The sequence below is a fragment of the Tachypleus tridentatus genome, chromosome 5 (genome assembly GCF_004210375.1).
Source record: "Tachypleus tridentatus isolate NWPU-2018 chromosome 5, ASM421037v1, whole genome shotgun sequence".
In the NCBI taxonomy this organism is placed as follows: Eukaryota; Metazoa; Arthropoda; class Merostomata; order Xiphosura; family Limulidae; genus Tachypleus; species Tachypleus tridentatus.
The window spans coordinates 54,407,105-54,468,383 of NC_134829.1; the positions used below are offsets into that span (position 1 = coordinate 54,407,105).

At 35.2% G+C, this 61,279-nt stretch overlaps 2 protein-coding genes across 2 annotated transcripts; both read left to right on the forward strand.

The window, feature by feature from the left end:
• Positions 1–1,414: 1,414 nt before the first annotated feature.
• On the forward strand, positions 1,415–3,480 carry LOC143250368 (uncharacterized). Its single transcript, XM_076500813.1, has 2 exons — positions 1,415–1,568; positions 3,076–3,480. Exons 1-2 carry the CDS (start codon positions 1,473–1,475, stop codon positions 3,478–3,480), a joined length of 501 nt encoding a protein of 166 aa, XP_076356928.1. The 5' UTR covers positions 1,415–1,472.
• Positions 3,481–6,195: 2,715 nt separating this feature from the next.
• Positions 6,196–53,125, forward strand: LOC143251193 (uncharacterized). The gene is made up of 5 exons (XM_076502613.1): positions 6,196–7,050; positions 21,598–21,765; positions 47,259–47,444; positions 48,778–48,858; positions 50,887–53,125. Exons 1-5 carry the CDS (start codon positions 6,916–6,918, stop codon positions 51,064–51,066), a joined length of 750 nt encoding a protein of 249 aa, XP_076358728.1. The 5' UTR covers positions 6,196–6,915; the 3' UTR covers positions 51,067–53,125.
• The last annotated feature ends 8,154 nt before the right edge of the window (positions 53,126–61,279 follow it).

Genomic DNA, 61,279 nt, shown 5'->3' on the forward strand with positions numbered 1-61,279 from the left:
AATTTATTCTGGTAGTACATGGAGCTGCTGTACAAGGAACCAGAAGTCCAGTTGTGTTTTGAATTGAGTGAACCACCACACAGGAATTTCCCTTCTTACTGTTCAGATGCTGGGTTCCAGAGTTGTTGGTTGTGGATTTGCATATGTGTGCCCTGTCCTGTCAGACACATATGTTTCCATCTTACAAGCTTAAGGTGAAAATGAGAGACCTATCATATCACAAAATAAATGATAAATACCCAAGGCTGTCTGATTTTGGACTAGATTCCCCAAATATGGTCTAGTGTGCCATAACCATTCTACACTGCTGGACACATCCATTCCATTTGTCACACTATTACTGTTTGGTTAGGAACCCTCCATCCTATCATCTCCTGGGTGTAGAGTCCCCAGTATTTGTTTGTTTTTTAACTGAATTGACCAACATGTGTAAAATTAATTTTTACACATTTATGCAACACTACCTCATTGGGTGCAAGATGTACTTGTTCCAGATGTGGTGACGTCTCTCATGGGAGTGCTATTACTTAATAAGAGGCCACACTTCACGAACATTCTTAGGAAGCCTTCTAAAGAATGCTCTTTTTGATGATCTTGGCACTGTTTCTCCACATCTTAAATATGGAATTCTAGCTGTTGTATGAGAGGAAGTGCCTACTTCCTTTCCACTTCTAGTTCTTCTTTTGTGCCACCTTCTTCTGTTTAAATTTGTTTGTATTTTAGTAAAGGTTTTAAATGTGCACTATTAAGGTCCACTTAACAGTTCTCTAATGTGGATGGTAATATTCACTGGCTCAAACCCTGTTATGTTTCAATTTTCAGTTCTAAAACAATTATAACTTCTTATTATGAAATGTTAACCATGAAATTTCTATAAGTTTTTACCTCTGCAAGTTTTTCCACTTTAACATGTACTGAAGAATTGCCATGATTTTTGTCTTTTAAATACCTATCATTCAAGTTAATATACATTTTTTTGGAAGTTCCATGAACAAAGAAGATATCCTTTCCACATAACTAGTCTACATGGATCATGTAATTATTGCACATTTTCTAATGAATTCGTAATACTTTGTTCTGCAGGTCAACACATGAAGTTTGTATTCCTATTTTGTAGTATAATGAGTGGTTACAAGCTATGAGGATAAACGTTTATTTGTAATAATACGATTAAATCAGGTTTCAGACCTGTAGCCAATGGTTATTTTTATTAATAAATATTTAAGTAATAGTACAAGAGATGGTATTTTTAGGCTAGGCAAAGTAAATTGGGTCAAAATTTCAAAATTAAATGAACTTTAAAAATAAATTTGTCTCATCTCTTTCTTTATATGCTTGCAGAATTTCCAAATTATGGAGGATAATTGGTTGAGTGAGCTATATCTCACAGGATTTTACAAGCATTGTTGTCTGAAGTTTATTACATGTTTTTCTAGGTATTTCATGTGATGGAAAATTTGTAATGAGTAAAAATGCCACGTGGTCGAGGAAAGAAATCCCAGAGTCCCAAAGTCAAGGTAGAAAAAAGTTCTTCACAGATCCCTGAAGTTGCTATTGAAATACAACCGGTAAGGAAAAGATGTATGATTTTCTGAAACTTCCAAGATAATGTGTTAACTATATAATATTAAGTACAGTAGGTGAAATGATAGTTGTTACCATATTTTACAGCTTTTAAGACACACCCATATTTTGGCAAATAATATTTCGGGGAAAAAAAACATTTGTATGTATCAAAACACTGAATTTTTACTCCATACATAAAACCTGAAATCTACATACTAAGAAAAACTTGTGTAGATGAAAGTAGCCTACATGTTACATATTAAATGAGATTTGCAAAACAAAAAAAAACTGGTAAAACAGCAAGGGATTCTTATCTCTGATAGAAGAATCAGAGTTCATCAATAGTCTATAGGGTAAGGAGATGTAATAGATTGTTTTTCAAATAACAAGTATATTTCTATTGGTGTTTGTTGTCAATATCAGTGTACCCAAAGACCAAGTTGTGCTTGCTGGTTATAAGAAAGCAGTGTAAAAATTGTTGCATGTTACAACTAGGAACTTTGCTAGACAGTAGTATTCATCAGAATTCGTAAACACTAAGTGTTTAGCACTGAAAAATCAGGTGAAGTGCTCTAGAATGATTTATTATGAAGTCACTCACGTTTAGATAATTTTTACATATGACATACATTTTGTATTGATTACTATTCTCTTACAAATAATAGTTTGGTCCTGAATTATAGTAGAGGGTGGAAAATGGAGGATTTTTTTTCCCCTTCTTTACTTCACATGCATTAGTTTTGTGTTCTCCTGCTAGTGGTAATGGTGGTGGTAGTATCAATACTACCATATTTATTTGTATGAAGTACAAAGGGAAATGGAAGTGACACTTGTCTTAAAACAAGTTTATTTGGAGAATTTTTGGCTAAAATTGAATCTTCACTGATAATAAATGTACTGTAATGTTAATTTTATAGACCATCTAAGCAGACTGGCTGGTTATGAACTGGTAACATGCCAAATTTCCTTACACTCAATGGAAAAATTTATACTTTGAGATATAGTTTGTCAATAACATCATATTAGATCTTAGTTTGGTGTAGGTTTAGGTAATGAAGACCTTCAGAAAATCATCAAAATAATAATTAGGTAGATTGTGTCTGTGGAGGATTCTTAAGACAACATATATTTTTGTGCTCTTTCTGATTGGAATCAGTGTTTTATTCTTAGAGCTCTCTCATTACTTGTTTAGTTGCTTTATTTTTGGAGTTATAGGGACTCCAAAATCTTGAGTTCAGAGTACTAGCAAGTCCTAGTACAAAAGGCAGGAACAGATACTTTAGCAAAACATCAAAAGATCCGTAAAAGAGAATTTAAAAATATCATGGTAATAACCAAAAATAGAGGGACTAAAATATTCTCAGTTAATTTTATGTTACCTATTAATATTTTATTTCAGCTATCCTAACATCTATTTTGTTTGGTGTTTTATAAAAGAAAATCAAGCAACATTTTTACAAAAATCAATGTGTTGAATTTAGATATCATGTTGTGTTTTTCCTTGTACAGGAAAAATCTCCAAGAAGATCTTCAAGATGTTCAACTCGTTCTCAAGTATCTCCTGGTTCTGAACCCATTAGTGAAGGTAGAAGGTCACGACGTAGCTCTACAGCTGCACAGACGGCTGCTTCTGAGGCACATGCACGTGTTACACGTAGTCGAAGTCATAAAGAAAGTCCTACATCAACACCTAAGTCTGAAGCAGAGTCTCCTGCCACTAGAGTAAGGTCAGGATGCCGAAATAAAAGCCGAGTTAACTACCAAGAAGAAAGTGAAGGTGAAGAAGATACCACAACAGTGAAAAAGGAAATAATGATAAAGATTACAATGAATCTAACACAGAAGAAAAAATTAGCAAGATCTGGTAATAAACGAGCTACTTCTAGATCTCAAAAAAACACAAAAAAGAAATAGTGGGGATAATCAAAGTGTACAACATTCCAAAAAAAGAGCTCACAAAACCATGAAGAACCAGAAAATGATTCAGTTTTGAAGATAACTCAGTCTCACAAAGTGACGAAGAAATGGAAAAGGATAAAAACACAAGTAAAGAGTGTAAACCAGATTCTGAAATGGATGATGGTGAAAAGCCAAGTAAAGAGTGTAAACCAGATTCTGAAATAGATGATAGTGAAAAGCCAAGTAAAGAGTGTAAACCAGATTCTGAAATGGATGATGGTGAAAAGCCAAGTAAAGAGGGTAAACCAGATTCTGAAATGGATGGTGGTGAAAAGCCAAGTAAAGAGTGTAAACCAGATTCTGAAATGGATGGTGGTGAAAAGCCAAGTAAAGAGTGTAAACCAGATTCTGAAATAGATGATGGTGAAAAGCCAAGTAAAGAATGTAAACCAGATTCTGAAATGGATGATGGTGAAAAGCCATGTAAAGAGTGTAAACCAGATTCTGAAATAGATGATGGTGAAAAGCCAAGTAAAGAATGTAAACCAGATTCTGAAATGGATGATGGTGAAAAGCCAAGTAAAGTGTGTAAACCAGATTCTGAAATGGATGGTGGTGAAAAGCCAAGTGAAGAATGTAAACCAGATTCTGAAATGGATGGTGGTGAAAAGCCAAGTAAAGAATGTAAACCATATTCTGAAATGGATGATGGTGAAAAGCCAAGTAAAGAGTGTAAACCAGATTCTGAAATGGATGGTGGTGAAAAGCCAAGTAAAGAGTGTAAACCAGATAGTAAAATGGATGGTGGGGAAAAGCCAAGTAAAGAGAGTAAACCAGATTTTGAAATGGATGGTGGGGAAAAGCCAAGTAAAGAGTGTAAACCAGATTTTGAAATGGACGGTGGTGAAAAGGCAAGTAAAGAAAGTAAACCAGATTCTGAAATGGATGAAGATGAAATGGGAATGGAAGAGAAAACAACTGAAGAGAGTAAACCAGAAGATAAAATGGATCATAATGAAGTAATAGAGAAAAAAGGGGAACCAAGTAAAGATTTTATACCAGATAGTAAAATGGATGATGAATACAAATCTATAGTAAAAGATAATACAACATCTTCTATGCAAGGACTTTTTTCATTCACAAAATCAACTGCAGAGACTGAGAGTGAAAGCACAGACACTTCATGTGAACCAACTACAAAGAAGAATGAAGGAAAAGTTTTTGAATCAAATAAAGAAGGGTCTTCAGATTTAAAACGCAAGCATGAAGTTCAGAATTTTGAAAATGGATTCACTGAACATCCAGAGAAAAGAAGCAGGAAGACTGATGAGGCAGGAGATGAATCTGCAATTGAAAGGAACATCATTACAAAAGAAGTTTCTGTTGGTGAAATGTCATGGAAATCTAAAGAAAAGCTAGAATTCATGGAAAACAATGAAAGAGACAAGACAGCTTCTTCAGAAGTAGAAATTAATATTAGTTTGATGGATAACTTGTCCGTTGGTGAAACTTCAGAAAATTCAAGAACCTTCATTACTCCTGAGACTATTTTAAAAGAAGAACCTATGGAAGTTGATGAAGAAAACGGAGATATGGTCAGTGAAATACCTGTTGAAAAGAGTGTTGTGACTAAAAAGTCTTCACATGTTGAAAGCATTGAGGGTAGTAAGGAGAACAGAACAGAGAAACTTTCTGTTGGGGACCAGTCTTTGGTTGAAAAGGGTGAGACAGTTACAGAACACACTAGTGTGTCAGAGACAAAGAATATTTCTGAAGCTGAAAAACACCATTTAGAAAAACCACTTTTAAGCAGTTTTGATGTGAACAATTTAGATACAGGTTGGAATACCAAAGAAGTTCAGCAGAGTGATAATGTATTGGAAGAGAATGAATCTTCAGTTGGGCTTTCAGAAAAACAAGAGTCTTTAAGTAAGATTCCTACACCACCTCCAGAAGATATCTCAGAAATTTCTTTACAAACAGAGAGAAGTGACAGTAGAGTGTCAGTCATTCAACAAAGCTGCGAACAGTTAAGTAAGAACATAAATACTTCTGGTGTTAATGAGTCCATGAATGTTCACAAAGAGAAAGGTAAGGATATTTATTTACCTGTAGATGTTAATGTGAGCAGTATTTGTGCTGAACAAGGGATTGTGTTGTTCAAAAGAAGTTTCTTCTGTTTCTTCTGGAAGAGAAATATAAATTTCAGCATCCAAACACAGCATTTCAGAGTGAATGTGAAAGTTCCAAGGACATGAACTTATCAAAGGTACCATTAGCTGATACTGAAACTGCATCTCAGTTTGAGAAGGATAAAAATCCTCCATGTGTGGTGATTAGTAATGAGTCAGATCTGACAGAAAACATAGCCGTCCCTAAATCACCTCATCGTGAAGTTGAACATAAGCTAACACCAACTTCTGATCTTTTATCTTGTAAATCTACTCAATCAGGTAAAGGTGTTAAAAGTTTGGAAGTTCCTGACCAGGTTAAATTTCCCACAGGTGAGAATACTGAACCAGTTGATAATGCCCAATCAGTTCAGCCATCATCATCATTAACCACTGTCAGTTACATGAATTCATCAGTTATCGAAGATGCAAAAGTTATTACTGCCTGCACCATTACAGAACCTTCAAAAGTATATACCGTTTCAGTCGCCTCTACTGATCATTCTGAAGAGGATTTTACGGAAAGACAGTAAGACAGAATCTTCAGAGAAAGATACATTGTCAACTGTTTCTGCAGAATATTCAACTGTAAATAGTGATTCAAACATACCCAGAGAACATTCAAAAGTACATACTGTTTTGGAAACTTTTGCTAATCATTCAAAAATAGATATTTTAAACTCTCTTGAACAAGTACCATGTATAGATACTATTGATGGCCATTCAAAAGTAGGTCTTGTTTCAGAAACACTGACAGATCATTCAAAAATAGAAAATGTTTCAGACCCATTAGCTGATCATTCAAAAGTAGATAATGTTTCAGACCCATTAGCTGATCGTTCAAAAGTAGATAATGCTTTAAACACTCCTAGCGATGTTTCAAACTTTCATACTGATGAGTCTGAAGTGGGAGTTATTTCCAGTACTCCTTCAGAGCAGACAAAAATGGATGTTATTTCAAACACACAAACCGAACATTCAAAAGTAGATATTGTTACAAACAATGCTACAAATGGAGTTCACAGTGCTGGTTTAATTGAGACGGGGGAATCAAAATGCCTTGAGATTTCGTGGTCGACAGTATCTGTTCAATTCTGCATTAACTTCTGAACATAGAACTGCTCTTAGTAATAGAACATTCAGTGTAGTATCTTGTAGTTTGAAAACTGATGAACCTCGCTATGACCAACTGTTTACAGAATTAGAAATAATTAACCCTGATCTTGTCTGCTTTCAGCATGTCAGTCTTCCTTACTTCACAGATATTTTGCAGCCTAAAATGAATGATTCAGGATATATTGGTGTTACAAATTCACCAAAGAATGATTTAATTGGATTAGCAACCTTTAGCAAAAGTGCTGCATTCCATATTGATGAACATTCTGCTATGTCCTTAAAAGAAATTGTTGAAAAGGTGAGTCGTGAGTTGATTGTCTTAAAACTAATGCTAGTAATTTATAGAACTAGTTTAAACCATTTTTTGAAATATAAAGACAGGTGTAAAAATTGAAAATTATAAACCCTCTAATGCAATATCTTCCAATAAGTTATCTTACTTCCAACTGCAAAAGAAGCTCTCTTGACTTGTACTGTTCTCTGTTGGTGCAAATTTTCACTCACCATATTCTTGATACTCTCACATATTTCTGCACGCTAAGAAGCAAATGGTTGTGCAAGAACCCTTCATCAGTAGGAGTGCAATGCTACCCCTGTGATGACTAGCATTTTTTTTTAATCTTGCAACTGTTAACCATTTCTTAGTTGGTAGTTCTGTTGAATAGAATTGTCTTTGCGTGGGTTTGATTCACATATCCACAAGTGTTTATTTTTCTAATTTGTTTACTCGAATTACCTTGTTCTTTACCATTTTTGTTCCCTTTTTTTGAATTATTTTGTGTATATTCTCTCTCTCAATTTTGTGAGTTATGCACTCAGGTGATTACTGTTACAACTGTGTCCAGTGGACTAGAACCACAATTCTTGACCCAGGAATTGGTCCATTTCATGCACAAACTGGTGATTATTGTATAGTGGTTTTCTGTGTTTGCAAAGGTTTGGATTTGGACAGTCATTTTTTCACTTCCTGAATATGCCTCATTCACCTGTCTTTTTGAGGGAATTGCCCAAACCTTTTTCCTCTAAGGTGGATTTGATTATTCATATAGGTTATGTTCTGTCATTTTATCTTGTTTTATATGTTCCATCTCTAATCTTCTTGGGTACTAGCCTTTGGTTCATTATTTTGTTTCCTCCTTCCCTGGATATTTGGTTTCATGTATGTCATTTTATGGATGATCATTCTTTTGATTATAATAGTCCCATCTTATTTAAACTTGGACTACTGTTACTTCTTCCTTAGTGGGAATTAGACCCCAATAATTTGATTACCTTCTCCTGTATTTTTTCTTACCCTGACCACCCTTCTTGATTTAGAGCTGGTGCCTGCTAGACTGCTTCAAGTTGTCCACATTTGTAAGTCCTTAGCAGTTAATCCATGGGTTCTGAAAGTCATTTAGTATATCTGATCCTCTACTTCCATTCCTTTCCCTTGTTGTCTCACATTGTTTTCTTCACTACCCCTCAGGATCCTGTGTTTTGTTCGTCTGATTCATTCCAGTGGCCTTCATTTTCACTGTTCTTTGGATGTATGGCTGCCTCTTGCCTCCTTACAAGTTGACTCAGTCAGGCCCTACCAGCTCCACTTCAGTTGCAAGCTATTGAATGTCTTGTATACAACACTCATTCTTCTTTGTTGCATCTTCATGCATCATTGTCACAGTTTTCATTGATCCCTCATTTGATCCCTTAGATGTCCCTCTTACCATTTTCCCTCCCTTACAGACCAATTTCTACTGGTGTTTTGGATCAGAACAGTACAGCCTTGATTTTTAGATGGAAGGTTAGATAACAGCTTCTTTTAGCAACTGTTCATTGTTTCATTAAAAGCATATAAACATGTTTTAATTTAAAGACAAGGAACCCACTTTTTAGAAAATAAGTTTGAAGATATTTCACTTGGTAATGAAGAAAACGTTGTTATAAATGTACAATGTTTTAATAAGATGTCACCCTCAGATACAAGTAGTTTACAGACACATGAATATACATATATACAGTAAGGAACAGAGGTCACATGATCAGATATTTCTTCACAGCTTAGTATTACATATCTAGTTACTGGGTTGTTTATTAGTTTAAGATGGGATTGTTTTGTTCAATTAAAATAACTTCCTTTATTCTGCATTTATTAGTATTTTGTTCTTCATTTAAAATACAGTTTTTGTATAGATATAGTGAAATGTTTCCTGTTGCAATGGTGGTAAACGTGATAAACCTTTTTAGAATATTTTTTGCATCACCCATCTACCCTGCACTCTTTCTTCATTCCTCACCTGAAGAGCTGGGTTTTGCATATTATTATTATTATTTTTCATCTTGTTCTTTCATGGCAGTTTATATAGTTTCCAAGTGCAACCTGGAACCACACTGTATTAACTGTAGTGGCCCACACCCCTCTTACTCTATTTCTTGCCCTAAATGTGTAGAAAAGAAAGAGATGCAATGCTTAAAGACTGTTAATAATATCACTTGCTCAGAGGCTTGGAAGGTATTGTCCCCAACTCTATCTCAGACATATGCTGCTGCACTCTATTCCACTACCACAGTGGGAGTGCAGACATATCTTTCCGTGCCTTCAACAGAGTTGTTTGCAAAACATCTTAAGAATCTTGTGCCCTCCATAGTTAAAAAAGTTGATGCATCTATGTCTACTTCCATCTCTGTCCCTACCACTGCTTCTAGTGACTGCCCAATTTCACTTCCTTCAAGTTCAAATGTTTCCTTGGGCCCATCCTCTTCTGCAGCCCCAAAAGTAAATGGACCATTTGTTCACACCCTCAGTCATTGGAATCTTTGTCCACAGACAGAGACCTGTTTACCTGACCCAGGGCAGGATCCATCAAGGTTGATAGATCTTTGCCCAATAAAGAAGGGAATGGTCACTCTGATCCAGTGAAACTGTCAAGGTTTTCCATCAAATTTAGATGACATTAAGGATTTTATTGATCTTTACCATCCTGTGCATTTCTCATAGGAAACGTTTCTAAAACCTGCTGATACAGTCACCCTTTGGTAGTTTTTTTTTGTTTAGAAACAATGGGTCTGATGATAGACGAGTGTATGGTGAGGTGGCATTGCTGGTTGATCAGCGTGTGCCCACCACATACTTGTGAATTGCAGAGATGCCAACCATTACAATTTGAGCGTAATCATTACGATTTTGGTGTATACATTACGACTATATGCTCATACAGACAAATATTATGACTTGTTGCAACTCCCAAATTATTATATATTATATAGGTCTATACAATAAGGTGATAAATTGTTCCCCCATGGCTTGAAAGGGGTGAAAAGAAAACTTCTAATGAGATACAAATAAATTTTATAATAAGCAAAAGACATAGTCCAAATGGCTACTTGCAATAATCATATTTGTGCTTCAAATAATAAAAAATATTTGCATCTCTGACGTCTACCAATAGTTTGAGTGCGGTGCTTCTCCATACTGGGTACGTGGGGGAATTCATAGTTACATCAATGCTTATCAGCCAATCAGCACTCGCATAGATGAGTATTTTTCGTTTTCTAAGCGGCATAGAAACACCAATGCGATTGTTCACAAGATGGAAAAAAGAGGCCTTGTTCACCAGATTGTCTTGTTTCTGGCAAATCTAAAAGGACTAAAACTGTGAATCAAAAATTTAGAAAAGAGTATAGTGCAAAATATCCGGTCATTGCATCAAAAGTCAGTGACAACCATGCGTTTTGTACAGTTTGTCGCATCAGTTTTTCTGTGGCGCATGGCAGGATAAACGATTGTTTCAGACATACAAAATCGGCATCTCACCAACAAAAGGCTGAGGCAAAGACAAAAGCAATCAGCTAATGACATGTATGAGTAAGAATTCAGAGTATGAAAAAGAATTTCAAAAGAATGTTCTTAAATTTATTTATTAAATACACAAAACACAGTCATAAATGAGCAATCTATAGCAGTAATAAATAATAATTATAATAATAAACAACTTGGAGACATTGGTCAGGCCTAGTAGCTGCAAATGTTAAAGGGCTCTGTCTACAATCATTATGCTCAGTCATTTGAAATAGTTAGCATCTCTGCAATTGATACACCCTTGGAGGCTGAAGACATCTGTATTTCCTTAGGTCGTACTATCATTATTTGTTCTCTGCCTGCTTCCTCTATAATCAGTCAGACCTTTATGCCTTCATTGAGCAGTTACCATTGGGTCATTCCATGTCAAATCATCCAGATTTTGGAAAATTTTCCAGGTGACCCCCTCAGAATGTCTTGAAAAAATTCATGTGCTCATCTACCCATATAATGAAAAATTGCCAAAGATTAGATCAATATCTCTAATAGTTTCTGATTTACAGCCCTGTAAAATTTAGTTAATTATTTTTTATTTGTGGCAAATTCATTTTTGAGCAACTTTGGCTGCTTAAAGCTGCAAGAGTAATGGTGGTAGAAGGGTGAAATTTGCTACACTGACTGAATTAATCTCACAGAATTCAAAAATGATCTCAAACCAAGTTTATGTTTCTTAGGATTTTCATAGTGAGGCTGTAAAATCACCTGAAAACTCAAAATTGTAAAAAAACATTGGTTTATTTAATAAGCCATAGCTTGAAGACTTGATATGATACAAAGCTGAATTTTGTTTTCAAATTTCCTATAAGATAAATCAGCAATTGTTGTAATTAAAAGTCTATTAGATCTCCTGTAAAAAATGTAGTTGCATGCAACATTTTATGATTTAGCTAAAAATAGCCCTACTTCAGGCTACAGTTTGACTATTCAACGATTTCAGATTTTTACCATATATTCTTACATCTCTGAATATTATCTACAAAAACATCAGGATGGTGTTCAACCTACTTTTTGAGTTATAATTTTTTAAAGCAGTGGTGTACAAACATTTTGAGTCAGGGGCCACAAAAAGGTGAAGATTAAAATCGTCCCACAGTTGTTTCACACAAGATGGGCATCACATTTACGAACACACAAATAATGATTACATCAAAGAGTTTGCACATTATTCTTAAGAAATGTTATGATACGTCTACTGTCACAAAGTCGGTGCAATGGATGGTGTTGCATGTCATCTACGAGCTTAGAAATGTCTGGCTTCATGTTTGACATTGAAAGACGTAAGACTGCTTCCAGATGGTCATCAGTCAGCTGATTGCGAGTGTTGTTTTTGTTCAGTTTCATTTGCGAGAAAGCCTGTTTGCAGCAGTACATGCTATCAAACATGCTGGTGCGGACAAGTGCTTCTCTTTCAGATTAGCAAATGTATCAGGCAACGCTTTGTAGAAGTCAAGCAAACTGTTTTCTCGGTAAATAGCACGCAGTTCATCAAAAGCCTGGAGATCAGTAAGTTTGAGCTAATATTCTGCTGATAAGTCATCCACTGACACACTGAACAGATCAGCAAAAAGTTTCATCAACAATCTGCATTGGTCAAAGTAATGAAACCGTGAGTTGATGGATTGAATCAAGGTATCTAGCTTCCCAACATATACTTGTGTGTCAATGTTCTGATTCTTCTGTAGCTGTGACTGAAAAGTGGAAAGTGCATGAAGTTGCCTGATGCTGCTTGCTGCCAGAACAACTGAAACTTGAAAGCAGTCCTGAAAGCTGAGACATGATTTGAAGCTGACAGACAAGCTGATTTTTGCCTTGCAACTTCAAATTCAGATCATTCAAGTATTGTGTCATGTCAACCAGAAAGGTCAAATCAGCTTGCTATGCTGGATCAGTCATGGAAATCACTTCTGTCTCTTTGTTCTTGCTTCTGAGGAATTCTATCACCTCATCAATCAACTTCCAGAATCTTCTGAGCAACTTCCCTCTACTCAGCCAGCATACTTCACAGTGATACACAAGGTCACCATAGTCTGAATCAATTTCTTCAAGAAGACTTCGGAAAGTGACGGTGATTGAGCCCTCGTGATTGGATGAAATTAATGGTTTTTGTCACTAATGCCATCAGTGTCTGAAAACCAAGTTCTTTACTGCACAGGTTCTGTTGGTGAATAATACAGTGCAACTTCAATTGTCTGTTCTGCTTTCCTCGATGCTTCATCAACAGTTCAACCAGCCTCTTACTTTCTCCAGTCATGGCTGGTGCTCCATCAGTTGTCACACTTACCAGTTTCATGAAATCCAATGAAACACTACTACACAGTCATACTGTCTCCTCGAATAGAGCAGACCCAGTTGTCTGACCCTTCATGGAATTCATGCCAATTAGTTCCTCTGTGATATCAAATGATGACAACACACCACGAACAAAAACTAGTAGCTGTGCTGTTGAACTGACGTCAGTGAACTCGTCTGCTGCCAGAGAGAAGTAGACAAAGTTGGCTGCTTTATTTGTAAGCTGTCTTGTCACGTCTGCTGAGAGGTGTGAAATTCTTCGTTGAACTGTCATACGATTCTAAGCCACCATTTGTAGCTTGCGAACTGCTTCTGGACACAACTTTTCCAATGCAGTAATCATACATTGCTTGACAAAATCACCATCAGTGAACGGTCGGCCAAATTTCGCTATCATCAACGAAATATCGTAACTGACCTCACATGCTGTACCAAAATCTGCTGACTGCTTTGAGGAAACGTTCTGCTTGTGATTCAGCAACTGCAACAGAGATTCAATTTGAGCTGTTCATTCAACATTGACAACATTGTGGAAATCTTTATGCTTCAACTCATAATGACACTCTATATTGGATATCTTTGCCCCTGCTACTGTTGAATGACACAGCAGACAAATCACGTTCTTCTGTTGTTGAACAAAACAGTTTTGCGCAGTCCAATCATCATGAAACTGCTGGTTTTCGTCGTCAACTTTTCTTTTACAATTAGCTGCCATTTTTGTTACGAAATAATATCAAAATAGGGCTCGTAAGTAAATCTCGAAGAACAATTGGAATGTGTGAGATTTTGTAATTATGGACATATTACGTCATTGTGCCAATGATTAAATGCCTATGCATTAACAAGATTTGGTTATTAAATTTTCTTTGTTGCTCAACACAAATATGGAACCATCCAGTATCTAATCTAATGCATATTCTTCTATAGCGCTTAATCTTTGCACAGGTGCAAACTCTAAGGGTGTGAACTCTATGTTTGACTTTCCTGTTGGACATCGCAGACTAATTTGCGACTCATTGCAGACCGGACTTTGTGTACTTCTGTTTTAAAGTATCCTTTGACCATACGTTGTTTACTTGAAAAAAAAAAACACTTCAATTGAGGTGTGTTACTGTATGCAAAGATATCCATACAATTTTGAAATAATTTATGAATCCCATTGAAATATTCTAATCAGCCTTTACCATATATTCTTACATCTCTGAACATGATCTTCAAAAAATTCAAGGTTGTGTAAAATAATAAATTCTCAAATTTTAAGTGTCTCTGATATGTACCATTGGGCAAAGGACCACATTCAGGGCATTCAGTTCTTTCTTGTCCATCAGGAATCAGTCCTGCAGAATTGTGTAAAGTTTGATCAACTTGAGTGCTATGAAAAATGCAAAACTATGGCAGGTATTAGGTCACATCATAGCTTTATTCTCCACTATCAGATGATGATGTGTGTACAGTTGTAACTGTTGGTAGTAGCAGTGAAAGTGATGCTACAGCAGCTCAAATAGGGTCTAATGATAGCAATGACAATTATCAGCCAGGGAAATATGTGGCATGCATATACGATCATGAATGGTATGTGGGAAACATAAAAGATAGATCAGATGAACATTCTGATGTGTTGGTGTCATTTATGAAGAAATCAAGAAACAAACTGTTCTTATGGCCTGCAAGGTCATGTAAAGATGAAACTGGATTCCTTTCATACATATTCTTTGTTAGGTAAGTGTACCTACCATGCAAGGCAGTAGTGCTCGCCACTATGTTCTAAGTCAAAGTGATCTCAACATAATCAAACTCGAATTTCAGAAATTTAATCAAGCTGTTTGAACAAAGCAATGTTTATTTAATGCTGTTAAGCATGCAGCTACATTTTTTTACAAGAGATCTAATAGACTTTTAATTACAACAATTGCTGATTTATCAACTGACATGTTATAAGAAATTAGAAAACGAAATACAGCTTTGTATCATATTAAGTCTCAGAGCTATGGCTAATTACATTAACCAATGCTTTTTTACCATTCTGGGTTTTCAGGTGATTTTACAGCCTCACTATGCAAATCGTAAGAGAGATAAACTTGGTTTGAGACAATTTTTGAATTCTGTGAGATTAATTCAGTCAGTGTAGCCAATTTCAGCTTTCTACCAACTTTACTGTTGCAGCTTTAAGCAGCCAAAGTTGCTCAAAAATACAAAAAATTAATTACATTTTACAGGGCTGTAAGTTAGAAACTATTAGAGATACTGATCTAATCTTTTACAATTTTTCATTACATGGGTAGATGAGCGTGAATTTTACAAGGCATTCTGTGGGTGTCACCTGCAGCCCCCTGGATGATTTGACATGGAATGACCACATCTCCCTTTTGGTGTGATACTAGTATTGATGGGGAGGGGTTGTGCTATAGAGCATATGCTTTGGACCACAATTTGCCTATCTTCAATACTGTTCTTATACTTATTTTCATGCACCTCGTTAGTCTTTTACTGGTATTCATCTTTCTATCTACTCCTTCACTTTTCATTTACTTTTCTTGGAGAGTCGACAGTAATCCATGTGGTAGTGATTATTTTCCTATCATTTTGAGAGAGACTGGTTATGGTAAATGACCCGCGTGCCTTGATGGAAGTTGGAACAGGTTAACTGACCTTCTTTCAACACTCTCAGAACTTGATCCTGCCATCATGTATAAACCATCGATAGATGACTGTGTGGCAGCAGCAACTGACTGACTGGTCAAGCAGCTACTCAGTGTATTCCTAAAACTTTGACATGTTTTCTACAGTATCCTTATCTTTGGTGGAATCCTGTCTGCCACATGACAAGAAAAGTTCAAAAATAGGCTTGAAATACCTTTCATAGATATCCCACACTTTTAAACTGCATCGCATTTTAGCAGGGTCAGATGTCAAGGCCAGAAGGCATCTTGGATTAAATACACCTCTAGCATTTCTTCTACCACCAGTTTCAAAGTTATATGGGACAAAATTTGAAAGGTTAGTGGCCAATATCCTTCTTCTCTCCTTTCAGTCTTGTTCTCTGATGACCAGGGCATTATCAATACTCTCGTCGGGGAAAGCTCTTCTCAAGCATCTAGCACTTCTACTTCATCCCCCATTTTCATAGCCATTAAAACACAGGCAGAATGATTATCTCTTTGACAATAATCACCCCTTTACACTGGTGGAACTTAATCTTGCTCTTTATCAGTCTAAGAGAATGTTTTTTTCCAATGCTTTGCACCATGCTATTGTATTCCCTTTTCCTAAACCTGGGAAGGATCCCAAGATTCTTCTGAACTACAGTCCAGTTGCTTTGATGAGCTGTCTCTGTAAGATTTATAGAGGATGATTAATGCTCATCTTGTTTGGTTCATTGAATCAAACAACCTCCTCTCACCCACTCAGGTTCCAAAGACAGCACTCCACCATGGAGAATGTTTATGATACAGCATGGAGGTATGGCATTTTGCGAGACCTCCATATATATGGGTTACGTGGCAATTTGCTCATTTTTATTGAACATTTTTTAATGAATCAGCGATTCCGAGTTCCATGTGGGTTTGACACTTTCTCATTCTTTCCCACAGGAACTTGGAGTCACTCAGGGTTGTGTCTGGAGCGTTACGCTTTTCATGATGAAGATTAATGGAATCAATGGACAACTACTTCCTATAGGTGCAAACGGTCTCTTTGTTGGCAACTTCCACATCTCGTGTCAGTCATTAAATATGAGGTATGAGCGGCAGCTACAGACTTCCTTTAAATCATTTACTGACGTGGACCACAGAAATTGGTTTCAACCTTTCTCCTAAACTGTTTGTATTCACTTTTGCTGTCAACTGGGTATTCACCCTGATCCTGAACTCCGTATTGATGAAGTTATGCTTTCCTTGGTCCCTGAACAATGTTCTTGGGGCTTACATTTGACTGTAAGCTGACCTTCATTCCACACTTCAAGCAGCTACGCGCGCCAAGTGTACAAGGACAGTGAACATCTTCTGTGTTCTCTCTTCCACCTCTTTGGGGCAGATCAGTGTTCCATGCTAAAAAATCTATTGTGCCCTTTTTCGATCAACTATGGATATCTGGTTTGTGACTGTGTCAGGATAGGACTTCAGCCTTGTAAATGTTGAACCCTGTTCACCATCAGGGGCTGCAGCTCTGTACAGGAGCCTTCCACACTTCTCCAGCCCAGAATTTGTACACGGAGTCCCATGAACCCCCTCTGCTCCTTCGTTGTTTGCAACTGTCTTTAATGTATGCTTCAAAACTTCATTCTTTACCATAGTATCTGACATGGGGTTGTGTTTTCCTTCCTCAATGCCACACTTTTGTAATAGATGGTCTGCCACTGTTTCATTTAGTTTTTATCTCCAGGTGCAGTTAGGCGAGATGAACTGGGTCTATCTATGGATGACATCGTGGTATTCACAGATCAGCTCATCACACCATGGCTAATTCCTGTCCTCAAATGTGACTTTTGAGTTATCTGAAGAAGACAGATACACCTAACTGGAAGTATCACCTTCTATTTGCTGAACAGTTTGCCCCTCTAGTTGAGGAACCATCCTTCCTCCCATCTGCTGGATGTCAGTTCTCAGGGATTGGGTGTTGGTTAGAGATGAACCAGCCACATAAGTTTTTCCAAATATTTGGATGATGCCCTCCTCCATGTGCATATTGGACAAAAATTCTCAATCCCCCAGGTTTTGGACTGAAAAGGAATACCACCTGGCTCTCAACCTTTCTTATATCTGCCAGATGTCAATTCCTGGTGGATCCTGTGTTGGTTATGCATACAGAGGTGAGTTATTGGTGTTGAAGCTTCTACTCCTTACCAGTACATGTGTTTTGGGATGAAAAGTAGAGGGCACTTCCTACCACAGACCTGATGTACAATTCCAGGTGTTTACTAAGTTCAAATTCCCATGTTACGGTGTGTTGAACCCTAGTCTGTCTACACTGACGGATCATGTTATTTGTCTAATGTTTTTCTTTAGGTTCTCCATGTTTCTTCCCATGTTGGTGACACTAAAGGGAAGTTAATACACTTAGCTCACAAGTGGTGTAATCTCTCAGGGATGTGTTGTTTTTATTTCTTCTCACATTCCATTGTTTCCCTTTTTTTACACATTTCTCTTCTAGTTAGTGCATAAGATTGTACAAAGACAAAGACAGAACTGTCTCAGCACCACTTTCCAACAGTTTGTAACAGTATGCTAAAATGTCAAATACACTGCTATGGACTAATATCAGAATGCATGAAGCCATTGGTTCTTTGTTTATGTTAGAGATAATGTTTAAATGATGCATTAAAATAGCATGTTTTCAAAAATCTTTTACACTGGTGGATGTTTTTTTACATCTGAATTATTTTCTTGTTGAATCATAAATGTAGAGTTTTGGTGATTGTCCTTGCTATACATACACTAGAGGTGTGCAAGGTGAGTAATAGTTGAAGAAAGATCTTTAAAAATGTTTTGTACAGTTAGGTATCTGTTTAGGTTTAGTAAATCTGTATAATCTGTGCCATTGGTGATTTGTTTCTGTTAATAAGTAGAAAATAAAAAATTCTTGAGAAATAACTGATTTTTGAGGTACAAATACACGTGCTTTATTTGACATATGCCTTGAGTGATGTGTTTGTAAAAAAAATACATAAATTGAAGTTATTTATACAGTAAATGGTTTTTGTGTAACTTGTCAAATTCATATCAGTTACATGAGGAATTTAGGTTTCTGCATTTTTGCTCTATTTCATTAAACAGTTGACCACTGAGTTACTGTACAGGGCACGATTGCCTCTAGTAGTTGAATATGAGTGTGCAAATATTCTGTATTACTGTGCAAGTATATTTGAGAATAAATAAAATTTGATACAGTAATAATATAAACCAGAGGGTGTTTTGAAATAGTTCTCCTGTGTAAGGTTTCTTGCTGTAACTTACATGGAAAGTTAAGTGTTTTAGTTACCAAAATAGCAATAACAAACTTTCACTCTAGTATTCAATTTATTAGTATTAAAGGAAGTAGCAGTTGATCACAGAGGACCCAAGGTGAATTATTTTGAACTTTGGAACACACAGGCTAGTATGGGTGTAGAAGTTAAGTGTGTGAACTGTGAGGGATTATCATTGTTTCTATGGGCACACTACTTGATGATAGCGTCTTATTTATGACATATAGCCACTTGTATGTATGAAGTATAGCAAGCAAGTCTATGGATTTATAACACTAATATCAGGGGTTTGATTACTCATGGTGGATGTAGCAGATAGCCCAATGTGGCTTGGTTAAAACAAACAAACACCACACCCACCAATTTAAAATATATAATTTCCTCTAAAATAAAATGCAACAGGAAATGTGTTTATTTTGAGTTTGAATGCATAAATATCATGCAACAGTTATATAAATTTTGACATATAAAGGAAATATATTGTAACAACAGCGACTGTAGCTTGAATGACATTTTAAAAACATTTTTCAGATAATATGGTTATGAACAAAAAGTATTGCTCACCAAAGATATATTTTTAAAATTTCTCAATCTATAATGCAGAAAGGGTAAAAATTAACCTCAGAAAGAGAGAGAGAGCTTTAAAAATTGGTTCCACAGCAGTTGGGATATGTCCCTAATTAGGCTACATGTTTTTACTTCACCACATGTAAGAAGTAGTTAATAAAATATACGAGTAGGTATAGGTTTTGGTTTCGTTAAGAACGTGGTGAAACATAAGATATTAAAGCCAAAAATTAATTTTTTTAAAACTTCTAAATGTAACATTAACAAAAAGTGCTGGTTAGAAGCTTTATCAGTGTAGGTCCAAACATTAATCTTTCACAAAAAGGATCAGAATGTATGTATTCATTTTTAAAAGCTACACTATGTCTCGTGACAAATGAATATAAACTAACTGAAACAAATGGGCAGTAGTGTTTCTCGCATTTTGTACATGGTTGATGGTATCTGAAAACATATTTTTTATAGATCTGATATTCCAGACTTTTTTGTGCCATTAAGTTTCCCTGCTTTGTTTGGTTGATTTGAATAAACTGGAAGGCAGTAATTTTATGAATTAGTATATATTCTGTTAAAAATGTTGGGGTACATACTACCACATCTTATGCCATAGCTAACTAAAGTAAATAAATTTTACAAAATCAAGCTTAACTAACAAAGAAGCAGGAAAGTATAGTTGAGTAAGTCAAGTGTCAGTAAATTCCTTTCTGAGCCAGTCAGATTTGAGATAATTCTCAAAAGGAAGCCATTGTGTATTCATGGAATAATTATTAGTAAAAATCAGTGGTATTAATAATTTCTAATGTATATAAAACCAGTGTGTTTTGGTAATACAATGTTTCCACTGTGTGTCTTATGTCATGTTGCTTATCGTAAAAGTATAACCTAAAATTATTGTTTATCTGTGAAATGAAAGTAGAAGATGTTATTAAAATCACTGGTGATGTAACAGAAGATAGTTTGATTCAGAATCAGTATTTTTACTTTTATGACAGATTGTTTGCACTTCGCTTTAGGCTAGGTAATCCCACAATGCATCTATCCCTTAGGCTTATATCAATACTAACTACTCTTACAACCCCCCGTCACTGAAATCAGTGGGCAGATAGTAGTTGAACTGTTCTATCTGGATAAAAACAACTTAGCTTTTGTGTCTCCTATTTTGAGAAATCAAGTATAATGTGATGTAACAGACACATTGGCTTTCATATAGGTTATATAACCTCATGTTCTACATGTGTAGCACTTTGCTTCATTTAGACTGTATCGCCAAGTGAATGCCTCTCCATTGACCAATTAATCTGAGTGTTTTCCAAACTTCAGCTACAGAAAATATTTGCACAACCTTTAGAATTTTGTTGTGATTGTTAAGACATCTTCTGTTAGCTTAACTAACAAATGAATAAATAGAAAAATGCAAAGGTGATAAAAAAGTTTTACCTTAAATTTTGTGGTTGTCTTTAACTTCCGTGGTGCTGTTTTAAAGAAGTGCTCTTTTTCAAGTGAAAAACACATTTATCAGTTAATGATAAACTATGCATTGAAAAGAAGCATTGCACAAGAACAGAGTGTAATATGAAATAGAATTAAACAATAAAGTAATGACTCTACAAAAGAAACTGTAAATAATAAAAATTGTGGAAAATGTAAGAACTTTGAAGACTGAAAAAGTTAACACAAGTACTTCTTAAGATATAGTGAGTGAAGGTTATTTAAACAATTATAAAAAGCTCAACTATTCATTAATATTTAAAGTTAGAAACTTCTTTCTATTGACTACCAAATCAATTTGTGTGTTAGTCAAAGTTTGAAATACAAACTCTAATTCAATAGATATATATGTATGTATGTATTAGTAACTTTTTGGGCTGTGTGATCTTGTTTCAAACTATCTAAAATCAAGTCACAGTTGGACATTGTAATTTATGAAAAAGTAATTGTTCTGTTTAAACCAACTTTAACCATTAAAATTTACCTAAAGTTTAACACCTAGTGACCCACAAGACACAGTTCAAAACTTCTGGACTCAAGAAAGTAACTCTTCCTTTCTTAGAGTTAGTAATTTACTTGGTTGGTATGAGGGGTTATGGTGGTGTACTTATTAGTGTATATGTTTTTTACTGTGTATGATAGTGTAGTTAATGCTATGTGCTTCTCAGTTAGTACATAAATATTTCATTTCTTTCTTCCAGGAAGTTAATCTTTCACCACTTGAGCCATCTGACAAAGAAGCTTTTCTGAGCATTTTGGATACCAGTGGTTCAATCCTTTTTACCCATTTGTCATCTGCTTGTAGCCAGAAACTCACTGTAACTAATGTAGCCTTTCCAGAAACAGACGTCAGTACGCACACTTTATATGTAAGATTTTTTTATTGGTGATACACGAGGAATGGTCATTTATAATAATACATAAAATATGTTCAACATTTTTGTAGTTTTTATGAAGTCTCAGTTGTTTCAGGCGAGATAAATGTTATAAGGTTTGAGATATGCAAAATAATGTGTTGTCTTAGATAATCAGAAATCGAAAAATACCTAAAGTTTTATTTCTTAATAAATATTCTGTTGGTAAGTTTCTAGTGTTTCTGAGTACATCAAAACAGCCAGAGCTTCCTTTTCTGCTGAGTTTTTAGTGTTTCTGAGTACATCAAATCAGCCAGAGCTTACTTTTCTGCTGAGTTTCTAGTGTTTCCGAGTACATCAAATCAGCCAGAGCTTCCTTTTCTGCTGAGTTTTTAGTGTTTCTGAGTACATCAAATCAGCCAGAGCTTACTTTTCTACTGAGTTTCTAGTGTTTCTGAGTACATCAAATCAGCCAGAGCTTACTTTTCGACTGAGTTTTTAGTGTTTCTAAGTACATCAAATCAGCCAGAGCTTACTTTTCTACTGAGTTTCTAGTGTTTCTGAGTACATCAAATCAGCCAGTTTACTTTTCTACTGAGTTTCTAGTGTTTCCGAGTACATCAAATCAGCCAAAGCTTACTTTTCTACTGAGTTTTTAGTGTTTCTGAGTACATCAAATCAGCCAGAGCTTACTTTTCTACTGAGTTTCTAGTGTTTCTAAGTACATCAAATCAGCCAGAGCTTACTTTTTACTGAGTTTCTAGTGTTTCTAAGTACATCAAATCAGCCAGAGCTTACTTTTCTACTGAGTTTCTAGTGTTTCTAAGTACATCAAATCAGCCAGAGCTTACTTTTCTATTGAGGTTCTAGTGTTTCTAAGTAAATCAAATAAGCCAGAGCTTACTTTACTACTGAGTTTCTAGTGTTTCTAAGTACATCAAATCAGCCAGAGCTTACTTTTCTACTGAGTTTCTAGTGTTTCTAAGTACATCAAATCAGCCAGAGCTTACTTTTCTACTGAGTTCCTAGTTTCTGAGTACATCAAATCAGCCAGAGCTTACTTTTCTATTGAGTTTCTAGTGTTTCTGAGTACATCAAATCAGCCAGAGCTTACTTTTCTACTGAGTTTCTAGTTTCTGAGTACATCAAATCAGCCAGAGCTTACTTTTCTACTGAGTTTCTAGTATTTATAAGTACATCAAATCAGCCAGAGCTTACTTTTCTACTGAGTTTCTAGTTTCTGAGTACATCAAATGAGCCAGAGCTTACTTTTCTACTGAGTTTCTAGTGTTTCTAAGTACATCAAATCAGCCAGGGCTTACTTTTCTACTGAGTTTCTGGTGTTTCTAAGTACATCAAATCAGACAGAGCTTACTTTTCTACTGAGTTTCTAGTGTTTCTGAGTACATCAAATCAGCCGGAGCTTACTTTTCTACTGAGTTTCTAGTGTTTTCAAGTACATCAAATCAGCCAGGGCTTACTTTTCTACTGAGTTTCTGGTGTTTCTAAGTACATCAAATCAGCCAGAGCTTGCTTTTCCGCTGAGTTTCTAGTGTTTCAAAGTACATCAAATCAGTCAGAGCTTACTTTTCTACTGAGTTTTTAAGTACATCAAATCGGCCAGAGCTTACTTTTCTACTGAGTTTCTAAGTACATCAAATCAGCCAGAGCTTACTTTTCTACTGAGTTTCTAGTGTTTCTGAGTACATCAAATCAGCCAGAGCTTACTTTTCTACTGAGTTTCTAGTGTTTCCGAGGAAATCAAATCAGCCAGAGCTTACTTTTCTACTGAGTTTCTAAGTACATCAAATCGGCCAGAGCTTACTTTTCTACTGAGTTTCTAAGTACATCAAATCAGCCAGAGCTTACTTTTCTACTGAGTTTCTAGTGTTTCTGAGTACATCAAATCAGCCAGAGCTTACTTTTCTACTGAGTTTCTAGTGTTTCCGAGGAAATCAAATCAGCCAGAGCTTACTTTTCTACTGCGTTTCTAGTGTTTCCGAGGAAATCAAATCAGCCAGAGCTTACTTTTCTTCTGAGTTTCTAGTGTTTCCGAGGAAATCAAATCAGCCAGAGCTTACTTTTCTACTGAGTTTCTAAGTACATCAAATCAGCCAGAGCTTACTTTTCTACTGAGTTTCTAAGTACATCAAATCAGCCAGAGCTTGCTTTTCCGCAGAGTTTCTAGTGTTTCAAAGTACATCAAATCAGTCAGAGCTTACTTTTCTACTGAGTTTCTAAGTACATCAAATCAGCCAGTGCTTACTTTTCTACTGAGTTTCTAAGTACATCAAATCAGCCAGTGCTTACTTTACTACTGAGTTTCTAGTGTTTCTAAGTACATCAAATCAGCCAGAGCTTACTTTTCTACTGAGTTTCTAGTGTTTCCGAGTACATCAAATCAGCCAGAGCTTACTTTTCTACTGAGTTTCTAGTGTTTCTAAGTACATCAAATCAGCCAGAGCTTACTTTTCTACTGAGTTCCTAGTTTCTGAGTACATCAAATCAGCCAGAGCTTACTTTTCTATTGAGTTTCTAGTGTTTCTGAGTACATCAAATCAGCCAGAGCTTACTTTTCTACTGAGTTTCTAGTTTCTGAGTACATCAAATCAGCCAGAGCTTACTTTTCTACTGAGTTTCTAGTATTTATAAGTACATCAAATCAGCCAGAGCTTACTTTTCTACTGAGTTTCTGGTGTTTCTAAGTACATCAAATCAGCCAGAGCTTACTTTTCTACTGAGTTTCTGGTGTTTCTAAGTACATTAAATCAGCCAGAGCTTACTTTTCTACTGAGTTTCTAGTGTTTCCGAGTACATCAAATCAGCCAGAGCTTACTTTTCTACTGAGTTTCTAGTGTTTCAAAGTACATCAAATCAGTCAGAGCTTACTTTTCTACTGAGTTTTTAAGTACATCAAATCAGCCAGAGCTTACTTTTCTACTGAGTTTCTAAGTACATCAAATCAGCCAGAGCTTACTTTTCTACTGAGTTTCTAGTGTTTCTGAGTACATCAAATCAACCAGAGCTTACTTTTCTACTGAGTTTCTAGTGTTTCTAAGTACATCAAATCAGCCAGAGCTTACTTTTCTACTGAGTTTCTAGTGTTTCGAGGAAATCAAATCAGCCAGAGCTTACTTTTCTACTGAGTTTCTAAGTACATCAAATCGGCCAGAGCTTACTTTTCTACTGAGTTTCTAAGTACATCAAATCAGCCAGAGCTTACTTTTCTACTGAGTTTCTAGTGTTTCTGAGTACATCAAATCAGCCAGAGCTTACTTTTCTACTGAGTTTCTAGTGTTTCCGAGGAAATCAAATCAGCCAGAGCTTACTTTTCTACTGCGTTTCTAGTGTTTCGAGGAAATCAAATCAGCCAGAGCTTACTTTTCTTCTGAGTTTCTAGTGTTTCAAAGTACATCAAATCAGCCAGAGCTTACTTTTCTACTGAGTTTCTAAGTACATCAAATCAGCCAGAGCTTACTTTTCTACTGAGTTTCTAAGTACATCAAATCAGCCAGAGCTTGCTTTTCCGCAGAGTTTCTAGTGTTTCAAAGTACATCAAATCAGTCAGAGCTTACTTTTCTACTGAGTTTCTAAGTACATCAAATCAGCCAGTGCTTACTTTTCTACTGAGTTTCTAAGTACATCAAATCAGCCAGAGCTTACTTTTCTACTGAGTTTCTAGTGTTTCGAGTACATCAAATCAGCCAGAGCTTACTTTTCTACTGAGTTTCTAGTGTTTCCGAGTACATCAAATCAGCCAGAGCTTACTTTTCTACTGAGTTTCTAGTGTTTCTAAGTACATCAAATCAGCCAGAGCTTACTTTTCTACTGAGTTCCTTGTGTTTCTGTGTACATCAAATCAGCCAGAGCTTACTTTTCTACTGAGTTTCTAGTTTCTGAGTACATCAAATGAGCCAGAGCTTACTTTTCTACTGAGTTTCTGGTGTTTCTAAGTACATCAAATCAGCCAGAGCTTACTTTTCTACTGAGTTCCTTGTGTTTCTGTGTACATCAAATCAGCCAGAGCTTACTTTTCTACTGAGTTTCTGGTGTTTCTAAGTACATCAAATCAGCCAGAGCTTACTTTTCTACTGAGTTCCTTGTGTTTCTGTGTACATCAAATCAGCCAGAGCTTACTTTTCTACTGAGTTTCTAGTTTCTGAGTACATCAAATGAGCCAGAGCTTACTTTTCTACTGAGTTTCTAGTGTTTCTAAGTACATCAAATCAGCCAGGGCTTACTTTTCTACTGAGTTTCTGGTGTTTCTAAGTACATCAAATCAGCCAGAGCTTACTTTTCTACTGAGTTTCTAGTGTTTCTGAGTACATCAAATCAGCCGGAGCTTACTTTTCTACTGAGTTTCTAGTTTCTGAGTACATCAAATCAGCCAGAGCTTACTTTTCTACTGAGTTTCTAGTGTTTCTAAGTACATCAAATCAGCCAGGGCTTACTTTTCTACTGAGTTTCTGGTGTTTCTAAGTACATCAAATCAGCCAGAGCTTACTTTTCTACTGAGTTTCTAGTGTTTCCGAGTACATCAAATCAGCCAGAGCTTACTTTTCTACTGAGTTTCTAGTGTTTCCGAGTACATCAAATCAGCCAGAGCTTACTTTTCTACTGAGTTTCTAGTGTTTCCGAGTACATCAAATCAACCAGAGCTTACTTTTCTACTGAGTTTCTAGTGTTTCTGAGTACATCAAATCAGCCAGAGCTTACTTTTCTACTGAGTTTCTAGTGTTTCTGAGTACATCAAATCAGCCAGAGCTTGCTTTTCCGCAGAGTTTCTAGTGTTTCCGAGTACATCAAATCAGCCAGAGCTTACTTTTCTACTGAGTTTCTAGTGTTTCTGAGTACATCAAATCAGCCAGAGCTTGCTTTTCCGCAGAGTTTCTAGTGTTTCAAAGTACATCAAATCAGCCAGAGCTTACTTTTCTACTGAGTTTCTAAGTATATCAAATCAGCCAGAGCTTACTTTTCTAATGAGTTTCTAGTGTTTCTGAGTACATCAAATCAGCCAGAGCTTACTTTTCTACTGAGTTTCTAGTGTTTCTAAGTACATCAAATCAGCCAGAACTTACTTTTCTACTGAGTTTCTAGTGTTTCTAAGTACATCAAATCAGCCAGAGCTTACTTTTCTACTGAGTTTCTAGTGTTTCTAATTACATCAAATCAGCCAGAGCTTACTTTTCTACTGAGTTTCTAGTGTTTCTAAGTACATCAAATCAGCCAGAACTTACTTTTCTACTGAGGTTCTAGTGTTTCTAAGTACATCAAATCAACCAGAGCTTACTTTTCTACTGAATTTCTAAGTACATCAAATCAACCAGAGCTTACTTTTCTACTGAATTTCTAAGTACATCAAATCAGCCAGAGCTTACTTTTCTACTGAATTTCTAAGTACATCAAATCAGCCAGAGCTTACTTTTCTACTGAATTTCTAAGTACATCAAATCAACCAGAGCTTACTTTTCTACTGAATTTCTAAGTACATCAAATCAACCAGAGCTTACTTTTCTACTGAATTTCTAAGTACATCAAATCAGCCAGAGCTTACTTTTCTACTGAGTTTCTAGTGTTTCCAAGTACATCAAATCAGCCAGAGCTTACTTTTCTACTGAATTTCTAGTGTTTCCAAGTACATCAAATCAGCCAGAGCTTACTTTTCTACTGAGTTTCTAGTGTTTCTAAGTATATCAAATCAGCCAGTTTACTTTTCTACTGAGTTTCTAGTGTTTCTGAGTATATGAAATCAGCCAGAACTTACTTTTCTTTTGAGTTTCTAGTGTTTCTAAGTACATGAAATCAGCCAGAGCTTACTTTTCTTTTGAGTTTCTAGTGTTTCTAAGTACATGAAATCAGCCAGAGCTTACTTTTCTACTGAGGTTCTAGTGTTTCTAAGTACATCAAATCAGCCAGAGCTTACTTTTCTACTGAGTTTCTAGTGTTTCTGAGTACATCAAATCAGCCAGAGCTTACTTTTCTACTGAGTTTCTAGTGTTTCTAAGTACATCAAATCAGCCAGGGCTTACTTTTCTACTGAGTTTCTGGTGTTTCTAAGTACATCAAATCAGCCAGAGCTTACTTTTCTACTGAGTTTCTAGTGTTTCCAAGTACATCAAATCAGCCAGAGCTTACTTTTCTACTGAGTTTCTAGTGTTTCCGAGTACATCAAATCAGCCAGAGCTTACTTTTCTACTGAGTTTCTAGTGTTTCCGAGTACATCAAATCAACCAGAGCTTACTTTTCTACTGAATTTCTAAGTACATCAAATCAACCAGAGCTTACTTTTCTACTGAATTTCTAAGTACATCAAATCAGCCAGAGCTTACTTTTCTACTGAATTTCTAAGTACATCAAATCAGCCAGAGCTTACTTTTCTACTGAGTTTCTAAGTACATCAAATCAGCCAGAGCTTACTTTTCTACTGAGTTTCTAGTGTTTCCAAGTACATCAAATCAGCCAGAGCTTACTTTTCTACTGAATTTCTAAGTACATCAAATCAGCCAGAGCTTACTTTTCTACTGAATTTCTAAGTACATCAAATCAACCAGAGCTTACTTTTCTACTGAATTTCTAAGTATATCAAATCAGCCAGAGCTTACTTTTCTACTGAATTTCTAGTGTTTCCAAGTACATCAAATCAACCAGAGCTTACTTTTCTACTGAATTTCTAAGTACATCAAATCAGCCAGAGCTTACTTTTCTACTGAATTTCTAGTGTTTCCAAGTACATCAAATCAGCCAGAGCTTACTTTTCTACTGAGTTTCTAGTGTTTCCAAGTACATCAAATCAACCAGAGCTTACTTTTCTACTGAATTTCTAAGTACATCAAATCAGCCAGAGCTTACTTTTCTACTGAATTTCTAGTGTTTCCAAGTACATCAAATCAACCAGAGCTTACTTTTCTACTGAATTTCTAAGTACATCAAATCAGCCAGAGCTTACTTTTCTACTGAATTTCTAGTGTTTCCAAGTACATCAAATCAGCCAGAGCTTACTTTTCTACTGAATTTCTAGTGTTTCCAAGTACATCAAATCAACCAGAGCTTACTTTTCTACTGAATTTCTAAGTACATCAAATCAGCCAGAGCTTACTTTTCTACTGAATTTCTAGTGTTTCCAAGTACATCAAATCAGCCAGAGCTTACTTTTCTACTGAATTTCTAGTGTTTCCAAGTACATCAAATCAACCAGAGCTTACTTTTCTACTGAATTTCTAAGTACATCAAATCAACCAGAGCTTACTTTTCTACTGAATTTCTAGTGTTTCCAAGTACATCAAATCAACCAGAGCTTACTTTTCTACTGAATTTCTAAGTACATCAAATCAGCCAGAGCTTACTTTTCTACTGAGTTTCTAGTGTTTCCAAGTACATCAAATCAGCCAGAGCTTACTTTTCTACTGAATTTCTAGTGTTTCAAAGTACATCAAATCAGCCAGAGCTTACTTTTCTACTGAGTTTCTAGTGTTTCTAAGTATATCAAATCAGCCAGTTTACTTTTCTACTGAGTTTCTAGTGTTTCTGAGTATATGAAATCAGCCAGAACTTACTTTTCTTTTGAGTTTCTAGTGTTTCTAAGTACATCAAATCAGCCAGAGCTTACTTTTCTTTGAGTTTCTAGTGTTTCTAAGTACATGAAATCAGCCAGAGCTTACTTTTCTACTGAGGTTCTAGTGTTTCTAAGTACATCAAATCAGCCAGAGCTTACTTTTCTACTGAGTTTCTAGTGTTTCTGAGTGCATCAAATCAGCCAGAGCTTACTTTTCTACTGAGTTTCTAGTGTTTCTAAGTACATCAAATCAGCCAGGGCTTACTTTTCTACTGAGTTTCTGGTGTTTCTAAGTACATCAAATCAGCCAGAGCTTACTTTTCTACTGAGTTTCTAGTGTTTCCGAGTACATCAAATCAGCCAGAGCTTACTTTTCTACTGAGTTTCTAGTGTTTCCGAGTACATCAAATCAGCCAGAGCTTACTTTTCTACTGAGTTTCTAGTGTTTCTGAGTACATCAAATCAGCCAGAGCTTACTTTTCTACTGAGTTTCTAGTGTTTCTGAGTACATCAAATCAGCCAGAGCTTGCTTTTCCACAGAGTTTCTAGTGTTTCAAAGTACATCAAATCAGTCAGAGCTTACTTTTCTACTGAGTTTCTAAGTACATCAAATCAGCCAGAGCTTACTTTTCTACTGAGTTTCTAAGTACATCAAATCAGCCAGAGCTTACTTTTCTACTGAGTTTCTAAGTATATCAAATCAGCCAGAGCTTACTTTTCTAATGAGTTTCTAGTGTTTCTGAGTACATCAAATCAGCCAGAGCTTACTTTTCTACTGAGTTTCTAGTGTTTCTGAGTACATCAAATCAGCCAGAGCTTACTTTTCTACTGAGTTTCTAGTGTTTCTAAGTACATCAAATCAGCCAGAACTTACTTTTCTACTGAGTTTCTAGTGTTTCTAAGTACATCAAATCAGCCAGAGCTTACTTTTCTACTGAGTTTCTAGTGTTTCTAATTACATCAAATCAGCCAGAGCTTACTTTTCTACTGAGTTTCTAGTGTTTCTAAGTACATCAAATCAGCCAGAACTTACTTTTCTACTGAGTTTCTAGTGTTTCTAAGTACATCAAATCAGCCAGAGCTTACTTTTCTACTGAATTTCTAAGTACATCAAATCAACCAGAGCTTACTTTTCTACTGAATTTCTAAGTACATCAAATCAGCCAGAGCTTACTTTTCTACTGAGTTTCTAGTGTTTCCAAGTACATCAAATCAGCCAGAGCTTACTTTTCTACTGAATTTCTAGTGTTTCCAAGTACATCAAATCAGCCAGAGCTTACTTTTCTACTGAGTTTCTAGTGTTTCTAAGTACATCAAATCAGCCAGTTTACTTTTCTACTGAGTTTCTAGTGTTTCTGAGTATATGAAATCAGCCAGAACTTACTTTTCTTTTGAGTTTCTAGTGTTTCTAAGTACATGAAATCAGCCAGAGCTTACTTTTCTTTTGAGTTTCTAGTGTTTCTGAGTACATCAAATCAGCCAGAGCTTACTTTTCTACTGAGGTTCTAGTGTTTCTAAGTACATCAAATCAGCCAGAGCTTACTTTTCTACTGAGTTTCTAGTGTTTCTGAGTGCATCAAATCAGCCAGAGCTTACTTTTCTACTGAGTTTCTAGTGTTTCTAAGTACATCAAATCAGCCAGGGCTTACTTTTCTACTGAGTTTCTGGTGTTTCTAAGTACATCAAATCAGCCAGAGCTTACTTTTCTACTGAGTTTCTAGTGTTTCCGAGTACATCAAATCAGCCAGAGCTTACTTTTCTACTGAGTTTCTAGTGTTTCCGAGTACATCAAATCAGCCAGAGCTTACTTTTCTACTGAGTTTCTAGTGTTTCCGAGTACATCAAATCAGCCAGAGCTTACTTTTCTACTGAGTTTCTAGTGTTTCTGAGTACATCAAATCAGCCAGAGCTTGCTTTTCCGCAGAGTTTCTAGTGTTTCAAAGTACATCAAATCAGTCAGAGCTTACTTTTCTACTGAGTTTCTAAGTACATCAAATCAGCCAGAGCTTACTTTTCTACTGAGTTTCTAAGTACATCAAATAGGCCAGAGCTTACTTTTCTACTGAGTTTCTAAGTACATCAAATCAGCCAGAGCTTACTTTTCTACTGAGTTTCTAGTGTTTCTGAGTACATCAAATCAACCAGAGCTTACTTTTCTACTGAGTTTCTAGTGTTTCTGAGTACATCAAATCAACCAGAGCTTACTTTTCTACTGAGTTTCTAGTGTTTCTAAGTACATCAAATCAGCCAGAGCTTACTTTTCTACTGAGTTTCTAGTGTTTCTGAGTACATCAAATCAGCCAGAGCTTGCTTTTCCGCTGAGTTTCTAGTGTTTCAAAGTACATCAAATCAGTCAGAGCTTACTTTTCTACTGAGTTTTTAAGTACATCAAATCGGCCAGAGCTTACTTTTCTACTGAGTTTTTAAGTACATCAAATCGGCCAGAGCTTACTTTTCTACTGAGTTTTTAAGTACATCAAATCGGCCAGAGCTTACTTTTCTACTGAGTTTCTAAGTACATCAAATCAGCCAGAGCTTACTTTTCTACTGAGTTTCTAGTGTTTCTGAGTACATCAAATCAACCAGAGCTTACTTTTCTACTGAGTTTCTAGTGTTTCTGAGTACATCAAATCAACCAGAGCTTACTTTTCTACTGAGTTTCTAGTGTTTCTAAGTACATCAAATCAGCCAGAGCTTACTTTTCTACTGAGTTTCTAGTGTTTCTGAGTACATCAAATCAACCAGAGCTTACTTTTCTACTGAGTTTCTAGTGTTTCTAAGTACATCAAATCAGCCAGAGCTTACTTTTCTACTGAGTTTCTAGTGTTTCCGAGGAAATCAAATCAGCCAGAGCTTACTTTTCTACTGAGTTTCTAAGTACATCAAATCGGCCAGAGCTTACTTTTCTACTGAGTTTCTAAGTACATCAAATCAGCCAGAGCTTACTTTTCTACTGAGTTTCTAGTGTTTCTGAGTACATCAAATCAGCCAGAGCTTACTTTTCTACTGAGTTTCTAGTGTTTCCGAGGAAATCAAATCAGCCAGAGCTTACTTTTCTACTGCGTTTCTAGTGTTTCCGAGGAAATCAAATCAGCCAGAGCTTACTTTTCTTCTGAGTTTCTAGTGTTTCAAAGTACATCAAATCAGCCAGAGCTTACTTTTCTACTGAGTTTCTAAGTACATCAAATCAGCCAGAGCTTACTTTTCTACTGAGTTTCTAAGTACATCAAATCAGCCAGAGCTTGCTTTTCCTCAGAGTTTCTAGTGTTTCAAAGTACATCAAATCAGTCAGAGCTTACTTTTCTACTGAGTTTCTAAGTACATCAAATCAGCCAGTGCTTACTTTTCTACTGAGTTTCTAAGTACATCAAATCAGCCAGAGCTTACTTTTCTACTGAGTTTCTAGTGTTTCCGAGTACATCAAATCAGCCAGAGCTTACTTTTCTACTGAGTTTCTAGTGTTTCCGAGTACATCAAATCAGCCAGAGCTTACTTTTCTACTGAGTTTCTATTGTTTCTAAGTACATCAAATCAGCCAGAGCTTACTTTTCTACTGAGTTCCTTGTGTTTCTGTGTACATCAAATCAGCCAGAGCTTACTTTTCTACTGAGTTTCTAGTTTCTGAGTACATCAAATGAGCCAGAGCTTACTTTTCTACTGAGTTTCTGGTGTTTCTAAGTACATCAAATCAGCCAGAGCTTACTTTTCTACTGAGTTCCTTGTGTTTCTGTGTACATCAAATCAGCCAGAGCTTACTTTTCTACTGAGTTTCTGGTGTTTCTAAGTACATCAAATCAGCCAGAGCTTACTTTTCTACTGAGTTCCTTGTGTTTCTGTGTACATCAAATCAGCCAGAGCTTACTTTTCTACTGAGTTTCTAGTTTCTGAGTACATCAAATGAGCCAGAGCTTACTTTTCTACTGAGTTTCTAGTGTTTCTAAGTACATCAAATCAGCCAGGGCTTACTTTTCTACTGAGTTTCTGGTGTTTCTAAGTACATCAAATCAGACAGAGCTTACTTTTCTACTGAGTTTCTAGTGTTTCTGAGTACATCAAATCAGCCGGAGCTTACTTTTCTACTGAGTTTCTAGTGTTTCCAAGTACATCAAATCAGCCAGAGCTTACTTTTCTACTGAATTTCTAGTGTTTCCAAGTACATCAAATCAACCAGAGCTTACTTTTCTACTGAATTTCTAAGTACATCAAATCAGCCAGAGCTTACTTTTCTACTGAGTTTCTAGTGTTTCCAAGTACATCAAATCAGCCAGAGCTTACTTTTCTACTGAATTTCTAGTGTTTCCAAGTACATCAAATCAGCCAGAGCTTACTTTTCTACTGAGTTTCTAGTGTTTCTAAGTATATCAAATCAGCCAGTTTACTTTTCTACTGAGTTTCTAGTGTTTCTGAGTATATGAAATCAGCCAGAACTTACTTTTCTTTTGAGTTTCTAGTGTTTCTAAGTACATGAAATCAGCCAGAGCTTACTTTTCTTTTGAGTTTCTAGTGTTTCTAAGTACATGAAATCAGCCAGAGCTTACTTTTCTACTGAGGTTCTAGTGTTTCTAAGTACATCAAATCAGCCAGAGCTTACTTTTCTACTGAGTTTCTAGTGTTTCTGAGTGCATCAAATCAGCCAGAGCTTACTTTTCTACTGAGTTTCTAGTGTTTCTAAGTACATCAAATCAGCCAGGGCTTACTTTTCTACTGAGTTTCTGGTGTTTCTAAGTACATCAAATCAGCCAGAGCTTACTTTTCTACTGAATTTCTAGTGTTTCCGAGTACATCAAATCAGCCAGAGCTTACTTTTCTACTGAGTTTCTAGTGTTTCCGAGTACATCAAATCAGCCAGAGCTTACTTTTCTACTGAGTTTCTAAGTACATCAAATCAGCCAGAGCTTACTTTTCTACTGAGTTTCTAAGTACATCAAATCAGCCAGAGCTTACTTTTCTACTGAGTTTCTAGTGTTTCCAAGTACATCAAATCAGCCAGAGCTTACTTTTCTACTGAATTTCTAAGTACATCAAATCAGCCAGAGCTTACTTTTCTACTGAATTTCTAAGTACATCAAATCAACCAGAGCTTACTTTTCTACTGAATTTCTAAGTACATCAAATCAGCCAGAGCTTACTTTTCTACTGAATTTCTAGTGTTTCCAAGTACATCAAATCAGCCAGAGCTTACTTTTCTACTGAGTTTCTAGTGTTTCCAAGTACATCAAATCAACCAGAGCTTACTTTTCTACTGAATTTCTAAGTACATCAAATCAGCCAGAGCTTACTTTTCTACTGAATTTCTAGTGTTTCCAAGTACATCAAATCAACCAGAGCTTACTTTTCTACTGAATTTCTAAGTACATCAAATCAGCCAGAGCTTACTTTTCTACTGAATTTCTAGTGTTTCCAAGTACATCAAATCAACCAGAGCTTACTTTTCTACTGAATTTCTAAGTACATCAAATCAGCCAGAGCTTACTTTTCTACTGAATTTCTAGTGTTTCCAAGTACATCAAATCAGCCAGAGCTTACTTTTCTACTGAATTTCTAGTGTTTCCAAGTACATCAAATCAACCAGAGCTTACTTTTCTACTGAATTTCTAAGTACATCAAATCAGCCAGAGCTTACTTTTCTACTGAATTTCTATTGTTTCCAAGTACATCAAATCAGCCAGAGCTTACTTTTCTACTGAATTTCTAGTGTTTCCAAGTACATCAAATCAACCAGAGCTTACTTTTCTACTGAATTTCTAGTGTTTCCAAGTACATCAAATCAACCAGAGCTTACTTTTCTACTGAATTTCTAAGTACATCAAATCAACCAGAGCTTACTTTTCTACTGAATTTCTAGTGTTTCTAAGTACATCAAATCAGCCAGAGCTTACTTTTCTACTGAATTTCTAAGTACATCAAATTAACCAGAGCTTACTTTTCTACTGAATTTCTAGTGTTTCTAAGTACATCAAATCAGCCAGAGCTTACTTTTCTACTGAGTTTCTAGTGTTTCCAAGTACATCAAATCAGCCAGAGCTTACTTTTCTACTGAATTTCTAGTGTTTCTAAGTACATCAAATCAGCCAGAGCTTACTTTTCTACTGAATTTCTAAGTACATCAAATTAACCAGAGCTTACTTTTCTACTGAATTTCTAGTGTTTCTAAGTACATCAAATCAGCCAGAGCTTACTTTTCTACTGAGTTTCTAGTGTTTCCAAGTACATCAAATCAGCCAGAGCTTACTTTTCTACTGAATTTCTAGTGTTTCTAAGTACATCAAATCAGCCAGAGCTTACTTTTCTACTGAATTTCTAGTGTTTCTAAGTACATCAAATCAACCAGAGCTTACTTTTCTACTGAATTTCTAAGTACATCAAATCAACCAGAGCTTACTTTTCTACTGAGTTTCTAGTGTTTCCAAGTACATCAAACCAACCAGAGCTTACTTTTCTACTGAATTTCTAGTGTTTCCAAGTACATCAAATCAAACAGAGCTTACTTTTCTACTGAATTTCTAGTGTTTCTAAGTACATCAAATCAGCCAGAGCTTACTTTTCTACTGAGTTTCTAGTGTTTCCAAGTACATCAAATCAACCAGAGCTTACTTTTCTACTGAATTTCTAAGTACATCAAATCAGCCAGAGCTTACTTTTCTACTGAGTTTCTAGTGTTTCCAAGTACATCAAACCAACCAGAGCTTACTTTTCTACTGAGTTTCTAGTGTTTCCAAGTACATCAAATCAAACAGAGCTTACTTTTCTACTGAGTTTCTAGTGTTTCCAAGTACATCAAATCAACCAGAGCTTACTTTTCTACTGAATTTCTAGTGTTTCCAAGTACATCAAATCAACCAGAGCTTACTTTTCTACTGAATTTCTAAGTACATCAAATCAGCCAGAGCTTACTTTTCTACTGAGTTTCTAGTGTTTCCAAGTACATCAAACCAACCAGAGCTTACTTTTCTACTGAGTTTCTAGTGTTTCCAAGTACATCAAATCAGCCAGAGCTTACTTTTCTACTGAGTTTCTAGTGTTTCCAAGTACATCAAACCAACCAGAGCTTACTTTTCTACTGAGTTTCTAGTGTTTCCAAGTACATCAAATCAACCAGAGCTTACTTTTCTACTGAATTTCTAAGTACATCAAATCAGCCAGAGCTTACTTTTCTACTGAGTTTCTAGTGTTTCCAAGTACATCAAATCAACCAGAGCTTACTTTTCTACTGAATTTCTAAGTACATCAAATCAGCCAGGGCTTACTTTTCTACTGAGTTTCTGGTGTTTCTAAGTACATCAAATCAGCCAGAGCTTACTTTTCTACTGAGTTTCTAGTGTTTCCGAGTACATCAAATCAGCCAGAGCTTACTTTTCTACTGAGTTTCTAGTGTTTCCGAGTACATCAAATCAGCCAGAGCTTACTTTTCTACTGAGTTTCTAGTGTTTCCGAGTACATCAAATCAGCCAGAGCTTACTTTTCTACTGAGTTTCTAGTGTTTCCAGTACATCAAATCAGCCAGAGCTTACTTTTCTGCTGAGTTTCTAGTGTTTCCGAGTACATCAAATCAGCCAGAGCTTACTTTTCTACTGAGTTTCTAGTGTTTCTGAGTACATCAAATCAGCCAGAGCTTGCTTTTCCACAGAGTTTCTAGTGTTTCAAAGTACATCAAATCAGCCAGAGCTTACTTTTCTACTGAGTTTCTAGTGTTTCTGAGTACATCAAATCAGCCAGAGCTTACTTTTCCACAGAGTTTCTAGTGTTTCAAAGTACATCAAATCAGCCAGAGCTTACTTTTCTACTGAGTTTCTAGTGTTTCCGAGTACATCAAATCAGCCAGAGCTTACTTTTCTACTGAGTTTCTAGTGTTTCCGAGTACATCAAATCAGCCAGAGCTTACTTTTCTACTGAGTTTCTAGTGTTTCTAGTACATCAAATCAGCCAGAGCTTACTTTTCTACTGAGTTTCTAGTGTTTCTGAGTACATCAAATCAGCCAGAGCTTGCTTTTCCACAGAGTTTCTAGTGTTTCAAAGTACATCAAATCAGTCAGAGCTTACTTTTCTACTGAGTTTCTAAGTACATCAAATCAGCCAGAGCTTACTTTTCTACTGAGTTTCTAAGTACATCAAATCAGCCAGAGCTTACTTTTCTACTGAGTTTCTAAGTACATCAAATCAGCCAGAGCTTACTTTTCTACTGAGTTTCTAAGTATATCAAATCAGCCAGAGCTTACTTTTCTAATGAGTTTCTAGTGTTTCTGAGTACATCAAATCAGCCAGAGCTTACTTTTCTACTGAGTTTCTAGTGTTTCTGAGTACATCAAATCAGCCAGAGCTTACTTTTCTACTGAGTTTCTAGTGTTTCTAAGTACATCAAATCAGCCAGAACTTACTTTTCTACTGAGTTTCTAGTGTTTCTAAGTACATCAAATCAGCCAGAGCTTACTTTTCTACTGAGTTTCTAGTGTTTCTAATTACATCAAATCAGCCAGAGCTTACTTTTCTACTGAGTTTCTAGTGTTTCTAAGTACATCAAATCAGCCAGAACTTACTTTTCTACTGAGTTTCTAGTGTTTCTAAGTACATCAAATCAGCCAGAACTTACTTTTCTACTGAGTTTCTAGTGTTTCTAAGTACATCAAATCAGCCAGAGCTTACTTTTCTACTGAATTTCTAAGTACATCAAATCAACCAGAGCTTACTTTTCTACTGAATTTCTAAGTACATCAAATCAGCCAGAGCTTACTTTTCTACTGAGTTTCTAGTGTTTCCAAGTACATCAAATCAGCCAGAGCTTACTTTTCTACTGAATTTCTAGTGTTTCCAAGTACATCAAATCAGCCAGAGCTTACTTTTCTACTGAGTTTCTAGTGTTTCTAAGTACATCAAATCAGCCAGTTTACTTTTCTACTGAGTTTCTAGTGTTTCTGAGTATATGAAATCAGCCAGAACTTACTTTTCTTTTGAGTTTCTAGTGTTTCTAAGTACATGAAATCAGCCAGAGCTTACTTTTCTTTTGAGTTTCTAGTGTTTCTGAGTACATCAAATCAGCCAGAGCTTACTTTTCTACTGAGGTTCTAGTGTTTCTAAGTACATCAAATCAGCCAGAGCTTACTTTTCTACTGAGTTTCTAGTGTTTCTGAGTGCATCAAATCAGCCAGAGCTTACTTTTCTACTGAGTTTCTAGTGTTTCTAAGTACATCAAATCAGCCAGGGCTTACTTTTCTACTGAGTTTCTGGTGTTTCTAAGTACATCAAATCAGCCAGAGCTTACTTTTCTACTGAGTTTCTAGTGTTTCCGAGTACATCAAATCAGCCAGAGCTTACTTTTCTACTGAGTTTCTAGTGTTTCCGAGTACATCAAATCAGCCAGAGCTTACTTTTCTACTGAGTTTCTAGTGTTTCCGAGTACATCAAATCAGCCAGAGCTTACTTTTTTCTACTGAGTTTCTAGTGTTTCTGAGTACATCAAATCAGCCAGAGCTTGCTTTTCCACAGAGTTTCTAGTGTTTCAAAGTACATCAAATCAGTCAGAGCTTACTTTTCTACTGAGTTTCTAAGTACATCAAATCAGCCAGAGCTTACTTTTCTACTGAGTTTCTAAGTACATCAAATCGGCCAGAGCTTACTTTTCTACTGAGTTTCTAAGTACATCAAATCAGCCAGAGCTTACTTTTCTACTGAGTTTCTAGTGTTTCTGAGTACATCAAATCAACCAGAGCTTACTTTTCTACTGAGTTTCTAGTGTTTCTGAGTACATCAAATCAACCAGAGCTTACTTTTCTACTGAGTTTCTAGTGTTTCTAAGTACATCAAATCAGCCAGAGCTTACTTTTCTACTGAGTTTCTAGTGTTTCTGAGTACATCAAATCAGCCAGAGCTTTCTTTTCAGCTGAGTTTCTAGTGTTTCAAAGTACATCAAATCAGTCAGAGCTTACTTTTCTACTGAGTTTTTAAGTACATCAAATCGGCCAGAGCTTACTTTTCTACTGAGTTTCTAAGTACATCAAATCAGCCAGAGCTTACTTTTCTACTGAGTTTCTAGTGTTTCTGAGTACATGAAATCAGCCAGAGCTTACTTTTCTACTGAGTTTCTAGTGTTTCTAAGTACATCAAATCAACCAGAGCTTACTTTTCTACTGAGTTTCTAGTGTTTCTGAGTACATCAAATCAACCAGAGCTTACTTTTCTACTGAGTTTCTAGTGTTTCTGAGTACATCAAATCAACCAGAGCTTACTTTTCTACTGAGTTTCTAGTGTTTCTAAGTACATCAAATCAGCCAGAGCTTACTTTTCTACTGAGTTTCTAGTGTTTCTGAGTACATCAAATCAACCAGAGCTTACTTTTCTACTGAGTTTCTAGTGTTTCTAAGTACATCAAATCAGCCAGAGCTTACTTTTCTACTGAGTTTCTAGTGTTTCTGAGTACATCAAATCAACCAGAGCTTACTTTTCTACTGAGTTTCTAGTGTTTCTAAGTACATCAAATCAGCCAGAGCTTACTTTTCTACTGAGTTTCTAGTGTTTCCGAGGAAATCAAATCAGCCAGAGCTTACTTTTCTACTGAGTTTCTAAGTACATCAAATCAGCCAGAGCTTACTTTTCTACTGAGTTTCTAAGTACATCAAATCAGCCAGAGCTTACTTTTCTACTGAGTTTCTAGTGTTTCTGAGTACATCAAATCAGCCAGAGCTTACTTTTCTACTGAGTTTCTAGTGTTTCCGAGGAAATCAAATCAGCCAGAGCTTACTTTTCTACTGCGTTTCTAGTGTTTCCGAGGAAATCAAATCAGCCAGAGCTTACTTTTCTTCTGAGTTTCTAGTGTTTCAAAGTACATCAAATCAGCCAGAGCTTACTTTTCTACTGAGTTTCTAAGTACATCAAATCAGCCAGAGCTTACTTTTCTACTGAGTTTCTAAGTACATCAAATCAGCCAGAGCTTGCTTTTCCGCAGAGTTTCTAGTGTTTCAAAGTACATCAAATCAGTCAGAGCTTACTTTTCTACTGAGTTTCTAAGTACATCAAATCAGCCAGTGCTTACTTTTCTACTGAGTTTCTAAGTACATCAAATCAGCCAGAGCTTACTTTTCTACTGAGTTTCTAGTGTTTCCGAGTACATCAAATCAGCCAGAGCTTACTTTTCTACTGAGTTTCTAGTGTTTCCGAGTACATCAAATCAGCCAGAGCTTACTTTTCTACTGAGTTTCTATTGTTTCTAAGTACATCAAATCAGCCAGAGCTTACTTTTCTACTGAGTTCCTTGTGTTTCTGTGTACATCAAATCAGCCAGAGCTTACTTTTCTACTGAGTTTCTAGTTTCTGAGTACATCAAATCAGCCAGAGCTTACTTTTCTACTGAGTTTCTGGTGTTTCTAAGTACATCAAATCAGCCAGAGCTTACTTTTCTACTGAGTTCCTTGTGTTTCTGTGTACATCAAATCAGCCAGAGCTTACTTTTCTACTGAGTTTCTGGTGTTTCTAAGTACATCAAATCAGCCAGAGCTTACTTTTCTACTGAGTTTCTAGTGTTTCTAAGTACATCAAATCAGCCAGGGCTTACTTTTCTACTGAGTTTCTAGTGTTTCTGAGTACATCAAATCAGCCAGAGCTTACTTTTCTACTGAGTTTCTAGTTTCTGTGTACATCAAATCAGCCAGAGCTTACTTTTCTACTGAGTTCCTTGTGTTTCTGTGTACATCAAATCAGCCAGAGCTTACTTTTCTACTGAGTTTCTAGTTTCTGAGTACATCAAATGAGCCAGAGCTTACTTTTCTACTGAGTTTCTAGTGTTTCTAAGTACATCAAATCAGCCAGAGCTTACTTTTCTACTGAGTTTCTGGTGTTTCTAAGTACATCAAATCAGCCAGAGCTTACTTTTCTACTGAGTTTCTAGTGTTTCTGAGTACATCAAATCAGCCGGAGCTTACTTTTCTACTGAGTTTCTAGTGTTTCCAAGTACATCAAATCAGCCAGAGCTTACTTTTCTACTGAATTTCTAGTGTTTCCAAGTACATCAAATCAACCAGAGCTTACTTTTCTACTGAATTTCTAAGTACATCAAATCAGCCAGAGCTTACTTTTCTACTGAGTTTCTAGTGTTTCCAAGTACATCAAATCAGCCAGAGCTTACTTTTCTACTGAATTTCTAGTGTTTCCAAGTACATCAAATCAGCCAGAGCTTACTTTTCTACTGAGTTTCTAGTGTTTCTAAGTATATCAAATCAGCCAGTTTACTTTTCTACTGAGTTTCTAGTGTTTCTGAGTATATGAAATCAGCCAGAACTTACTTTTCTTTTGAGTTTCTAGTGTTTCTAAGTACATGAAATCAGCCAGAGCTTACTTTTCTTTTGAGTTTCTAGTGTTTCTAAGTACATGAAATCAGCCAGAGCTTACTTTTCTACTGAGGTTCTAGTGTTTCTAAGTACATCAAATCAGCCAGAGCTTACTTTTCTACTGAGTTTCTAGTGTTTCTGAGTGCATCAAATCAGCCAGAGCTTACTTTTCTACTGAGTTTCTAGTGTTTCTAAGTACATCAAATCAGCCAGGGCTTACTTTTCTACTGAGTTTCTGGTGTTTCTAAGTACATCAAATCAGCCAGAGCTTACTTTTCTACTGAATTTCTAGTGTTTCCGAGTACATCAAATCAGCCAGAGCTTACTTTTCTACTGAGTTTCTAGTGTTTCCGAGTACATCAAATCAGCCAGAGCTTACTTTTCTACTGAGTTTCTAGTGTTTCTGAGTACATCAAATCAGCCAGAGCTTACTTTTCTACTGAGTTTCTAGTGTTTCTGAGTACATCAAATCAGCCAGAGCTTGCTTTTCCGCAGTTTCTAGTGTTTCAAAGTACATCAAATCAGTCAGAGCTTACTTTTCTACTGAGTTTCTAAGTACATCAAATCAGCCAGAGCTTATTTTTCTACTGAGTTTCTAAGTACATCAAATCAGCCAGAGCTTACTTTTCTACTGAGTTTCTAAGTATATCAAATCAGCCAGAGCTTACTTTTCTAATGAGTTTCTAGTGTTTCTGAGTACATCAAATCAGCCAGAGCTTACTTTTCTACTGAGTTTCTAGTGTTTCTGAGTACATCAAATCAGCCAGAGCTTACTTTTCTACTGAGTTTCTAGTGTTTCTAAGTACATCAAATCAGCCAGAACTTACTTTTCTACTGAGTTTCTAGTGTTTCTAAGTACATCAAATCAGCCAGAGCTTACTTTTCTACTGAGTTTCTAGTGTTTCTAATTACATCAAATCAGCCAGAGCTTACTTTTCTACTGAGTTTCTAGTGTTTCTAAGTACATCAAATCAGCCAGAACTTACTTTTCTACTGAGTTTCTAGTGTTTCTAAGTACATCAAATCAGCCAGAGCTTACTTTTCTACTGAATTTCTAAGTACATCAAATCAGCCAGAGCTTACTTTTCTACTGAGTTTCTAGTGTTTCTAAGTACATCAAATCAGCCAGAGCTTACTTTTCTACTGAATTTCTAAGTACATCAAATCAGCCAGAGCTTACTTTTCTACTGAGTTTCTAGTGTTTCTAAGTACATCAAATCAGCCAGTTTACTTTTCTACTGAGTTTCTAGTGTTTCTGAGTATATGAAATCAGCCAGAACTTACTTTTCTTTTGAGTTTCTAGTGTTTCTAAGTACATGAAATCAGCCAGAGCTTACTTTTCTTTTGAGTTTCTAGTGTTTCTGAGTACATCAAATCAGCCAGAGCTTACTTTTCTACTGAGTTTCTAGTGTTTCTGAGTGCATCAAATCAGCCAGAGCTTACTTTTCTTTTGAGTTTCTAGTGTTTCTAAGTACATGAAATCAGCCAGAGCTTACTTTTCTACTGAGGTTCTAGTGTTTCTAAGTACATCAAATCAGCCAGAGCTTACTTTTCTACTGAGTTTCTAGTGTTTCTGAGTGCATCAAATCAGCCAGAGCTTACTTTTCTACTGAGTTTCTAGTGTTTCCGAGTACATCAAATCAGCCAGAGCTTACTTTTCTACTGAGTTTCTAGTGTTTCTGAGTACATCAAATCAGCCAGAGCTTGCTTTTCCGCAGAGTTTCTAGTGTTTCAAAGTACATCAAATCAGTCAGAGCTTACTTTTCTACTGAGTTTCTAAGTGCATCAAATCAGCCAGAGCTTACTTTTCTACTGAGTTTCTAAGTACATCAAATCAGCCAGAGCTTACTTTTCTACTGAGTTTCTAAGTATATCAAATCAGCCAGAGCTTACTTTTCTAATGAGTTTCTAGTGTTTCCGAGTACATCAAATCAGCCAGAGCTTACTTTTCTACTGAGTTTCTAGTGTTTCTAAGTACATCAAATCAGCCAGAACTTACTTTTCTACTGAGTTTCTAGTGTTTCTAAGTACATCAAATCAGCCAGAGCTTACTTTTCTACTGAGTTTCTAGTGTTTCTAATTACATCAAATCAGCCAGAGCTTACTTTTCTACTGAGTTTCTAGTGTTTCTAAGTACATCAAATCAGCCAGAACTTACTTTTCTACTGAGTTTCTAGTGTTTCTAAGTACATCAAATCAGCCAGAGCTTACTTTTCTACTGAATTTCTAAGTACATCAAATCAGCCAGAGCTTACTTTTCTACTGAGTTTCTAGTGTTTCTAAGTACATCAAATCAGCCAGAGCTTACTTTTCTACTGAATTTCTAGTGTTTCCAAGTACATCAAATCAGCCAGAGCTTACTTTTCTACTGAGTTTCTAGTGTTTCTAAGTACATCAAATCAGCCAGTTTACTTTTCTACTGAGTTTCTAGTGTTTCTGAGTACATCAAATCAGCCAGAGCTTACTTTTCTACTGAGTTTCTAGTGTTTCTAAGTACATCAAATCAGCCAGGGCTTACTTTTCTACTGAGTTTCTGGTGTTTCTAAGTACATCAAATCAGCCAGAGCTTACTTTTCTACTGAGTTTCTAGTGTTTCCGAGTACATCAAATCAGCCAGAGCTTACTTTTCTACTGAGTTTCTAGTGTTTCCGAGTACATCAAATCAGCCAGAGCTTACTTTTCTACTGAGTTTCTAGTGTTTCCGAGTACATCAAATCAGCCAGAGCTTACTTTTCTACTGAGTTTCTAGTGTTTCTGAGTACATCAAATCAGCCAGAGCTTGCTTTTCCACAGAGTTTCTAGTGTTTCAAAGTACATCAAATCAGTCAGAGCTTACTTTTCTACTGAGTTTCTAAGTACATCAAATCAGCCAGAGCTTACTTTTCTACTGAGTTTCTAAGTACATCAAATCAGCCAGAGCTTACTTTTCTACTGAGTTTCTAAGTATATCAAATCAGCCAGAGCTTACTTTTCTAATGAGTTTCTAGTGTTTCTGAGTACATCAAATCAGCCAGAGCTTACTTTTCTACTGAGTTTCTAGTGTTTCTGAGTACATCAAATCAGCCAGAGCTTACTTTTCTACTGAGTTTCTAGTGTTTCTAAGTACATCAAATCAGCCAGAGCTTACTTTTCTACTGAGTTTCTAGTGTTTCTAAGTACATCAAATCAGCCAGAGCTTACTTTTCTACTGAGTTTCTAGTGTTTCTAATTACATCAAATCAGCCAGAGCTTACTTTTCTACTGAGTTTCTAGTGTTTCTAAGTACATCAAATCAGCCAGAACTTACTTTTCTACTGAGTTTCTAGTGTTTCTAAGTACATCAAATCAGCCAGAGCTTACTTTTCTACTGAATTTCTAAGTACATCAAATCAACCAGAGCTTACTTTTCTACTGAATTTCTAAGTACATCAAATCAGCCAGAGCTTACTTTTCTACTGAGTTTCTAGTGTTTCCAAGTACATCAAATCAGCCAGAGCTTACTTTTCTACTGAATTTCTAGTGTTTCCAAGTACATCAAATCAGCCAGAGCTTACTTTTCTACTGAGTTTCTAGTGTTTCTAAGTACATCAAATCAGCCAGAGCTTACTTTTCTACCGAGTTTCTAGTGTTTCTGAGTATATGAAATCAGCCAGAACTTACTTTTCTTTTGAGTTTCTAGTGTTTCTAAGTACATCAAATCAGCCAGAGCTTACTTTTCTACTGAGTTTCTAGTGTTTCTAATTACATCAAATCAGCCAGAGCTTACTTTTCTACTGAGTTTCTAGTGTTTCTAAGTACATCAAATCAGCCAGAACTTACTTTTCTACTGAGTTTCTAGTGTTTCTAAGTACATCAAATCAACCAGAGCTTACTTTTCTACTGAATTTCTAAGTACATCAAATCAGCCAGAGCTTACTTTTCTACTGAGTTTCTAGTGTTTCCAAGTACATCAAATCAGCCAGAGCTTACTTTTCTACTGAATTTCTAGTGTTTCCAAGTACATCAAATCAGCCAGAGCTTACTTTTCTACTGAGTTTCTAGTGTTTCTAAGTACATCAAATCAGCCAGTTTACTTTTCTACTGAGTTTCTAGTGTTTCTGAGTATATGAAATCAGCCAGAACTTACTTTTCTTTTGAGTTTCTAGTGTTTCTAAGTACATGAAATCAGCCAGAGCTTACTTTTCTTTTGAGTTTCTAGTGTTTCTAAGTACATCAAATCAGCCAGAACTTACATTTCTACTGAGTTTCTAGTGTTTCTGAGTATATGAAATCAGCCAGAACTTACTTTTCTTTTGAGTTTCTAGTGTTTCTAAGTACATCAAATCAGCCAGAGCTTACTTTTCTTTTGAGTTTCTAGTGTTTCTAAGTACATGAAATCAGCCAGAGCTTACTTTTCTACTGAGGTTCTAGTGTTTCTAAGTACATCAAATCAGCCAGAGCTTACTTTTCTACTGAGGTTCTAGTGTTTCTAAGTACATCAAATCAGCCAGAGCTTACTTTTCTTTTGAGTTTCTAGTGTTTCTAAGTACATGAAATCAGCCAGAGCTTACTTTTCTACTGAGTTTCTAGTGTTTCTAAGTACATCAAATCAACCAGAGCTTACTTTTCTACTGAGGTTCTAGTGTTTCTAAGTACATCAAATCAGCCAGAGCTTACTTTTCTACTGAGTTTCTAGTGTTTCTAAGTACATCAAATCAGCCAGGGCTTACTTTTCTACTGAGTTTCTAGTGTTTCTGAGTGCATCAAATCAGCCAGAGCTTACTTTTCTACTGAGTTTCTAGTGTTTCTAAGTACATCAAATCAGCGAGATGTTACTTTTATACATTTGTACATTTTACTGAAACACTAAAGTGTAATTCAGGTGAACATTTTTATCAAGTGATTTGGGATCATACTTTAACTTTTTGAACATGTAAGAAAACTTAACAAAATCCAAAAATATTAACTGTATTTGTGTGTGTGTGTTTTTAATTTTAGTTTATGTGCAAGAATTTAAGTGAATTGTATACTGAAAGCTAAATATAAATATAAGACATATTGGAAAACTAGAGTTTACATATATGACTGAGATTTGGATTGGTAAAACAAAATAATAGAATTTAAAATTAAACAGGTATAAATGTATACATTACTTCAAGGTTATGCACAGCAAGTTACCTCATGAGGAAAACAACATTATTTATGTGAACAGTGGTCTGAGAAGACAGTAGCCAATATGATAGATTGATATTGGAGTTTACTTTATAAAATAAATTTAGAAACTGGCCCTTGAAACTTTATCTACTTTCAAGATTGACAGTGTTAATTTACCTTGGGGTGTGTTAGTTACATCAGAAAATATTTAGATTACTGTTAAACCTTTCAAATATGAAATTTTAAAATGCAAATAACACAACTAACTAGAAGTGAAATGTAAATATAATTTAATTGTCACTCTAACTGTAACACATGTGTGTAAGGAGCAACCAAAGTGCAATTGGGAACAAAGTGGTTATGTGTGTGAGAGAGCCATTATGAAGTAACACAAGTACTCTACTTTGAAAACAGTAATATGTGAGTGTTCAGGTTGTAGAACAATCAATATGAGATATGTTGGGATTTTTCTTCTTCTGTCAGCTACTCTAAACAAAGAATGCTGCAGTTGAAACGTGTTTGTCTTACAGGTTTCTTGTTTGGCAAGAGAAGCCTTTAGTGCAATGAAAGGACTCCAACAACCACATGTGTTGTGTGGGAGGTTTAACATACCTGCAAATGGTCCAGCCTACCAGCTTTTGAAAGATGGTTACCTTAGCAATGAGATGATTGAAGACTTACAGGCCAGAAAAGATGTTTCACTTCCTGGAAAAGAGGTAAGACTGCTTGCTCGTGCCGTCAGTAGAAACTTCAATCATAGCCTTGATACAGACAGTACATGTCCTTAACAATTTGTTTGCCCACTAGTTTACATGAAACTGAATCAATATATCTGCTTCAAAGATTGTCATACTCCATGTTTTCAACCTTTGACTAAATTTTAGTAAGCTAATCGGTTTTATAAAGGTTTGTGTGATAATAGTACGACGTGATGTGAAGGTTGAGAATCTTGCTGATAAGTTGTGTTTCTTTCTATATTAGTATATTAACAGAAATAACAAAGATCAACTGAAAGATAACGAATGAAGATTAGTGGGTGGTACTCGTGTTTTAGAGTTCTCATTTTTTCATCACCAAAAGGAAGAATTAAAATAAGTTATTCATGTAATTATTCTTCTAACCAAGTTCTACCAGTTGAAACAAACAAGCACTTGTTTTACAGATATGTTATGTGAAGGCTGGCTTTCTGTTTGGTTAGGATGCTTCACTTATTTTTGTGTTCAGTGAATCATCTGTTTTGGTATGGCCTTTAGTTATGCTCTTTCTTCCAGTCATTAGCTATCAAGACTGTTATCCCTATGAAGGGATTCATTCCTCTTTTGGTTGTCTCCATAAGCTATACATGTGTTTCTATCCAGAGGATATTTGTGGTCTTTCTCAACAAAGGCCTATAAAATTATTTATTTTTTAAGAAAAAAACTTTGGACTGTTTTGACGAGTAACCTTAATGTTAGAGTGGATGCTCTTTAGATATGAATTTTAATAAATCAAAGTGAATTTTCTGTACATTCCTTGTCACAATTGAGTGAAATGAAAAAAGTGTACTGAACATTTCATTAAAAACAAACTATTAATGGTGCCTCATTCATGTTTTTAATTAATAGAGCAACTTAAGCGAATTTACTGGTTGCGTTTAGAGCCTTTTCTTTTGAAATTTCTGTCAGTACAATAATTCGGGACGTTACCACTAACTTTTAAAACTGAGTTTTCATCTGTTTCAGTGATTTCTTCTTGTGCATGTTTATCTTCAAAACTTTCAACATAATTTGTTTAAAGATTTTTATTCCGAGTTCATTCACATACCTTTTATTTGGTTCAGTGTCACACTTTGGGTGAGGATATCATTTTGGAAAAGAAAAGAAGTCAGATATTGGCAAGTTCCACAGTATCTTGCTGGAAAGAGGCAGAGCATAATATGTTGTGGTGATTATTGTACTATAGAAATTTTGATATAAAAAAAATGAGATCGTGAAGTTACATTTAAGCCTTGAGGAAAACATGAAAAACTTATTTTAACAATAAACTGAATACCCTTATTTATGTATGTAGAATGCTGCTCTGGTGAACCTGTTATGGAAGGCATTTCAACATCCGTCATCACATCTTCGTAGCTGCTACTCAACTGTCAAGGCATGTGTAGTTTTTATAATTACTGGTGATATTGTTTTCATAAACATAGATTATAGAAATAATATATTACTTCTAGAATCTTCCCTTAAATTCCTTGTTAATGTGAAATTGTGTTTTATACTTTCTAATTAGTATAAGTAAAACTCCAAACTTTACAATAATCCTAATTATTAGTTTTGTACCCTTGTTACCATCAGGGCCATTTGAAAGTACCACTCTTAGTAATTCAGCCATCAGTCTGGCTGCTAAAAATTTTAATACTGATATGTGAGATGGTGCATAGAAATTTGTTACATTTGGCCTGCGATCTATTTTATTTAAATGGTATGTCAAAGAGAATTTTAAAATGAAGTAAATTGATTGTGGTGGTCTGATATTTCTAGTATTAGTCAATGTTCACACTGTTTTCAACAACATATTCAATACAGTTGTTAGAGTTACAGCTGTTTTTCTTTAGTCTAAAATACAAAAGTTGAAAAGAAGATTAGAAAATCGGACTGAAGTCAGTAATTATTATAAGTAAAAATGTTAATTTCTGATCAAACTAAAACGTAACTTTTCCATTAGTATGACTAATTAAATACACTCTTTTTACCTTCCTATTTATAAAGATTAGTAAAGAAAGGAAGTAAGTCTTTGTTTGACTCTGAGTTTGGCTCATTTACCATTTCTGTTGGTCAGATAAAAAAATTCACTATGGCATTGAAAGTTTAGAAGAACTTAACCTTTCCACATAGGTTGGGGGTCAAAGGCCATGTCATCACATTTGTTGACTTCAATTCTAAATTTTAATAAACTATTATTTCATGAATTTTTGTCAGTAAGTTTGGTTTTAAATTTTGTGATTTGAAAGTAAATATTAAAAATACTGTTAAATATTGATATATTATGACATGTGGTATGTTGAATGCAGCACTGGTTCAAATTAGGTTTCTGTGATAACAAAGTACTAAGTCTATAGTTTTGTATGAAATAGGAGCTCAAATTACCAAAATTGACAAGTAAGACTATAAAGGTAAGAACCTCAGCTTCATTTGGCTGAGATATGGCTTATGTACCGAGTCAAACACAGTAACTTCATTGGTTAGGCAGTATGCAAAAAGAAATACAAAATGCATAATAAACCTTAAGACTTAAAAAAAAAAATCTCATATCTCATTAACATACACTTACTAATTTAAAAGTAATAGCATGATAGTTATAACAAACACAAAATGGCTATGAAGTCAATCCCAGGGGCTGAGCACATGCTGAAAGAGTTGAGATTTAGAACGTAAAGTGCAGAAAATGTCTTTAACTTTTGATAACAGACAAAAAAAAGTTCAAAAAATTATATTTTAACAAAGTTTAAAATAGTTTTAAAACATTTGAAATTGGTTGAAAAACATTTGTTTCTGAATGTTTTGTCTTCATATGGATTCAGATGTAGAATTTGTTTGGGAAGGCATGTTTACAAGCTGTGGTAATTTTCAGAAATTACACGTGAAGTATCTAGCTTTCTTAAAACAGTTTTGTATTCTTGATTAAAACTAATGTGTGACTCGTGTTCAATGTTTATCATCATGGGTACTACTGTTGTTCCTAAAGAGAAACTAACCTCTATAATTTTGACAGTGAAGAAATGTGTTGCTCAATGTGTGATATAGGTTACCTGGACATTTTCTCTAATTGATGTAGCAAGTTAAACTTATTAAAACTCTTCAGGGAGGGACAGTTGGTAGTTAGCTGATTACTTGCTTAACCATCAAATGCAAACTAACTTATTGCACTGGACCATTCTGATATAACTTTTAATAAAGAGCTACTCTCAGGGTTGTTTTGGACTGTTGGGTATCTACAGACTATTATACAATTACATCAATTGATAATCTAAGTTAAATTCTTACAAGTTCATCCAACATAATAATTTTCCCCACAGTAATTGGATATATAATAAGTTTGTACCAACTCTGTATATATTTTTGTGTTACTTTTTACATATTTTCGTCTAAAAGCACTTTATTAATGCTTGGTTTATGTCTGTAACAGGGCTGTGAGTTAGTGATACCAGAAACAGAACCTGGAAAAACAAAGACTTCACCAAATTTGGTGTGGTTCAGCTCTGATTCCTTAAACACTGTTGGTGTACTGGACATTGAATCATCACTATTGTCTTGTGGGTTTGAAAGCCTGAAGGCAGACATTGCATTTGTGAGCTCATGCACTTAAATGTGTAAAGAAAGTTGTCCCACTATTGGTGTTTGTGTTTTTAAAGAAAATGATAAACATAAAGTTTTAAACCATTGTCATTGAGTGTATTAGAAATACAGGATTCTTTTTAACATAGTGCGTTGATATGTTAACAATTAATTTTGATCATATCTATATCATTACATTTTGTTGACGTACTTTATTCATTATTTTCAAATCATTTGCAATATATGTTCGTTTTAGGTGCCCATTTTATTTGTTGACATATTTCATTATAAATTCTCTTCACCTCTGTGTCTAAGTTTAGTACACTTAGCATTTCATTGTATCACTAATCACATCATAAAGCACATTCATGATTGAAATAAATTGTAAATGGGAGATGGTCTGAATTTCTAGAAAGATTTCCATGTGATAACTACTTAACTCTGAATTCACATATTCACTTTAACTAACCCAAAATTTGTTTGATATATTAATGAAAACCTTTTGTTTTGTGCACATGCATAGTAGTAAGTTTTCACCCACATAGAGTTAATTATATTTTAAAACACATGTGGTTGAGTGATATGTCTACATGAAAACCTTTCTTCTTTGATCATTCTCACTTTTAGTATTTCAATCATCCATTTCATCAGAATCATTGTTTGTATGAATTAGTGTTTTCCCACAAACATTTCAGCTTCTTTTAACAACTTTCTTTAACTATCTGCTGACAACAAAGTTGTTTACTGTCACCGACAACCACTCAGTCTTATTTTGTAAGATTGATACTAGTTGAATTTAAATCTTTGGTTATGAACTTGTCTCAGACATGTATTTTATACAATCATTGAGTTAGAAAATAGAGTATTTTTGTCCTGTACACAGTTTTAAATTTGTTTCTTGGTATTTTAACATATGAAAACTTGTACCTGAATTGTGCGTGTTTTCGATTGTACTCTGACAAAACTTCCTTCTGACTTGTGTGTGTTTTCTTGGTAATACGCTCTATACTTAAATGTTATAATGAAGTTTTTCTTTACCTTATCTTCTGCAAACTCAGTTTTCCCCCCCTACTTTTAAGTTAACATTGTAGCAGAAATCTCCATCTATACAAGTAAGAGATGCTGAATCAGAGGTGGTTTTTGAAACTGAACCGAATGAAATGTTTGTTCCTCTTAACTTTGACCTTGTAACTGTGAAATGCTCACTAATATTAACAGTATCATTGCTTTTGTCAGATGAGTATGGATTTTGTGTGTTACGTCGTGAGTTGGTGTGTTAGTATTCTGTGTAGTAACACAGTCTAAAGAAACTTTTGTTTCCCTGTTCTTACAAAAACTTATAAAGTGGTTAATCTCAGTTTTGGTTTTAAAATTTAAATATAAAATGATAATAAAAATTTGTCAGACTATTTTTTAAAAGATAAGTATTTTATTGGCATAATTTAGGATATGGGAAGAATTTTCATATATAATAATGATTAATGTTTTATAATTTAGAGGCTGTCCTCTACATAAAAACAAAAGAAACCATTGTGTTGCATAAGATGTATTTTATGAGTATCAAACCTTTAACAAGTTGTCAAAATGACTTTCTTATGTGATTATGGAGGTTTGTAATTTAAAGTACGCAAATCCTGATGTAAAAACAAAAGTGGTAGCTTTTAATACATTAATTAGTGAAGCCAGTAAGTTATTCATGGTTTGAGAAGTGCATTCATATTAATAAAAATATTTTAAATATTAGAGGACTACCAGAGTCAAAGGGGGGTCTATTGCATATAATATATTTATTCACAGTGTATGAAGAAAACCTTCAAACATAAAGCTATGGGTGGTTGCAGTTTATTTCTGCATTAATTAAGCTTTTGTTTTCTTAAGTTATATTTTTAGGTACAAATCATTGAATTTAAAGCATATCAAAAAACAGGCCTTGTACACTGGGATAGTATTTGTATCTTTGGTTTCTTGTTTTGTCTGGTTGTCATGAGGTTTAAAGCATATTACCATGTAGTTTTGTTTGCTGTTCATGCTGTAGTACTTGTAATTATCTAGTGGTTCCAATAAATGTTTTGTTTTTGTTTTTCTTCAAATTTAGTTTTGCTAGCTTGTCTTGTATTCTAAAATTTAAAATGTAGGTGGTTATTTTTGTACAACCTGATACCTTTTAAAAATTATATAATTAATATTGATTGTATTTCAAAGTTGAATTAAGAACACAAATTTGCTCCTGGATAGATTTTTATTAACTTTAATAAAACTTGAAGTAGCTACACACGATACAACTCTGTTGATGTAGTCACAGTTTATTTGTGATGAAAATAACAACCCTTGTTACGATAGTAAACTTCCTATGGTGTTTGTTTTGACTTGTGTTTACTGCTATTGAGCTAACCTTTATTATGTATGATAACTAAGTGAACAGTAATGCCATTTTGTATGTGTGAAATACATAGAGAACATTGCAGACCTGTGGGCTACTTTGAAACCGTATAGCAACAACCATTGTATGCAGATTATGTACAAAACAGTATAGATCCATGGGGCACTTTGAACCCGTATAGCAACAACCATTGTATGCAGATTATGTACAAAACATTATAGATCCATGGGGCACTTTGAAACCGTATAGCAACAACCATTGTATGTGGATTATGTAGAAAACACTGTAGGTTCATGGCGTGCTTTGAAAACCTTTAGCAACAACCGTTATATTTGAATTGTGTAGAAAACATAGGTCCACGGGGTACTTTGAAACATTTTAGCAACAACTGTTGTATGTGAAATACGCAGAGAACGTTTTATGGACATTGGGGTTTTTGAAGCCTTTTAACAACAACCGTTGTTTAAATATCAAAAAATGTATTAATTATTGGGCAGTGAGTGATAAGGATCACTGTACGACTTCCACATTCCGTTTTAATTCATATAACTGGGTAAGGCCATGAAACATACAATAGGAACATAAGCACACAGGTTTGAAACCACTTGGTTGTTCACTGTCCTCAAAAAATGCGCCAATGGTATGAATCACTGCTCACTATTCTTGGTTGACAATATTCCATAGTAGATGGCAGCACGTTGTGGATAACAAAATAATCTTGATATTTGTTGTTCAGTTAGAGAAACAGCTTAGACAATTTCTTGATAGCTTTTGAAAAATGATGTTAAACCCGGCATTGCCAAGCGCGTTAAGGCGTGCGACTCGTAATCCGAGGGTCGTGGGTTCGCATCCCCGTCGCGCCAAACATGCTCGCCCTTTCAGCCGTGGGGGCGTTACATGTTACTGTCAATCCCACTATTCGTTGGTAAAAGAGTAGCCCAAGAGTTGGCGGTGGGTGGTGATGACTAGTTGCCTTCCCTCTAGTCTTACACTGCAAAATTAGGGACGGCTAGCACAGATAGCCCATGAGTAGCTTTGTGCGAAATTCAAAAACAAACAAAAAATGATGTTATTAAAAATAAAACCATTAAATTCCTCAAACATGACCCGTTATTGAAATGTGATGGTAAAAATACCGATTAATTCAGTAATCTTTAAATTTGATGGTTACAATTTCAAATTAATAGAAATTCAAGGTTGGTATTTTAACAAAATATTTAATAGCCAAATCTTTCTAGTCACAATAGGTACAGTGATTAATTATTTTAAAGGGACGGTGTTGTAAGTACAAGTTTCTATATGTAAAATTCTCAAGTGTGCTGCACGTGTTATGGTGTATCAGAAAAAAAAAAGTTTCCACATTATGAATTATGATTTTTTTTCAGTTTTCTTAATTAGGATTAAATAAACTTGTAGACACAAAAAACAAAATTATTCTGGAAGCATCCGACCTATGATGTGAAGCTTATTTTATAATCAGTTCTTTTTGACTAAACTATCAAAACAAAAGGTGACAGTGACTATTGGCAAATACAGACATTAGAAATTACAGATAAAAGTATATGATAACTAAAGGATTCTGTTGTCTTTTTTCCATATATTTTACGCATATTCGTAATGACAATTTTGTTGCTGGCAAAAGTAACGACGTTACATCTATCTCAGACATCAGAAATGTAATTTAATTGGTTTATTTATAGTTGTAATATGGTTGTATATTAGATAATTTACTGTTTAATATGTTGAGCTAATTAGTTTTTTGTTGAGTTCTGTCCGATTTGGAGACAACGTTTGGTTCCTGTGCGAGTCATTCATCAGATATCTTTACAACTAATCAGATGTTTATTTATCAAGTTCGCAATGCGTTTCTGTCATAACGGCTTTAAATCGTTCATAAAGATAAAAAAATTTGCAATGAATAAAAGAAAAATTGCGAGTCAAAATTAATAAGCTTGTCGAGGTGTGAGTACATTATGTTAAAGTTTTGGATATGGAACTCAACAACGAGGGACGACACACACGCCAGTATTTAGTCTCTGAGGAAGGTATTAGCAGAACTTACGTTTTGTATATCACCAAAAATTGGTCGATTTAAGGAAGGATGCCTAACAGCACTTTCCGATGCAAATTATTCATATATTCAGATTATAAGGATATGTTGAGATTGGGAACTTTGGACCCTTGATTGAGTTGGATAACTAGCGTCATCCAGAAAGAGACCTGCAACAAGTACCTCAGTGTAGCATTTTGTAACAGATGTGAATCCACGAGCAGAAGGGTCAGTGGTAAAAGCAATCCACGTGACTAATCGTGTGACAGTGGAGGAGGACATTTGTCCGGAAGAACGATACAGATCACATGAATCTTCCACAACATACGAGTTCAACCGTCGCGTGCATTAAACAACTGGAGAATAGGACTGGGTATTCACGCTGGAAGGAGGGGTGCGATTTGAACCGGAGAGCCTTATTACCAAGTCTTTGACAATGGAAAGTACGTTCCAGGACTGATATTAAGGTATGTGATCGACAAACAAAGCATGATCAGAAATGACTTCATAAACTGTAGTGATGTTGTAAAGCTCCCAAATATCTTTATATAACGCACTGGAGAACAGTGAAATTGCCCGAACTGATCAGTGAAGGATAGCATGTCAGTTGAGAGATACGTCTAAAATCCCAGAAAATTGTGTTGAAAGTCCAATGTGTAAATTACAAAATCTTATTGTTAAAAATGAGCATAAGATATAACTAAAAGTAACATTAATTATCAATAGTAATGAGTGGATGAGGACCTTTCTTCAACTTTCGGCGTTTAACAACGTTATTATTTTTGTGTTTCATATTTTCAAAAAATCAGACTTACAAGTATGTTGTATCTCGTAGTAATTTTGTGAACGTTTTAAATTTAAACCAGTTCCATGCAGATTTTTAATTTCAACTTTACCCTTGGCTTGTGATTTATTGCTTTAAATAAATGTAAATTAGAATTGATGTCTACTCTCCAAAATAAATCGTCGTGCTCACTGTCAGTGATTGAAGTCGTACATAAAACGTGTATACTAGAGTGCTGAAACTGATAGGAATAAATTGATTTTCCTAATGCTTGTCGGCCTGGCATGGCCAGGTGGTTAAGGCAGTAGACTCGTAATCCAAGGGTCACGGGTTCGAATCCCCGTCACACCAAACATGCTTGCCCTCTCAGGTGTGAGAGCGTTACAATATTAAGATCAATCCTACTATTCGTTGGTAAAAGGATAGTCCAAGAGTTGGCGGTGGGTGGTGATGACTAGCTGCCTTCCTTCTAGTCTTACACTGCTTAGATAGGGACGGCTAGTGCAGATAGCCCTCGTGTAGCTTTGAACGAAATTCAAAAGAAACCAAACCTAATGCCTGTAGTCTAAATCAGTTCATCTCTACCCATAGGCTGATCGGTAAATTTGTTTTGAGTTTCGCGCATGTGTACAAGAAGGTTATCTGTTGTAGACGTTCATAATTTAGTTATGATATACTAGTGGAAGGCAGCTAGTGATAATTGAATATTGGGGTTGACCGTTCCTTTAGCGAGTCTTAATGTGGATCTGAGGAACTGTGTTTTGAACCCTATTACTGAAAAATAAAACAACTCTCTGCGCATCTTGAGGGTGTTGATGCGTTATAAAGGTAACGTTCAAATCCTATTATTCGATTGGATTTGTATAGTTTTAATACTTTTCCATACGAAACATCAAAGCATCTAAAATCTTAATAAAGATTTTAAATTATGATCAGATAGCACTCTGATGCAGTTAAGTACAGTTCTGAATCATGCTGTCACTTTGACATGGTAGAATTGTTTCTGAACAAGGCACATTTAATATTACTTCATTCAAAACTAATATTTAAGCGAATGTTCTATTTTTATAGCTTGTTCTCAGGACTCGAAAATTGTATGTCAAAGCTGGCTTATTAACCTCAATAAATTGGTAGCGACGGATCCATACAAAATGAGTTTGCCTCGGTATAAAATTCTTTATTATACGTATCAAAACAATCTGTAGTGTACTTTAACTATGTTGTATTGTATTAGGAACATTTTTCGTTGCCTTGTATGAACCATCAGAAAAGTTATTGTCATGGTAACCATGAATAGTTATTGTCAAACTTAGTTGATATTGAACATCACCTGGACAAATTTAGAATTAATAAAGTTTCCAAACATTAGAGTAAAACATTCCGAGTTTTAACACAACTAGACTAAGTATTAATATAAAGGAACTGACGTTAGCCTTATTCCGAACTTTTATGAAACTACACGGAATATTAATAAACTGATTATAATATGTTTAGTATACGCACATCAATCAGTAACTGATGAATAATGACGTTGGCTTTGGAATATCTTAAAAGTGATTTGACCAATTCTATTATATCCAGCTGGTATAGCGGTAAGTCTACGGATTTACAACGCTAAAATCCGGGATTGGATTCTACTCGGTGGCTTCAGCAGACAGCCTGATGTGGCTTTGCTGTAAGAAAACACACACCAATTGTTATAGTACTAAAATGATCGTTTCTACTTGCAACAAAAATGTTGGCATACATGAATCGCAGTTAAGAAATGTTTGGTCAGAACAAACAAACCTCCATTTCTTAGTCTTTACCTCTCTGTTACACATTGTAATGTATCATACAAGTAACGATTCTGTCTTTGTTGTTTGACACACGTATAATCATTTCTTTTTTAGTTTAGTACTCTTACTTTCAGGTAAAAGTCTAAACAAACCATGGAACTACTTTTGTTAGCTCCTCAATTGGATAATGTTACTTTTAGGTAATTCATTCATTTTTATAACTTGCCAAGTATAGCAAAAAAAAAAAAAAAAAAAAAATTAATGCTGTATAGATCTGTTTCAATTAAAAAATTCAAATAAAACATTTTTCCACCTTATTTTCAGAATGCGTGCAAGAGAAAGTTAAGAGCCTCGAATTTCAAACAGTTATTGGGAAATTCATCATGATAAAATCAATTTTGTTTTAATGGTAGTAGCTATTACGTTCCTGTCTTCAATAACTAAAGACTGGACGCTCATAACAATTCGTGCAAATAGGTACGACAGAAAAAAAAGTTGTACTACATGGATATTAAAATATTCATACAAAAAATAAGATTTAGTGGCGCTGTCATTTGATTCTCCTTTTTCGTAGATATATAGAGTTCATTAATAAACAAAAATATGGCGGAAACTAATGTTGATGGAAGAAGGCCATAAGTAATTTCATCTCAAACCAAGTGCTCACGGATTCGCCATTGGATGTAATTTACGATCATGGATAAATTATATTTGACGATTTACCGACCTTATTGTTTTATATTTACATGTATATATCACCTGCGCAGGTCCCTAATTCACAAGAGAGTATTTACATTTTAGTGTTTTGCATATGTATACTTGTTAACTTCTCAACAAAAAAAAAACAAACAATTTTTGTGTGTGCAAAAATGTTAATCTTTTTTATTCTTTTTGTCTAATAGAGGTCGCTCAAATAGATATCTACAGTTGTGATAAAGTAGAAGCATAACGCATTTCTCTCGATATCTTCTGCAAGTGTATAATTAGGGCTAACAAGAATAACAGCCGTCAGGGAGTGAGATGATGGGGGGGATGGCTTCATTGGTTTTGCCTTGAATCAGACCACACGTTTAATCAGAACGAGATGACGCCTGTAGCATGCTAATGTTTTCTATGCTTGTTATCTCGTGTGACGGCATCTGTGACCAGAATGGAGATGAATTTGAAATTATGTTACATGCAAGGCTTATTAGTTGGTGTGGGTAAGAAAAGGCGGGAAGATTTCTTGTTGGTGCAAATATTACTTATCACATGTTGGTTCTTCTTTATCATCGAAATCACCATTCTTGTGATAGCGTAATAGAAGGCTAACCATAGGTTTGCTCCTTGGTCCAAAACTGTAAAAACAATTATACACAAAAGGCAATTTACATGATAATAGAAAGGCGTAAGTGAGAAAGATGCCGATGTGTTTAACACGTGGAATTCAAGAGGGCACTGCATATCTTTCATAATAAGGATGTTTCAAAGTGAAGACTAAAGACTATATCTTTAGTTGTAACATATTAGTAAGCTTCAACTAACAAATGACTGTAGTATAATAAAGAGAAACAAAAATATATATAAAACAACAAATATAAACATCTCTTTTCAATTTGCTGCAGTGTCTTTCTGGAAAAAGGCGCGCAGACTCGTGCATGAAGACCTCTGTGAACTGCAGATCTGCATAGTGGTTGAGGAGACATTTATAAAGTGACAACAATAACGTGGACAGAATGTGTGTCTGCCCTGTGGTTTCCAAACAAAAATCTTTTTCTAATTAGTTACCTGACATTCTTTTATATCCTGCACAAAACTTCAGATACTGGTGAACTAAATTTACTTTCAGCCAATATATTTATTTATTTATTCCTACTTGCTTTTCCAGAATACACTGTAATAGTAAAGTACACATTTATACATACAGATTTACACTTATATGTTTCTGGTTCGTTTTTTGTTCACCCCTCATCAGTAAAATAGGGTTTCGATACCCGTGGTGGGTAGAGCACAGATAGCCTCTTGTGTAGCATTACTACAAGCAAATTTTCTTATTTTAAAAAAAATTAAACACAACAGCTAAAAGTAGCCTTAATCACAATAACAGTTGTTTAATAATATCAGTATTAATAGAGAAAACAAACTATTATTTAGTATATATTTGGGTGATGTTTGTGTGGTTATTAAAAGAAAACAAAGAAGAAAAAAATATCCGAACACAGTTGTATGAAGCTCCAAAAAATATTACAGTATTATTGTATTACATGTTAAGTAAATACAAAATTTCAATACATGTATAAAGAGAAGGACTGTTGGTTTTGAAAATGAAGAGAAATGTTCTTGAAACCTCAAAACGAAAAATAGAAATATTGTATTTACATAAACCGAAGGAAGTTATAAATTAGTGACAAGTAACTCTCTCTGCATAAAACATGGCGTCGAATGTGCTGTCCGTGTGTATATGACACTAGAGCGATACTCCATTAATCATTGTACTGATTCATTGTGTTTCTGTCTTTCTTTTTTTTGTGTGCTGAGCACAGTAAAATATTTTGAGGATAATCTACAGGACATCGTTACTGGACTACAATGGGTTTGCAGTAACAAACGTATAGACGCTTATTCGTGAAACAGATTTCTCTCAGAAAACTACCACAAATTACTTGATGCACTATTGAGCTTTCTTATTTTATTTATTTATTTATAAAATTATTCACGAACCGCAGTGGACATTGAATGACATTATTCTAGATTTTTGACAAGTTTTGTGATTTTGGTTTTTTCGGTTTGTATCATTAATGTGTACGTCATCGTTACATTGTGAACTATACAAGCACAGGGCGTGTTATCCCAAGTTGTAAAAGTTAGATCGTGTACAAAATATTTAAAATTAGTTACCACGGATTATGTCTGAAAAAAAACAGCAAACAAGACAGGATTATGACATATATAACTTGTGTACAAATTAAGATTTAGTTTTGTAGCAGAGGTTTCAAATGCTTTCATTAAACATCGTACTAAACATTTACGGTTTGCACAAAAGTTTCTGACCAAAGTATGAAAAAAAAAAGATGACGCCCATTACCTTAAAATCACCTGCTCGGGAACAGAAAAAAAAAAAATTGAAAGAATATGAAATAATTTCAGAAAACAAAAATCTGGTAGAGAAAAATAACGAGGGAGGGCGCCTTATCATAAAATATGTTGTTACATCTTTTATGTGATTTTATCAAACTTACCGCCATATTGTTATTCTTAAAAAAAGTTACTTTA

What these genes read in the sequence shown, in the direction of transcription:
- LOC143250368 (XM_076500813.1), top strand. Translation starts at nt 1,473, where the DNA reads ATGCCACGTGGTCGAGGAAAGAAATCCCAGAGTCCCAAAGTCAAGGTA. An exon ending in TTGCTATTGAAATACAACCG is followed by an intron (nt 1,569 to 3,075) that starts GTAAGGAAAAGA and finishes TTCCTTGTACAG; the next exon opens with GAAAAATCTCCAAGAAGATC.
- LOC143251193 (XM_076502613.1), top strand. Translation starts at nt 6,916, where the DNA reads ATGAATGATTCAGGATATATTGGTGTTACAAATTCACCAAAGAATGAT. An exon ending in TAAAAGAAATTGTTGAAAAG is followed by an intron (nt 7,051 to 21,597) that starts GTGAGTCGTGAG and finishes TCTTTCTTCCAG; the next exon opens with GAAGTTAATCTTTCACCACT. An exon ending in GCTGCTACTCAACTGTCAAG is followed by an intron (nt 48,859 to 50,886) that starts GCATGTGTAGTT and finishes TGTCTGTAACAG; the next exon opens with GGCTGTGAGTTAGTGATACC.